At 32.5% G+C, this 72,089-nt stretch overlaps 1 protein-coding gene and 2 long non-coding RNA genes across 11 annotated transcripts; 1 reads left to right on the top strand and 2 right to left on the bottom strand.

Moving 5' to 3' along the window:
• Positions 1 to 11,516: 11,516 nt before the first annotated feature.
• Positions 11,517 to 44,166, bottom strand: LOC139523419 (uncharacterized). 9 transcript variants are annotated; one of them, XM_071317451.1, is made up of 13 exons: positions 37,709 to 38,197; positions 36,454 to 36,614; positions 35,239 to 35,333; positions 29,292 to 29,369; positions 26,188 to 26,408; positions 25,127 to 25,293; positions 24,158 to 24,408; positions 23,175 to 23,803; positions 22,032 to 22,334; positions 21,316 to 21,507; positions 16,525 to 16,672; positions 15,611 to 15,852; positions 11,517 to 13,458 (listed from the first exon to the last, which is right to left on the bottom strand). In XM_071317451.1, the coding sequence occupies exons 4-13, from the start codon at positions 29,365 to 29,367 to the stop codon at positions 13,012 to 13,014; spliced, it is 2,676 nt and encodes an 891-aa protein (XP_071173552.1). In that variant the 5' UTR covers positions 29,368 to 29,369; positions 35,239 to 35,333; positions 36,454 to 36,614; positions 37,709 to 38,197; the 3' UTR covers positions 11,517 to 13,011. The 9 variants fall into 9 exon arrangements, with proteins under 9 accessions (XP_071173552.1, XP_071173553.1, XP_071173551.1 ...); XM_071317452.1 differs by lacking the exons at positions 36,454 to 36,614; positions 37,709 to 38,197 and adding an exon at positions 40,977 to 41,110; XM_071317450.1 differs by lacking the exon at positions 35,239 to 35,333.
• A 10,038-nt stretch (positions 44,167 to 54,204) lies between these two features.
• LOC139523417 (uncharacterized) lies at positions 54,205 to 60,275 on the bottom strand. Its single transcript, XR_011664611.1, has 3 exons — positions 60,102 to 60,275; positions 57,389 to 57,546; positions 54,205 to 54,904 (listed from the first exon to the last, which is right to left on the bottom strand). It is a non-coding gene; the product is annotated as an uncharacterized lncRNA (long non-coding RNA).
• A 93-nt stretch (positions 60,276 to 60,368) lies between these two features.
• LOC139523418 (uncharacterized) lies at positions 60,369 to 69,291 on the top strand. The gene is made up of 2 exons (XR_011664612.1): positions 60,369 to 60,493; positions 68,743 to 69,291. It is a non-coding gene; the product is annotated as an uncharacterized lncRNA (long non-coding RNA).
• The last annotated feature ends 2,798 nt before the right edge of the window (positions 69,292 to 72,089 follow it).

The raw sequence follows: 72,089 nt of genomic DNA, 5'->3' as shown, positions 1-72,089 counted from the left end.
ATACCAAACACAGGTCAAAGTACGGCCTTTTACACAGGGCTTTCAAACAGACCAAACAGCAAGCTATAAAGGACCCCAACATTATTAGCGTAGGAAAACCAACGGTCTAATTTATATATCCAAACGGGAAAATACCAATGAACAACATCAACAAACGATAACTGCTGAATGACAGGCCCCTGAATCAATCAGGACAGGTGCATAAGCATGCAGTGGATATGGATAGTTTTGTTTCGCCAGCATACAATATAATTGCAGTTGAAGGCAAATCCTTCAGAAGTTCTTTGTACTTTATTCTAACAACGAACATTTTTTGATAGGGAATATAAGTAAGGGGGAAAGAAACCAATTTTTTGTTCTTTACAGGTATTTACGCTGTTATAAATTTACATCGTACACTCCCACTTTGGATACATAGGTTTCATGCTGAAACAAATATTCTCATAGATATTTACACAGTGTGGTGGGGTTGCTTTTATGTTTAAAATCGTTATATACAGGTTAGACTGTGATTTAAAAACAAATGTTGAAATCTTTTTATACTTGCAAAACAAAAACAGTGCGGGAAATGGACATGATTACATTTCCGGATGCGGAAAGCGGGAATATATAAAAAATAAAAAAAATCTGTTTTGAAAAAAATAGGTGCGGGCGGGTCCATCGAACAAGGAATCACATTGCTGTGGCCCTAGCGGTTTTTGCCTAAAATCTGCATCTTACTGTTTTTATGACATTCACTGTGAACGCAATGAAACTCACTATTAAAATTTCATTCCAGTAGACGGCATACATTGTGACGTCAATTGTTTCTAAATTTACAATATGTGCCCATCAAAGTTTTTGCTTCTACCCTAAATGTTTTGTCGAGCATTCCATACACAAACGGGTTGACAATGTTGTTTATTATGACCATCTGGTCAATAAAGGTGAAAATACTGACCTCATACTCAGTTCTTTTGATAAGAAAATGACGATTATGAATAAGCGAGAACAGTGAAACTAACTGAGGAATATAACAAAGAATGAATACTACGTTTATAATTATGATCATCAAAGTAAAGCGTATGGCTGCAGAAATACGTTCGTCAGTTTTTGACTTATTCCTCGAGTGTTCAGGTACACCACAGTTAGTTAACGTATGTATTGCCAGTGCCAGTAGACATCCTTTTCTGGCCAGTTTCAGCTAATGAGATACTGAAAGATCTAATGTAAGTAAGGTTGTGTCTAAATTATTTTGTGATGCCGTCATTTTTTTTGTGGTTCTCAACCTCAAGACATCATTCACTACAATAAAAGATTTGCTTGCAATTATCATTTGTCTTCCAATCAACATATTTAAAATAATTAGCCACAGCATCACACCAACGATAAGAAAAGTTGGAAAGAATATAAATGTTAGATAAGCGTTAGTGTTTTTATCATCTTTCATAATGTTTGTGCCGCAGATATTATCTGTCAAGTTCAGAGAAATGCTTGGTATGTGTAATTGTTCATTCCAAATTATAAACGGACAAGACACTGCCACCAACAAAACAAATATAAATACCAGCGATATACGTCTCCATTTTAGTGTCAGTTGAGGTCCAAAGGGTCGGCATACTTCAGATACCGCTGTAGGGTTATGACTGCCAGGAGAAGTATTGATGAAAACCCAAACATGTTGAATAAGAACCAAATAATCTTACAGGAAAAAAGATATGTAAATTTGACTGGCAGTAAGTTCTTCCATAGGTCAAATGGTGCTCTCAAAATGCAGGCAAACATATCAACACATGCTAATATTGGTATAAAGTACTTGCTTTCGGTTTGTTTTAGTCTCAATTTATAAACAATTAACACTATCAGATTTCCTCCCAATCCCAATATGAAATATAAAACAAGAAATACATCGTGTAAAATGTACTTTTTAGCTTCTACCAAATTCTAATTTGTCAGTCTGTCTTCTTTTGAATAGTTCATTTTATCGCCTTTGACTAATAATCCCCATTGAATCACTTGCATATGCAGAGTCTGTAAGGCATTTGATACGTACTAGCACACATTAAAATGGTTATATAACTGATATTCATATAGCTGGGTATTTGTTTTATTTTGAAGAGCGGAGTGATAGTCATTAAATATAGCATTAAATGTTTTTTTGTACAATGAAAAATTAAATTCCCTATCTCGTATTGATTTATGTCTGTGCAAGCTGATTTAACTCAAATTAACATTGTTCATATAATTTTTAATGGGATGAAGTCCATAAAAAACAAAAAAGCTCTAAATATCTTAACTCCAAATACTATTTTGTTGTCATCTAGATAAACATTCTAACTATTTGCACTTTGACAGATTTCTTAATATGTTAATTGGGAAAAGCTCACAAAGGATGTTATATGAATCCTGCTCAATGTAGTTATTTTATTATAATCAAATCCATTCCGTGTCCTTTGATGGTATTTCAAAGCGAAATGGTGATCTAACATACATCGTTTGATAAAAGCTCTCTATTGTTTACTCATTATACAAAGGCCTATATATCTGTAGGTTTTAAATATATTACCTACTCCTACATTTAAGTAATCATATTGATATGCCCGGGTTGGATCAACAGTGTAAGGAACTTTATGTAAATTTCTGTAGAACTTTAGCTTTATTTAATGGAAGTAGCTCAAAGAAAACTATACGGAATTAAATCTGTAAAGAAGACATATTTATATATAAAGACTCTGAACGTAAACGTATGTTATAAAATTGAGAAAGGAAATGGGGAATGTGTCAAAGTGACAACAACCCGACCATAGAGCAGACACCAGCCGGAGGCCACCAATGGGTTTTCAATGTAGCGAAGGCCAGGGGCTCCTGACTTGGGACAGGTGCAAAATTGCGGCGGGGTTAAACATGTTTATGAGATCTCAACCCTCCCCCTATACCTCTAGCCAATGTAGAAAAGAAAAACGCATAACAATACGTACATTAAAATACACACATCCGGGAATAACCTTTATGACGGTAATTTACTCATATGTAATACTCTTATCTAGAAAATGTCAACCTGAAGTAATTATGAAGTAGATAGGTCTGATGTATCAATAAGCAGTTCTTCAATTTGAGAAAGTAAAATATATTGATGAATAATCATAAGGAGTAAGGACTGCTGATATCATATTTTCTATTAGATCGGAACAAACAAGGAATGTTTGTAGAGGACTTTATATACACATTCCTGCCAAATATGCTTAAAATCAGCAAACTGGTTCAAATAAAAGGATGATAATGTTAATATTTACGGACAACCGTCACGACGAACGCCAAAGATGGTAAAGTCTTATTATTTTTTTTTGGCCAGGTTAGCTTAATGGTAAAAAATACCCCTGGTTAGCCATTCACATTCCTAAATTTAAATTTAATGATTATAAAGTACAAACTACAAAAGTAGCTGATCAAATATCTCCCCCTTTTAGTTGGTTTAAAGTTAAATAAATCTCCGCCTTTTAATCCGGATTATGAGGTATATACATTATATGTTTCTAGCCATCGGGGTGATCTTAGTACACTGACACAACGCGTCCTTATGGGATGGGATAACTATAACTGACACACCAAGTCCGAATGGGATAACTATTTTACATCTCAGCTGTTTTACATGTTTTAGATTAGACGAAAAACCATTTACAATTCATAAAATCTAGTTTAGAACGTCACACAACCATTATATTATATTTTATATATTACTATATAATGTATAACCTTTATTAACCCCCGAACACGATAAGTAGATATGAAACCATTTCAACTCGCCCCACTGGCCAATCGACCCACACTGGATCGCCACTTTATAAAACAATCGCCCCAATCTTTTTTACCGACTCGCCCCATTTTTGAAATAGTTTAAAATCTAATTGACCAATCAGTCTGACAACTCATTTATTAACAAAAGGGTTTCAACCCCACTTAATACATTTTCTGCCAACTCGCTCCACTTTTAAAAATATCTTGCTCCCTTTAACATGTTTAAGTATGTTAATTTACTAATAGTTGATATCCTTGTGTAGTGGTATGTGTCCTGGGTTGATATGCTAAAGTTCTTGAGTTCGAATCCCAGCATATACACTGGATTTTTTTAACGTAAATTTTGATAGATAGTCTTTTCCATATAATTGATTAAAAGTTTTATAGTGGAATTGACATTCCCGCCAGAATGTTACAGAACAAAGGAAAGCATGCAAAACAAAAACAAAGAAACTCAAGCTGGGGTGATCTGGTATCCTGGTGTTAGAACAAAGGAGCTGGGATGTAAAGGTAAATTATTCAGTCCGTTCGGCTACACAGTTATGAATTTTCATTCCATAATACTGGAAAACTTGCATCTAAAATAGGAGAAATATATACCAGAGGGACATTCAAACTCCTAATTTTAAAAATAAACTGCCAATGACATGTCTGAAAAGAGAAACATAAACAGACAATCAATAGTACACAAAATTGTATTCATCACGTTTCATCCGTACTTGTATATTTGTGTATGTATGTTTAATTACGACAAGGCAATTGTTATGGCCATATGCTATTCAACTTCGTATTCTAGTTACCCTCACTGTCGAATTCTATTTTGTTATCGAAACGCGCGTCTTGCATACACAATTGTAATCCTGGTATCTAGGAATACTTTATAAGGTATAGTAACATTCACATTCAAATGATATATCGTATATTAAACGATTTAAATAAAAGGAAATTGCTATTTGATAAGACTATTTTGAAGTGTAGCGATTTATGGCCTGTCAACAGAAACAAACTTACACTTAGTGTATACAAGCTAAGACATAATATGTAGTCATAATTCAAAGATATTTTACATTCTAGAAATGCCACTAAAAACTAATGCGTCGCCTCAAATATTGATAATCAAATCATTAAACTTTGTAAGAACGATTGTTAAAAGAACATACCATCTAGTTTTCTCGTTTGAATTGTTTTACATTTTTCATTTCGGGGTCTTTTATAGCTGACTATATGGTATGGGTTTTGCTAACTGTTGACAGGCATACGGTGACCTATAGTTGTTAATGTCTGTGTCTTTTGGGCTCTTGTGGAGAGTTGTCTCATTGGCAGTTATACCACATTGTTTTTTTATATCTAAAGCATGAACAGAAATTGACTTTGATATAACACGGTGTGATTTATAATGATAATCCTAGTACCTTTGATAACTATTAGGCGGTAATTATATACCAGACAATAATGAACTGATATATACCATGGTCTAATGTTCTGTTGCTGCTCTCCGTTCTGTTATCGTAGAAATTTATTTAAAAGGATCAACGCTATGTCATTCAGAAGGCCTAGTAAGTTCGAATGAACAAATATTTGAATCCTCAAAAAGATATCAAAAGGACATTTAAACTCATAAGTTTGAAATCAACTGACAACGCAAGGGCATACCAAGACCAAAGTACAAACAACAATACACAAAACACAACACAAAAAACAAATTAAAGACTGAGCATCACGAACCTCATCAAGAACTAGGAATGAGAAATGAACGTATTAATAAACAAGCAACTTCTTTCTTTGAGACAATATTTTGCAGTAATAAGTCAACCATTTTCTTATCACTTAACACCATTTTCGATGTACATCAATTACATTGTGTTTAGTCCTTTGCATGAACCGCAAATTCACCTTAAACTTTCATATAGAAAAAAATAAAATCACAAAAATACCGAACTTAGAGGAAAATCAATAGAAAAAGTCAATTAATAGAATAGACGGATTTCTATAATAGCATTATTCTTTCCGTTTCCGAATTAGTGAATATATTTCGTATTCATTTTCTCTATTTAGCTATTCATAACGAACTCTTCAATTAAATTGTTAATGTGGTTCATATGTGTATCTCGTTTCTGGTTTTGTTATATAGATTAGACCATTGGTTTTCCCGTTTGAATAGTTTTACACTAATAGTCATTTAATGGTTTCTTTTATAGATTGCTGTTCGGTGTGAGCCAAGGCTCCGTGTTGCAGACCGTACTTTGACCCATAATGGTTTACTTTTACAAATTGTGATTTGAATGGAGAGTTGTCTAATTGGCAACCATACCAAACGTTCTTATATCTATTTACCATATTACATCATTCAAGTTTTGTCAAATCTAAATATTACTGTGTAACATTATTATGCTATGAATATAAAGTGAGTAAATATTTAATTGGAATGGCAACTTTGCGATAATTGCTTTGCACTCCTTATGCATGACAATATTATATTCAATCACAATAGAAATGAGGAGTCTATTATTGGCATATATGATATGACCTGTTTCCATTTATATTTTCAATAGTGTGTTTATTGGTTACCAACAGTTACTAAAATGTTGATAAATAATAGAATGTTTACCATTCATGTGCATTTTTGAACGTTCGTTTATCAAAACTGTAACTAGAACTATGCATTATTTTAAACAAAGTTATCAACTGTTAGCATGTCTCCAGTGTTTACCAATTGTTTGTATTAATTTTATGTTTTACAATCAAATTGTCGGTCAAATTATATACATATAGGACAGTGTTTGTTAGATTGATTTTTTGCCACATAGAATCTGTAATTTATTATTTTTTTAAGACATTATGGTACATTTTTTCTATGCTTCTGATGTGCATTTTTATTATTGATTTCTTTTCGATAATGCTCGAGGCAAACCTATTTGGAAAGCAAATTCTACTTGTATTTATCAATGATGTTATACATAAAACTTGTAAAAGGTAAACTAACACAAACGCCGAATCCCAAAGAATATTCTAAACGGAAAGTCCCTAAGCAAATGGTAAAATCAAAAGCTCAAACACACAAACGAATAGATAACAATTGTCATATTCCTGACTTGGTACAGGCATTTTCTTATGTAGAGTACATGGAAAAAGGTAAATAGGCATGTTTGATGTTTATTAAATTCATTGTCTTTTATACCATGTGTAAAATTGTAGATATTAGGTAAGAAAAAGTAAATAAGTATATTAAATAAACTCATCATAAATACCAGGATTGAAATTTTATATTTACCCCAGACGCGCGTTTCGTCGTCAAAAGACTCATCAGTGACGCTCGAGAAAAAAAATGTCAAAAAAACCAAATAAAGTACGAAGTTGAAGAGCATTGAGGACCCACATTCCTAAAAGTTTTGTCAAATACAGATAAGGTAATCCATTCCTGAGGTAGAAAAGACTTAGTATTTCAAAAATTCAGTTTTAAATACTGAACTAGCTCATGAAAACAGATTTTTTTCACAATACAAAATAGTTTTCTAAATGTGACAAAGTCATAAATTTCCTTTGTAAACTGCAGAAAAGATTACGATATGAGTGTTCATGGTTTCCCTAGGCCACACCAATTTAATTTCTTGTTCTACGGATTTTTGGACTCTAAAATATGGGGCGAGCGAGCGATTTGAAAATTTTAATAAAAAGATATTTTATTTGCAAATTTTTGAGGCGAAGCTTGAAAAGTAAAGGCGAGCGATTATATTTTTTTTTTAAAACATAAAATAGTAGGTTTTGACGATATTAAAACTTGATTTATCACTTGTACTTTGACATTTCTTTAATATGTTAATTTCTGATGTATTTTTTCCCTGTTCATCAAGAAATAATTAAATCTGGTCTATGTATGTGTGACTGCCAATGAGACAATTCTCCATCCAAGTCATAATCAGTTTGGGGGCAACATCTTAATGTTATAAATATCCCTTTTACATGTTTTATGAGGGATCAATATAAGTTATTATATATTTGTTTGTACAAAAGGGCTAATATTTTCTCAAAAAACTATATATCTATCTGGTATTAAATGGTCAAAAAATGTCCAAGAATTTTTGTAATATTCCTGGACTTTACCATTGTTAAATTAACACATTTACTTTAACAGTTTAATATTATTCAAAATAAGTCATGTAAGTGGACCCCTCTTTTAGATGTTTAGAAAAAGTTGTTTAAAATATGATGTTACTCTCCTCTCTTTGAGTACAAAATTCTAAATATTCAAAGGTTTTGTATAGAAGAACTATAGAAATCCTTGGTATTTCTATTTTCTTTTCTACATCAGTAAAATGATACCTTGTCTGATGGAAGGTTGTTCTCAACCTGATAATAACAAACACAGGTCAAAGTACGGCCTTTTACACAGGGATTTCAAACAGCCCAAACAGCAAGCTATAAAGGACCCCAACATTATTAGCGTTCACAATTCGAACAGGAAAACCAACGGTCTAATTTATATATCCAAACGGGAAAATACCAATGAACAACATCAACAAACGATAACTGCTGAATGACAGGCCCCTGAATCAATCAGGACAGGTGCATAAGCATTCAGCGGATATGGATAGTTTTGTTTCGCCAGCATACAATATAATTGCAGTTGAAGGCAAATCCTTCAGAATGTTTTGTACTTTATTCTAACAACGAACATTTTTTGATAGGGAATATAAGTAAGGGGGAAAGAAACCAATTTTTTGTTCTTTACAGGTATTTACGCTGTTATAAATTTACATCGTACACTCCCACTTTGGATACATAGGTTTCATGCTGAAACAAATATTCTCATAGATATTTACACAGTGTGGTGGGGTTGCTTTTATGTTTAAAATCGTTATATACAGGTTAGACTGTGATTTAAAAACAAATGTTGAAATCTTTTTATACTTGCAAAACAAAAACAGTGCGGGAAATGGACATGATTACATTTCCGGATGCGGAAAGCGGGAATATATAAAAAATAAAAAAATTCTGTTTTGAAAAAATAGGTGCGGGCGGGTCCATCGAACAAAGAATCACATTGCTGTGGCCCTAGCGGTTTTTGCCTAAAATCTGCATCTTACTGTTTTTATGACATTCACTGTGAACGCAATGAAACTCACTATTAAAATTTCATTCCAGTAGACGGCATACATTGTGACGTCAATTGTTTCTAAATTTACAATATGTGCCCATCAAAGTTTTTGCTTCTACCCTAAATGTTTTGTCGAACATTCCATACACAAACGGGTTGACAATGTTGTTTATTATGACCATCTGGTCAATAAAGGTGAAAATACTGACCTCATACTCAGTTCTTTTGATAAGAAAATGACGATTATGAATAAGCGAGAACAGTGAAACTAACTGAGGAATATAACAAAGAATGAATACTACGTTTATAATTATGATCATCAAAGTAAAGCGTATGGCTGCAGAAATACGTTCGTCAGTTTTTGACTTATTCCTCGAGTGTTCAGGTACACCACAGTTAGTTAACGTATGTATTGCCAGGGCCAGTAGACATCCTTTTCTGGCCAGTTTCGGCTAATGAGATACTGAAAGATCTAATTTAAGTAAGGTTGTGTCCAAATTATTTTGTGATGCCGACATTTTTTTTTGTGGTTCTCAACCTCAAGACATCATTCACTACAATAAAAGATTTGCTTGCAATTATCATTTGTCTTCCAATCAACATATTTAAAATAATTAGCCACAGCATCACACCAACGATAAGAAAAGTTGGAAAGAATATAAATGTTAGATAAGCGTTAGTGTTTTTATCATCTTTCATAATGTTTGTGCCGCAGATATTATCTGTCAAGTTCAGAGAAATGCTTGGTATGTGTAATTGTTCATTCCAAATTATAAACGGACAAGACACTGCCACCAACAAAACAAATATAAATACCAGCGATATACGTCTCCATTTAAGAGTTATTTGAGGTCCAAAGGGTCGGCATACTTTTAGATACCGCTGTAGGGTTATGACTGCCAGGAGAAGTATTGATGAAAACCCAAACATGTTGAATAAGAACCAAATAATCTTACAGGAAATAAGATATGCAAATTTGACTGGCAGTAAGTTCTTCCATAGGTCAAATGGAGCTCTCAAAATGCAAGCAAACATATCAACACATGCTAATATTGGTATAAAGTACTGCTTTCGGTTTGTTTTAGTCTCGATTTATAAACAATTAAAACTACTAGATTTCCTATCAATCACAGTATGATATATAAAACAAGAAATACATCGTGTAGAATGTACTTGCTAGCTTCTACCAAATTCCAATTTGTCAGTCTGTCTTTTTCGAACAGTTCATTTTATAGCCTTTGACTAATAATCCCAATTGAATCACTTGTATATGCAGTACGTAATACCACACATTAAAATAGTTATATAACTGATACCTTCTTGTAATTTATATAGCTGGGTATTTGTTTTATTTTTGAAGAGCGGAGCAATAGTTATTGAATAGCTGCGATCACATTTATTAAATAATTTTGTACAATGAAAAGTCAAATTCCCTTGATTTATGGCTGTGCCAGCTGATTTAACGTAAACAAAAATTGTTCACAGAATTTTTAATGCGCTGAAATCCATAAAATAAAGAGCTCTAAAAATCTAAACTCCAAATACTATTTTGTTGTCATCTAGATAAACATTCTAACTATTTGCATTCTGTGACCGATTTCTGAATATGCTTATTTGTATAAGCTCACCAAGGATGTCATATGAATCCCGTTCACTGTAATCATGCATGTTATTATGATCCAATCCATTCCGTTTAGTTTGATGGCTATTCAAAGCGATAAGGGTTATCTATAATGCATCGTTTGATACAAGCTCTGTATTCTTTACTTATTATACAAACCTGGAGATTTTAAATATATTAGCTACTCCAACATTTAAGTAAACATATTGATAAGCCCGTGTTGGATCAACAGTGTAAGGAACTTTATGTAAATTTCTGTAGAACTTTAGCTTTATTTAATGGAAGTAGCTCAATGAACATGTACAATCTTTCATTAAATGCTAGGTCTTTTCAGGCAATTCGCTTGCAGTCAATTCAGTACTGTTCATTAGCTTTTAAGACAATTTAATATTATGTTTTGTGCACAGGTAAATTAAAATTTGAACATAGGCTGAACGTATCTTAAATTACTGCAAACTATTTGTCTTAACAGTACTAAATTTACCACAGTAAATAGATATTAATATTAACTAAACATATCTTTTTCAGTCTTGGAAGAACTGTTTAAAACGGTTTGAGATTAAAATGACCGCTTTAGATCACACACTAAAATGCTAGAATTATGAGGATTTCAGTAATTTAGCATGACTTAATGGTGCTAGTACCGGATATATGTGCATTGTATTGTCAAAAACAGCTCATATTTATGTAGAAGCATTCTACTGTACAATAAATAACTAAAGGTTTACATTTTAACAATTTTGTAAAACTGCTATATTTTGGGGCCAAAAAGGGGTCCTACTGAACCTACTTCTTTGACATAAAAAGTAGGAAAATCAACTTCATCAAAAACTACCCTGACCAAAAACTTAAATCTGAAGCGGGACAGACGGACAGAAGAACGAACGAACGAACGAATTAACAGACCCACAGGATAGTAAACATAATGCTCCTCTCCTATCGTAGGTTGGACATAAAATTAATGCAAAAGAAACCAGAATTCTAACTAATCAGATAATGCTGCGTCATTGTCATTCTAAAACAACAGTTATTCCAAAATCTTTATTTGTCATCACATAACAACATTGTCAAGGTGAAACAATAAAAATCAACATATACTTGACATAAAATTATTGTCAATTAATGAACCATGTTTACACCATACAACACAAACGAATCAAATTATCGTAAGATGTGTATTGGACTTTTCATTAATACTTTAATGACGGAGATCGATGTATCGGGTGTTGCAATATTTTTTTTATATATATTTCCTCCGAATACTCAAATACAAAGGAAGAGAAAGAATCTGAACGCATGCAGTGATTTTATAAACTGTATCCCAAAGTAAGATAATGTCAAATCTTTATTTGTAATATTCAGTACAGATGGGTTTTTTTTTACAGATCTGTATTTTATTTTTATCTCAAATTTTTATTAATTTTAGTATTCTTGAATTGTCTTTGAATTGCCATATTGAATGAAAGCTAGACACCAAAACATGAAAACAACAATGAATTTTGTTACAAATGACAAAATGATAAACATACATACATAACTAATTTTTAAAATATATAATTATTCTATAACTGTGGTAATATACACTGAATGCTTTTATCTTAAATAATGCTTACTTAAAATTTGTACCGAGATTTTGTTACTTAATTTACAAGAATAGATGTTATGCAGAAACCACAGTTTGGTGTTTACTTCAGGAATTCGTCTTTTAATTATTTCCTTAATCGCTGTCAGAAAAAAAACCTCATCCTTAAAATAAAAGGGACAGAAACAAATTTAACCAATCAAATAAATGAATTAAAAAAAGAAATACATTGAAATCAAATGTAAGAGATGTAGATTGATAGAAAACAAATAAAACAACTAGGCATTTTTTTTCTTCTTCAGGAAATAGCTTTTGTTTGCCATTGTGAAAGTCCGAACTTTCTCAAATTCAAAAGATGAGTTTCATACAACAATACATATATTTCTCTATTTGATTATAAACTGTGGTTTTTTTTTTTTCGTTTCCCTTGTGAATGAGTCTTTTTGGGGTTTTTTTTATTATTAAGAATCCAAAACTTATTGCTTTACTATATATGTGATACCATGAGAAAACTATGCACATTAATGAAAACAATAAAATGCAAGAACTACAATTGACTTGAAAACTATGCATTAGTTTCGTTTTCCTATCGGTTAAAAATATCTATAAATCGAAAAAAATAATGGCAAAATGTGTCTATTATTCCAAGGAGTACAGATAATACTCGTACTACACACCCAGAAGTGTTTTGTGTGTCTGCGTGTGAGTTAATCAGTGTAATTGACAGACGTTTCCCAGCTATAAACAATGCTAAAGCACGAAGTGAACCAGCGTTAACAACCATACCTGGCTGTTGTCAGTTAAACTAACTACACAAATATCCAATGTGTAAAGATCTTTTTTCGCTGTAAAACATCACCCATGTTTAATTTCTGGGATGAAAGCGGAGACCAAAGAATTGGTGGATTTCAACAGTGTACCGTATTTGTGATGTTAAAATCACCTATGTAGTCTTCTTAGCTGTTGCTTCTTCAAAATATTTGATAATTTTTTTCCAAGAATTGTCCTATGTCTCAATCGTTTTAACGATCTTCCTCTCGTTCTTGAAGGTTTGCGCATGTCAAGTGGTTTAGCATATTGTAATAGTTCCTGAAGAGTAGTCCGAGCACGTCCAGCTAGATGAATAGGAATGTCAGGAATATTACGTAAAGCATGTATATTATATGCAGGTTTTGGCAGAAACTTTTTGGCGCCATTGCTGACTTGAATTGGAAAATGGCCATAATTGTTTAAACGATTGGGTTTTGGCGTATTTAAAGCTGGAGTTGTGTTGTTCGACTTTTTACCAGTCATCCACAAAAGAAGAACATAATGAAGTGTAACGGAGCTGCCTTCAACGTCACGTGTCTGTGAAAGACCACCCAAGTATTGATTTTCCAATGGTAGCTGCAAAGAAGGTAAAGAAGAACTTAGAAATATAGAAAAAGCAGAACAGAAAGAGAAAAAATAGAAATATATAGTAAGAAAGAAACAATAATAATAGTTGATGAAAAAATAGAACTATATGAAAGAAATAAAAAAGAGTAGTATAATAATCAAAACAGTAAAAGGAAAAAAAATAAAAACATACAGTCCTTGATACTTAACCTTATTCCGGATAAACGTACATCCAATAATTCATAGAAATAATTATAATACTAGTTTAAAAATTAACACATGAAATTCAATGTTAACATTGTATTCAGTTCGCAAGTGGAAAATATTATTATCTTTTTAAACAGCTATTAAGATTAGAACAAGACAAACAGCACGAAACAATATATATCATTCAATGCATGTGGACTATATAAAATGTTAGTTGCGCCATTACAATTCTGCTGTTAAGGAAGTATATCAATTCTCAATACAGTTAAGTAACAGTTAGAAGAAACGAACAGAGAAGCTATACAACTTATATGTTATGTGTGTATCTGATCTATCTAACATACATATAAACCATTCGTTTTGATTAACATTTAGTAAATTTCAAGTGGAATATTAATATCTAGTACTCGTTATATAAATCAACATGAACATAGTCCATCATCCATAATAAATGCAGTATACGGCAGATAAAATTAATGCAAAAGCTATGTCGCTTCTCCGGACTTATCATAGATACCAGGATTGCATACTTAGTTTTGTAGTAAAACATTTTAAAACTTAGTAATAGTAGTATGCCATTCCCAAACCTAGTTATTAATTCAATGAATTAAACATGAATATATATTTATTATATTGTTCGCATATACATGTATGCACATATTTTCCGAATTTTAATACATTAATGTTCAAATATTCTAATGCCTATCAGTCATAAATATATATATTTCAATGTTATTCATACGACTACTTATAGAGGTATATAAAGTGATGCTTTACAGCAATATTAGTTAATAAAGATGTATCGTTTTTGTTAAATGATTTTATCAAATGCATTGACGTTAGTTAAAGACACACAGATTAAACTGATTATGTATAATGTATGGATGCAACCTTGATATCAACAGTTTTGATATAGAAAATATAAATATAGTATAGCCCAAAATAAGCTTCTCTATTTATTTTGTTTTCTAGAAGGAATTACACATACTCAACCGTAAATTCATATTCTTGTACTATATATTGCTTGTAACTGTTTTAAATTCAAAAGAATACAAAGAATTAAGACAGTTTCATGATATTCAATAGAATGGGCTATCAATATCCTTATCACTTTTAATTTGTTGCTATTTATGGGGAAGAATTCCATGAGGTTCCTAATATTAATTCGTTAGATTGCTGCTGCCATTCCCGTTATTTTTACTAATTCAAATTGTGTAATATTCGGTTTTCTTCGTGGTGTTCAAGGGGCTGTTGATGTTCATCCTTAGCAAAGGTGTTGTGTTAATTCTTCTCTTTTCATTCGTTTTTATTCGTAATGACATCAGATGTCGCCTACTTCTATAACATTATTCTGTTCTAATAAAATATTTGTTACATGTTTGATTGAATTACAAATAATTATTTGCCTTGAGTGCAACATGTTAACACACCGAAAGTAAAGGATTAACTTCCCAGATAGTGCATCCTGTACGAAAAACATCAACAATGAAACTACTGAGATCCTCTTTGGTTTACGGCAATAACAGAGTACGTTTGTTTAACAGCTTTGCTTATTTTTCTTTAAGATTCACGATATGCATTTAGGTATATCAATCAAGTGGCAACATGAAATACTTTTGTAACATAAATGATATTTAAAGTGATCAATATGATTTATATGAAATATTTTCTAAAGACATAGACAACGACATTACACACATTATAGCAACAAGACATTTTAATAAGCATGTTAATGAATAAATATAGATTTAGTATACACATATAAAGGATTTCACATTCAATCAGACATAAACTATAATCATGTATAAGTAAATTAATCAAAAATACTCTTTTCAAGACACATTGCACAAACATGGATTTTTTAGTAGCATTAGGATTTCAATGAACAGTTCTTTAGTAAGTTAGTTTTTAAAAAGCGCTAGCTAAGCAGACAGCAAACTAGCAAGACAATTACTGTTGTGAGTGCTTTCGTTGTCGTGGAAACAGTTGTTGTAGATGTCGCTACAGACGTTGGTAATTGTGGACATGATTTAAAGTCTTCTGTTACTTCATCGTCTACTGATGCCGGAGTCCAATCGCCACATTTTGGAAAGCTTTTGGGAGGTTTTGGCATTTGGTGTGTTTCGCCAACTTGAATGACCAAAGTCATTCCCATTGCCATGTGAAAAGCTATATGACAGTGAAACAACCAAAAACCTGAAACCAATGAAATTGAATCATTAAGATAGACCTTTTAACATATTTCATTGTCAGTACATAATTATTTTGAATAATATCAGATTAGATTGACAGCAGATAAACGGACATCATAAATATCGATGTCAAAGTGATTTTCTAAACACTTTTATTTGTGTGTGTTCCTTTTGTCTATGCGAATAAACTAAGGGAATGTAATGTAATAAAACACTACAGTATAAAACCATCACATCGTATCAAATCTCTTACGTTTTTGGTGGAGTTCGTGTTGTTCTATCTTTATTTGTCTCTTTTGTGTTTTGTTTACTATTGTTTGTCTGTTGGTTTATCCATTTTTTTAACATCTTGCTTGTTTCCTGTTGTTTTCCGTCATTAGGTTATCTCTAGATGTCTTTTTCAATTTGCTGTTCTATTGTTGTTTACTGATTTTATCCATGCAAAATTAACCAAATTAAAGTTATCATGGAGGGGTATTGATATTGTTTACTTTCGAAACACAAAAAAAATATTAAAATCCTTAATGTGATCTAACATGCTATATAAAATCAAATGTATTTCCACCCTTTTGTTAAGTGTGGTAAAAAGTGTGAAGTGACTCTAACATGCTATATAAAATCAAATATAATTCCACCCTTCTGTCAAGCTTGGTAAGAAAATTTAATTGACTCTAACCTGGGTTTGTTGCCTTGAATCGTATAATAGTATATCCCCCATCAGGAACAGTGACTGTATCCTTCAGCACTGCTCTTGTTAACTTCCGTTTGATTTGTCCCATTGCATCCAACACCTTAACAAACTCGACTGTCGTTGATGTATTTAGCTGTGAAAGAAAATCGTTTAAGAGAGCTGTAAATATTTTTGCATTTTTAATTGTTTCCGAAAAAGATATATGCATCGGTTGGCTTGCTTAAACACTTCTTTTATGTAAACGATGCTCTTCTGAACAGCCGTTTGAAAAAAATTTAACTTGAGCGCTGAATAAGGCTTGAGAAGTATTTTTAAAATCGATCACACTCCCTTTATTTTATAATTTTGAAGGCATCGATTATTCTTAATAGAAGGCTCCGCGCATTATCGAGGGCCCTCATGGGGTTTTTGATTATGTGATTACTTGGCCGTTTTTTTAATGATTATTTGATTATTAAGCCAAATATTTCATGATTATTTGATTACCTAGGACTGTATTTTTAGTTTATGATTATTTGATTACTAAAGATAAGCAAATATTTAATGATTATGTGATTATATTGGCAAAAAAATGGTGATTATGTGATTACTAGGACCCCCCCATGAGGGGCCTTATTATCGAAGAAACATCAACTACATTTTGAACCATACACCTTGCTAGCTTGCAACAATCGAAACAAAGACTTGACACTTTCTTTTGCTTTTAATGAATGACTGTATGGCACCTTTTTAATACTGCAACTACTTATTTCATGACCTACTACAAAACATGATATTTCAGTTAAGGATGTTCACTTGTCATGTTTTGGATTTTTGTCAGATTTTCTGAATCCTCTGGTTTTATCCAATTAAATAAATTAACAATGTTTGCCAATTGATCCCCATTTTTCTTTTTATAAATCTTTCACATGTATACTTATGAAATCATTGTTATTTTTTTTATAGTTTTTGAGCACTTGGCAATAATAAAGCTATGAAAAATCAAGAGAGAACATTTTCACGGCAAAATTTCAATTGTAAATATCTCAAAAACAAGCACATTGATCTATATGTTTTGCTCTTTTAATTCTTTCTATTATTCCCCTATTAATATATATATTATACAAGTGTAATAAAAGGCTTGTTATTTTGAAACCGAGTAAAAGTATCAATTTCATTCATGAGCATCACAACCCAATAGACTCCATGGAACAGTTAAAACATTATGGTAATTTTGGACGGTACGAGTTAAACACATTATACTAAATAAACAGAAACTCAATCTAAATAAAGTGTTAAAGAAAATACACAGACTGTTTATTACTCATAAAAACTAAAAATGTATGTTGAATTGAAAAGAAAGCTCTTTATAAACTCTTTTTGAAAAGTTGCTGGTTTTTTTTCAAAATATTTAAGTGAATAGTTCACAGTGTTACAAACAACATTTTGGATTGTGTCCCCTTGATCATTAAATTATTTTCAAAGAAGCAACTAGTGAATATTATATAGTTTTAATACTGAATAAAGTCATAATAAACCCTATATAAGTTTTTGGGTATATTCTCTTAAAATACATTCCAAAGAAGTAGGAATGTCGTGATTTGACGGGAAAAAACGCAAAATCAGACTACGCTTAAATTAGAAATTCTTTCAGGTTTGTATTCCAAATTTTGATATAAGAAGGTCATATTATAAAATCTTATGTTATAAATCTTTAATACAATCATTATGTATTATGACAAATTAACTGAAAAGATATATATGCAATTAAAATTTTGTAGTTTTGACTTTCTGTCGTGTAAGCTAATTTTTATACCTAATAACGATGTGATATTATTCTTTATTTGATGCAAATCATTGTTACGCGATCATTACAGACATAGTTGTATAATTTATTGCTCAGTAAATGACTAGAGATTTTGTTTTATGGTTAAGGATATGTCTTGTACCAAACCAAGTGTCTATTTTCGTTTTTTTTTTTGTACAAGCATTGTCTTCATTGCCTTTACAACATTTGAGGTTATAGTAAATTGATACCGACATGTACAACATAGTCATAGTTCATTTATAATAGTTGTTTTGAATCAATGAGTGACTTTACATCTGCAATGCGTTAATTGTTGATGACAATTGATAACATGTATTGCAATAGCCATAAGATAGATACCTAGTCATAAACCCATTATAATTTAAAATGCTTAGGCAAGATGCGAATTTCCTCTGCAAAGTTCCCACAAGTGTACCCTAAATGAAAAAAAGTGATGAACGAAGTTGAAGGGCAATAATGACCCAGATTTTGAAACGTTTGGCCAAAAAATGTTTTGCAGAGGTAAATAAGTAAGCAATGGAAATTACTGCAGTTTGAAAGGATAGACTAGCAGAGTAATTTTACAGGAATAAAAAATATGTAAAGCAACGGAAATTCAAGTTTCGTGTCATTTAGAACAAAATCTATATAAATACCTCAATATTTATAAAGTAGAAGATGATCAGATAAAATATGGGGAAGTAATTTACAGAAATGTAAGGCTCAGCTGCATTTTTCTCACGTTCATTCTCATTTCTTATAATGGCTTCCTTTATTATAACTAGAGGCTCTAAAGAGCCTGTGTCGCTCACCTTGGTCTTTGTGAATATTAAACAATGGACACAGATGGATTCATGACAAAATTGTGTTTTGGTGATGGTGATGTGTTTGTAGATCTTACTTTACTAAACATTCTTGCTGCTTACAATTATCTCTATCTATAACAGTTCTTTCTGTGGAAAATGTTATTGAAAATCTTCAAATTTTAACAAAATTGTTAAAATTGACTATGAAGGGCAATAACTCCTTAGGGGGTCAATTGACTATTTTGGTCATAGTGACTTATTTTTAGTTCTTACTTTGCTGTACATTATTGCTGTAAACAGTTTATCTCTATCTATAATAATATTCAAGATAACAAAAAAAACAGCAAAATTTCCTCAAAATTACCAATTCAGGGGCAGCAACCTAACAACCGATTATCCGATTCATCTGAAAATTCCAGGGCAGATAGATCGTGACCTGATCAACAATTTTACTTCCTGTCAGATTTGCTCTTAATGCTTTGGTTTTTGAGTTATAAGCCAAAAACTGCATTTTACCCCCATGTTCTATTTTTAGCCATGGCGGCCATCTTGGTTTGTTGGCCGAGTTACTGGACACATTTTTTTAACTAGATACCCCAATTATGGCTAAGTTTGGTTAAATTTGGCCCAGTAGTTTCAGAGGAGAAGATTTTTCTAAAAGATTACTAAGATTTACGAAAAATGGTTAAAAATTGACTATAAAGGGCAATAACTCCTAAAGTGGTCAACTGACCATTTTGGTCATGTTGACTTATTTGTAGATCTTACTTTGCTGAACATTATTGCTGTTTACAGTTTATCTCTATCTATAATAATATTCAAGATAATAACCAAAAACAGCCAAATTTCCTTAAAATTACCATTTCAGGGGCAGTAACCCAACAACAGAATGTCCGATTCATCTGAAAATTTCAGGGCAGATAGATCTTGACCTGGTAAACAATTTTACTTCCTGTCAGATTTGCTCTAAATGCTTTGGTTTTTGAGTTATAAGCCAAAAACTGCATTTTACCCCTATGTTCTATTTTTAGCCATGGCGGCCATCTTGGTTGGTTGGCCGGGTCACGCCACACATTTTTTAAACTACATACCCCAATGATGATTGTGGCCAAGTTTGGATTAATTTGTCCCAGTAGTTTCAGAGGAGAAGATTTTTGTAAAAGATACCTAAGATTTACGAAAAATGGTTAAAAATGGACTAAAAAGGGCAATAACTCCTAAAGGGGTCAACTGACCATTTCGGTCATGTTGACTTATTTGTAAATCTTACTTTGCTGAACATTATTGCTGTTTACAGTTTATCTCTATCTATAATAATATTCAAGATAATAACCAAAAACAGCAAAATTTCCTTAAAATTATCAATTCAGGGGCAGCAACCCAACAACGGGTTGTCCGATTCATCTGAAAATTTCAGGGCAGATAGATCTTGACCTGCTAAACAATTTTACCCCATGTCAGATTTGCTCTAAATGCTTTGGTTTTTGAGTTACAAGCCAAAAAATGCATTTTACCCCTATGTTCTATTTTTAGCCATGGCGGCCATCTTGGTTGGTTGGCTGGGTCACGCCACACATTTTTTAAACTACATACCCCAATGATGGTTGTGGCCAAGTTTGGTTTAATTTGGCCCAGTAGTTTCAGAGGAGAAGATTTTTGTAAAAGTTAACGACGACGGACGACGACGACGGACGACGACGGACGACGGACGACGGACGACGGACGCCGGACGCAAAGTGATGGGAAAAGCTCACTTGGCCCTTCGGACCAGGTGAGCTAAAAATTCGATGCATGGGTCCTGGTTTAGATAAAAAAAAAAAAATACTCTTCTGACATGTAAGTATACCTAGTGCGTCTTATTCCGTATTAGTGGGTGGTATAACGGGTGACGCTCACCCTATCGACCGTACAAATTCTTTACTTGTGGAGTTGATTCTTTCGATTTGGTTTGTAACTTAATTTGCCATATCGTTTTATGAGACTTGCATATAGCTTAACTGTTTTGTCCTAACTTGGGATAGTTTCGATGAGTGTAATTACGTTGACGGGTAATGTTTTCCCCTTATCGTTGACCTTCCAGTGTGGGGAAGTCTAGACATATAAATAGAAGAAACCATTCCTGTATATCCTGTTACATTCAAATAGCTTTAGTTTGGTAATATATACTGTATTAAATACTCTTACCTTTTCCATCGCTACTACTCTGAAACTATGACCATGCAAATGCATTGGATGGTTATTATTCTGTGATTTTCCTTCATCCACCAGTACAAGTTCAATAACTTCTCCAAGCTGTACTTTGATACGATGAGTACATTGACAGAATTCTGTGGCACAATCCTTATCACTCATAGTTTCTTCATTGCAAAAAAAGTCCTGTAAACATATTTAGATTATCATATATCAAACTCTTGCTACGAGAAACGAACAAAAACCTCTGAGAAACAAACTTAATCAGCTTAATAATATAAAGCTATAGATAATAACGGTCTTTATTGATAATCACTTACTCAATAACTCGAATTGTGCTACTAATATTGTATTCAAAGAAAGCTACAAATATTGTAAAGTATTATACCAAATGAATTTTGCTAAAAACAACCTTATTATTTAGAATGTTTCTATCAAAACAGAACATTTACTAATAAGGAACCGAAATTGCACGTCTTCTCAAGCACACAAATATCTAAGGAAGCAGGACTTCAATAATCGCAAAAAGAAATATAGGACTGAACTTTTAACTTGAGGAACATACACTTAAGAACGACAATGTCTTAAGAAGTTGGACTTCATCAATTACAAAATGAATACAGAACAACACTTTTAACTTGTAAAAAAATATATAAATAATATATAAAACATCGATATCAAGCAGAATAAAAACGTTTTTCAAAACTTACATCTATAGTCTTTGAATGTTGAGAAAGTGGGGGTGATGGAGGAACCATAAATGATATATGATTAAGCTGTGGTGACAACATATGCATGCTGTGTTTCCCATGTCCATGTCGGTTCATCATGGTATTAAGTGAATAGTATTTGCTGTTCTGAAAATATGGGTTTTCAACCATATTAAAATCCATAGCTATGTAAAACTTCTTATCTGGTACTGGTTTTAATACATCGTCATCTGGAACTAAAGAATCCAGTTGATCTACAGTGATAAATCCTCTTGATGGTCCGATATTTAATGGATTAAGCATCTACAAGAACAAATAATAGACGTTGCAAAGAGGTTGTGTCTTAAGAAATTCATTGTCAGTTAATCCAATTGAAAACAGTTTCAATTGTTATATTTAGCAACAATTTTAGTTTAAAGTTTTTAAACGTAGGCGTTTAATTTTATTGTATGAAACATAAGTTTTCAAGGTTTTTTTTTAGAAACACATGTGTTCAATCGATATCGTTTCTGAATACCACTAGGTCACAATCCCTGTTTAATATATGTCATGCTTAAAACAAATCAAGTTAGTAGTAGATATAATTAACTTTCAAAAGCTTGAGGTAACCAGAACTTGCTTTGCTCGTCTAGTCATATTTATGGAAATAACTTTCATTGTTACTTTTGATAAAAACATCTTATATTCATACTAGAATTCAACTTTAGTTAACCAGTAGTTATTCATTGAAAACTTAAAAATACTCAGTACATGAGCTACTAGTTATCAACGCCACCAGGCTTGTAATTTTTATACAAGCCTGCTGGCGTCTGGTCTACATAAGACTCATCAGTGATGCTCAAATCAAAATAGTTAAAAATTTAAACAAGTATAAAGTTGAAGAGCATTGAGGAGCTGAAATTCCAAAATTTTTTTCCAAATACGGCTATGCCTGGGATAAGAAAATTAGTATTTCGAATACTTCTTACTTTTGCAAACAGTTTATTCATAAAAATGACCATATAAACGAAGTGCTGACTACTGCTATTAAAACATGAATATTGTTTACGATAGTATTCTAATTTTTAAATATGGTTTAAAGTTTTTTGTTGGTGCCTTATTTACGTATTCCTTATTTTATGTCGTATTTGCTTAATTACATACCAGCCCTTGTCTATTTCCACTTTGATAATCAGGAGATTCTGGGGGTAAAACAATAGCAGCATCTTCATATGTAAGGAACGCCGTCTGACTAACAGATTTGTATTCAGGTCCACACTCGGCTAGTCCTCGTGCTCTAATCCAATAGTTTCGCTTATGCTGATTAGCAGTCAGAACAAAATCATATCTTTCGCCTGCAAAAATGGTGAATGATTCAACTAAGATGGGATTGAATGGTGATCCGTCTGTTGATATCATAGTTAAACTATGGTGATCGATGGAGAACTGTATAGGACAGTTGGCGATGCCATTACTAATTATTCGGAAGCGATATCTCTTCCCTTGTTTAACTTTGAAAAGTGCATGCGGCGTATGACGTGCATCGAGATCAGACATACTGTGAGCGCCAGTATCCATATTATGCATATTATGAACCGATTGCATTTCTGCATGTTCTGAACTTCTTTTGTGCATCATGTGGTCAAACATATGATCAGCGTGCGTCATTTCCATTGTCCGAGTAGTTGTCAAAGTGTCCATAATCATATCTTCTGGTAAAGTCGTATCTGTATGGTGGGAACCGTGAGAACTGTGATCTGTCATTTCATTAAATTCCTTGACAGTTCCTCGTCCTGTTCAAAAACATAAAAATATTGTATTATCATTTAGTTTAAATTAGTATATATAGTGTTCATAATAATAGAATTATCTAGTGTGCAACAAGTTTGTTAGCACCTGTAGAAAGCTCACAGAGACGCGCATCTTGATAGTTTTTTCATATATGTTTTAAGGTTTCATTTTCTATTTATTAATGAAAATAAGATTAACTTTAATCCGAGCTCGTTGTTTTGTACAAATTTATTTTAAGTAAGATCGAATTATTTGTTAGAACCGTTTTTGAACCTATCGTGAAAAAAATGACATATAGTTACGTCACATCCGGTTATATCAAATCAATGGAGTAATAAGTACAAAGTATAATTTACCATTAATGAGAATTGAACTAGGGAAATGGTCTTTCATAGCATGATGTCCCGCAGCAAAAGCTTCTGCTCCCATCTGATCTAACCAATCGTTTAACATAATAGTGTGTTCAGGGAAATCTTCATCGTAGAAAATAGAGCTTGCATCGTGTGACCTTGGCCGTCTGATGATAAAAGATCCAAACATACCATCTGTTCTCTGCTGACCGGAATGGGCATGCCAGAAATGTGTTCCAGGATCATTTGCTTTAAATCTGAATGAAGAAATTTGCAGTTTTTCTATATATGTTGTTTTACTTGGTTTTTTTTCTAGAAATACATGTGCATGTGATCTACATGATACCTTGGTTCAAATCACAATTGCACCTTTTATGAAGCACAAGTATGAGTTATAATGAACTTGACAGGTGTTTTACTGAAGTATATATTCTTGTGAATTGTTAATAATGGATACATAGCACAGACAAGGCATATTTACAAATAAAACTGCTACAGTCTCTAATAACTCTTTATAGAATGGCTCTTATTGAAAAGTTGTAATTTAATAAGCTGTATATTTAATATGTAACAAATGAAGAGACTTAAATAAAGTATTTGTTTTGTCTCGTCTTTGTCTTATCTACATGAGAATCAAAGATATATCAACGCTGTAGGCAACTATGTGTATAGTGCGGTTACACTTTGACAGTTGTACTCTTGCTCAATATGATAACAGATTGTTATTATCTTACATCAACATTGTTCCTATTACAAATATGACAAAAAAATTGATTTTAACAAGATCATAAATACATCTTGTGGTTGAAGGGGTTATACCAGTTTGTCATAATGGTCTGAACGTTTGATTTTCTGACAATAACATAAAACAATAGATTCGGATGTTAATTGTCTTATGGAATTTACAAGATTTAAATAAATAAATCATTTTGAAAAAGTTGTTTACCATACGAATAAAAGTATTTCTATAATTACCTATATTGAAATGTGGTATGAGTATGAATAGGGCATTGTGTTATCATAGTGACGCCATCCATGTGTGGGGTACCTTCTTGAAGAACACCATGCCAATGGAGTGACACGCCTTCGCCTCCTTCTAACATATTTTTCACATTTACTACTACTGAGTCCCCCTTGCACACCTTTAAAAGAAATAAGAAACATAAACTCAAGTTACATATGATACATTGTATTTGAGTCTTCCTCACTTGAGTGAAATACATGGTACTGATTCAGTGAGGATAAACATTAAACCTTTCCTTGCAGCATTTTTCAAGGAAAAACATGTTGGTATGTTTAGTTTACAATGCAATGCTCTTTAGATTGTTATAATTTTGTCTTTCAGACAACTTTCGAGTTCGATGCATTTCCGTCAAAAACTCTGGTTTTAGTGAACGTCATTTGTGCGTTTAGGGGCGTCGTCACTTCCATTCCAATGTTGAGCGAGTGGTTGGAAAACTATAATTCTACATTGTACGAATTATACGACAAATTGAATTCTCAAAATTGACAATCAGCATTGATGTCATTAGGGAATTGTCATTAAGTACCTACAGAACAACCATTATTTCTAGTTTATCCTGCACAATGACGATCACCAAGACGCTTGATGAACGTAAATAGTGCAGGGATACAGGCGACCCCCTCTATCTGGTAAATGACGTCATAAAGGCGCGTATATTTGACGAGTTTTTTCCGGTGACGGATGAACTCGAAAGTGGTCTATTAATTTGACTAGAGTGCCACTGATGAATTTAATGCATGATGGGTGTCTGAATTATAAGGCTAGTTTCTTTGATGAAGGTACACATTTACGCGCCCAAAACAACTATTTTAGAATAGATAAAATGTATTCCGATACAAATTGAAACGTTGGTTTATTATTGATATAGTTTACTTGGTTCCTTTGTCTTCACTCTGGTTGTTTTACAATTTGGTGTCTAGAAACACATTTAGGTCTAATTTATACAAATTAATACTTCTTTAACAAACACATGTGCCAAATTGATTTAACACCAAAGAGTTATTCGACTTACATGTATGGCTGGTCCAGGCAACTTCCTGTTAACTGTCATAATTGCACGTGACACACCATCTGCAGACACACAATGTGGACGTAAACAGTCAGTGATATTATATGGACAATCATAACAAGCCTGAGTCAGGGTGTAGTAATACTCTATGGTAAAATCATATTTACATTCTTTAGGTTCAGAATCGTCTAAACATTCTCTATTACATGGATGGGTATGATAATCTATAATACAAAAGAAAGAAATTAAAAAGGCAACTAGTTTTTGTTAGTCATTAAATTATGACCTATTAGCAGTGCAGTTAGAACATCACATGCACAACGAATTCTACTGGATTAAGGTCAGTGATACTGCAACATGAGAGCACGAATTTCTTTTTAAAGATAATCGGGTTGACCCCCATCAGTTTAATGAACACTCAACTTATCGACATTTTATTATGTTGAAAATCACCATTCTTTTGCTTTTGTTGTTTACCCTATACGTGCATGCTGCAATTTGTGTCAACAACCTGAGGAAGAAAGGCTTCACGTTTTGTGTTGCCAGACTATAAACTAAAGTTTGCTATGTGATATTGTATGTGTACATGTTTTTATGGGTACTCTGTACAACAAAAATATGAACAATTAACAAATCACGTATCACACTGTTGCTTTCGTTTGGTACTAAGATGATTATGATTAACATTTAACAAAAAATGATCCAAATAAGTAGTTTTTGAAATATATGGGAAAACATGGTATGTGACAAATACATGTGTAAATTAATGTATTTTTGCTTGTTGAAAGGTTCTCATGTTATCACGAAAGAGCTTATACTTTCCAAGTTGTTCTGTATATACTGACTATAAATAAAGCTGTAAGTAATCTGGTATTGTGTATGAGCATATGTATCTTCTTGGTAAATGAAAAGAGATACACCAAGGGACACTCAAAATCATGAACACCATTACCAAGGGAATCTAGAGTAATACAGGAGCCTGAATCGTTCGCCTGACACAAACGTCTTAAATTGTCAATCAAGTTAGACAAGTAATATTTTGTTTTTTGTTAAATGAAACAAATTGATTTGAAATTGTAAACAACTTTGAAGCAAATTTGAGTCGTAAATGAATTTAATAAAGTAAATCAATGTCAAACAGCAATCACAAAAAGGACAACCCACTTACCTCTAAAAAAAAACCACAAAATTAAAGAAAACCAATAAAATATTAGAAAGAAATTTAAGTCACAAGAAAACGCATATAAAGAAATTCCTTCCCTGAGCATATCAAATATAAATATGTATGTGTTAGTAAAACGTCAGATTTCTTATCAAATTAGCCCTATAAAAACAGATTTTTGAAATATTAAGAAATTTACAGTGTCAAACACACCCTTCCTCGCATTACAAAAACGCACAATAAGACGCGATAATCAAGGATAAATAAAACAAACAAACCAACAAAAGACAAACTAACCGACCACAAACAGCAAATAAAACAAACATTTAAAACAAGAAAATGACAGATGAAACAGTAAAACAAAAGGAAAAGACTAAAAATAACTTTGGTCTTAAAAAATAATAATAAAAATGTGTAAGTGTGAACATTTATGTCTTACTGAATTTAAAGTTGAATGACATTTTGGTGAGTAATATACATGTCTATAAAAGATTTAAATTATAACAAATGCGGTTGTAGTAGCAAAATATTAACACGATTATGAAAACCGGGAAGTCAGATAATCATTTATTATTGTCAGCTCAACTTTCTCTGTATGACTATCAAAGTTGACATTCGATTATTGGCCTGTCAGGTGCTGACAATTGATTTACAACTAGGCATTCTATTTGTCCGTGTAGGACCTTAATAAGCTGCTGACCTCCACACTTGTATCTCACCATGTGATCAAGGCTTTCATTTATTGCATGATCGCCTGCTGGGCTTTGGTGTTATATTTTTGGTTAATAGCGGTATCCGTCTTGGTGACGTTTACCTCATAGATTTGTGTTTGAATCTTTGAAGTCGGCTTCTTACTGTGAATTGATTGATTCTTGGTGGCTTGATACAAAATAGATTAATTATGCTAAGATGCAAATTGTAAACAAATTTGACTGACACTTGATAAATAGGAACATTAAAGATGTCGGTCACTAATTCCGTTTCAACGCGCACAAAGTGATGTGTTTCTACTTTCAGATAGGGGTTGATTGAAGGTATATCTGGAGCATGACAATTTAGAAATAGGACAAAAAATTGTAAGAGTTAATTCTTTATATCATCATTATAATCTCATTACACCCAAAATAGCAGCCATAGAATGCTTTCTTGAAGGTACATGTAAATGGTAGGAGATTTTCTTTTGTTTGTTTTTGTATTGGCGACACTTCGGTTCTCTTAGCAGGCCAACTTCTGATATTATAAGATGTGGCACGATTGCCAATTAGACAAATATACACTAAATACCAACGTAGGTGTGAACAACTTAATGTCCCCGTACGGCTCGTGGACGTCAACAATGAGCAAAACCGACACCAGATTAAACACTTTAAAAACAAACTCGCATCCCACATAAAAAAATGTAAACAATTTAAACCAGAAACGATGACCTGAATAATGTGACAATAAACGAAAAAACAAATATGATAGCCATCATCCAACGGCATTCATTTAAGTACAGGCTCCTGACTTGGAAACAAGCGCGTAAACTATAGTCATAAAATGTTGCGGAATTAAGATAAAGGTTTACCCGAACATAATTGTGATTTTACTAGCAAGTAGCGTTTTACAAAAATATTTAAAGGGTATTCGGTCAATTGAGAATTAGTATAGGGTAATGAAAATACGTTTTATTATTAAGCATTTCAGAGCCAAACTGTACAAAAATGTGTTACACAAGCAACATTTGATGCAACTGTCATACAAGTGAGAGGCTTAGCTAGCTATAAAACCAGGTATAATCCACCATTTTCTAAATAGGAAAATGCCTGTGCCATGTCAGGAATATGTTATCTATTCATTCGTTTGATGTAATTGAGCTTTTGATTTTTTCATTTGATTACGGATTTTCCGTATTCAATTTTCCTCGGATTTCAGTATTTTTGTGATTTTACTTTTGTCAACTCACCATCTTCATTTTGGGACTGTAAAGTTGAGTGTATCAGGATGGAGACAATGGTCAAAATCACCGGGGAGATCGTCATCACTGAAATAAAACAAATAAACCATGTCACATTTTGTGGTTTATACTTAGCATATGATTTTTCATTATTACTATATTTAGAAAATAACAAATTATTTTCGTCTGATAAAAGTCCATATTTAGAAAAGTAATGGATTTGTAAATTATATTTATGTTTTCCGATGACAATAAATTATCATGTAGTTTCTCTCTGGTTTCTGACTTTCTTTTAACTTCATCTAAATGTACATTAATGGCTTTCGTAATATTCATACTTTTTTTTTTGTAGATACTGTTTAGAGATGGTTATCATTCATTCAGGTTTCTACATACCATGATTTTATGTTTAGAAAATTTTATCAGCTGTTTATGACTAAAAAAAACTGCATCAGATAAAAAAAGATTTAAGAAATTCATTAATTTCCCAAATATACAAAATTTGTTTTCTTAAAGTTTAGCACCTATAAATAATACACATGTCCTATTTAAGTGACGTGCAAAACTTTGTAACACAATGTATCGTTCTTAACTTTTAGGTATAATAACTCTTAAAAGCAACTCAAGTTTTACATATAACATATCTCATTTTGGATAGATGTGGGTATTTTTCATGTTAAGCAGGTGTACATTTAGTCTTTAAAAACGATACCCTCTAGGGTAGTGGTGCTCCACAATTTATGGAGGAATATAAATATGAAACTGAACTTTGACTTTCCTTAATGATAAACTAGGCTGTTAGACAAATGAGCTTTTGTGTGGCATCATTTATTTAATATTTTTTTAATGAATTATAATAACTTGCGTTATACAATGGCAAACCCTTTGTCTGAATGGTGTTTTACTTTATTTAACGCATGCGAACAAAATCAGATTAAATTATAAAATGCGAATTAGTACAACATAAGAGTGGTATATCTAGATACGACTACATTTTAAAATCGAAAATAACGCTAAATTCCGCGAACCTGAATCGCTTTTCTTGATATGCCTTCATTAATAACACCCAAACCTAATCGTTTGTTAGTAAGAACCCGTATGCATAAAACCACTTTTAAGTAAAAAAAAAAATAACTAACTTATCGTAGGATAGGTAGAAAAAATCGTCCGTTCGAAACAAATCTTCACTTGAGCAGCTTAGTGCATATGGGCCTTGATACATGTATGTAGAAATATGTAGATATGTTGGAAGCTAAATGACGAAAAGTGACCTTAAAATGATAAATATTTTCAGCTAAGGTCAACTATGCTTGAGGGAGTTTGGACTTTTGATAAAGTTATTCTATTCCGAAGTCGACCAATACAGTACTCCAATCACGCGACACCAGATGATATGACGGTCATGCATAATGAACAGATCAACTTTCGATCATAGGAATTGACGGTTACAAATTATGTTGTCAAACTATGTCAGTATATATTAATGAAGCCATGAAAACATCGTAAATCATATATGTAGACAAACCGCACATAAAGTTCTATATTTATCTATAAAACAGATGCAATTTGCATAAATATGTGTCAATACATATATTTGATATTGATAAATGTAACCTCTTTATGCAGCACAAATCAATTTTAAAACTGACATTTTGAGTTTAAAACAATAAGACAATTGTGTCGTTCTAATTTATCGTGTCAGTGATTGCTAAGTCCACCTGAGTCAAATAGTTTAGAATGTAACAAGAGAAATGTTACATGGCCCGTATGCATACAAATACCCAAGTTACGATTTGTTCCGATAGGACGGATTTTTCTACATGTCCAACGATAAATAAGTTCTACCGTAACGAATGAATTTCTTAACCTAAGTTGTTTTATGCATACGGGCACTACTCTTTTTTTTTTTTTTTTTTTTTTTTTATCTAAATCAACTTGATGGACGATTCCCCCTACTTTCTCTTTTATGTATGTTTATGCTTATTTCGTCAATGAAAATGATCGAAGGGTAGTCTTTCCGCATACATGTATGTCTAACGAAAAAAGTAGAATTTTCTAAATCAGAACTTTACACGAGATACATTTATTGTTTACCGTGGGAACTTTGTACAACAGAAATTGAATGTGTCCACATTGTCAGATAGAAAGGCTAATCTAACACTATTCAATAGTGTTTTTTTTTATCATTGACATATATTTTAAGGAAAGCAACAAATTGACCGAAAACAAGTATACATTGTTACACAAAAGGGCTGCCGTGTGACCGATCGAGGTTTTACCATATGGCATTTTAGCTCTTCAACCTCAAAAGTAAATAAAATAACACGTATAATAATTTCTTAAATCTACAATATTAAAAAAATTAAATACCATGTATTAGCTTCAATTTAATTTGAATCAAAAAGAAATGGTGTGACAACTTAGTCTTCAATCTTTGATATATATATAAACAATAAAGAACAGCTTTAATTTCATTCATTTCATTTAAAGAAATTTCTAAACAACTAGCTTAAGTCTTAATTCTACAATATTGATGTTAAAATAAGGGGGGAAAATTAACACGGATCACAAACATTGTTTCATGCCAGAAAAACCCAATTTTGTCTAAATTTTGATTATTTTTTAATATATTTTCGCTATTTTAGGTACAACTCTCAATAGAACATTCTCCCAATCTCTCTGAAATTGTTCTTTTTTTTTTAGTGAAAATGATGTCTCTATATATATACTTAACATTGATAAATTGCTGTAAACACAAAGGTACACAGAAGAACATAGACATTATAGAATATCACAAAAACAATTCTATTATAACACTGAGCGAACTGCGAGATACGTAAATTAAAATTTAAAAACTTACATACTCTGAGTGTGATATTGCACTAGAATATTTAAATGAGTTTTTGTTCGTTATCCATCTACACACTATAATCTTGATAATTACTATTTTCCAAGAGTAAAGTTAGATTACTTCAATTTTAAAATTGTTTTTCGTTTGTGTGCTTTTATTAACAATATACCATGAGTTCATAGTTTGCAAAAAATATCAGAATTCACTGCCAATTTTCGATAAACAGGCAAGTAGTATGCAGAATATAGTTCAACGATGTCAAGCTAATATAACAAAACGATACTTACTAAAAAAAATGTATACTATGATCGTTTTTAAATTTGATTTCGTTTTTATATTTGATTTCTGCGTTTTTTCATAACCCAAATATAATGAACTCACTGCTTCAACACGCAAGAGAGAAACAAATACATACAATTAGCCTGGTTTGTGATGGAACAGTTTTTTTTAATGACTCTCAATACACTGATTTCATCAGAATTGATACATTTATCACGTGTAGAAGTAATTCATTTTCGATGCAAAAAATAAAGCTAACTTGTCATAATTTATCAATCATTGTTTACAATTTACATTCGAACAAATCTTTTTCGTCATTAAATTATTTATTATGATTTAGCATCGTTGATGCAGACAATAATTTACCTCATATATTACAGAGCTTAGTGGGTAACCTTGTACTATCGCTTTCTTTATGTTAAATTTTTTGTATGCAGATAGTTGTACAAAAATGCTTTTTTTCCCTTCTTTATGTTAAATGTTAAATTATTTGCATGTATAGAGCTTAGTTGGCAACCGTGTACAAACATTTTTGGTTTTACAATAATTTACAACAATGAAACATATTCAACTAACCGATATGGTACATTAAAGTTTACTATTTCAGTATTCTCTTTAACGAAGATCACGTCATTGGCATTCTTTTTATTTTAACAATTTTATCAAAAGAAATCGCGAACTTGTAAGTGTAACTCAAAATATAAGCAATCTGCGCCTCTTTTTGTACGTAGGTACATGTGCTATTTATGATTAGGTCATATTGTTCGATTTAAGGTGTATGCTAATTTAAAACAAATATGTTTCTTTTGTGATACAGAACATCTTTGATAAATGTATTTCTTAATTTGAATTTTTTCGTTGAATGATAAGATTTTTTACTCTAACCTCAACCGCAATCATTAATTTTTTACGTCTTAAAAAAACTTACTTTTGATTTATATCGATGCACAGAGTATTTGTGATATTACATCTTTGTTTAACTAATCGTATTTGGAACACACACATATAGGTCATTATTACAACACGGATATATGTTCACATGGTGAAAACATATGTTCATTAGTGCAAAATATCGTCCGATGGTCATCTGACAAACTGATGTTTATTATTAAGTAAAAGTATAAACCATCAATTTGCATATGATACAAAATGAAATTATGTACATCAACACAATTTCGTTATCAATTTACCCATTGCAGAATATACGACTAACATGTTGCTAGCTTGAATCTGTAGCTAAGGAATCTGATTGTTTGTTAAAATTCAAATTTAAGCGCACTGACTAAGAAAAAAATAAATGTGATTTCGAAGTAGACACATAATACATTTTCATTTATAAACACCTTTTTACTCGATGAATTAGACTGAAATTTTCTAACAGGACCAGAGACAGAAGAAAGGGGCACCGCGTATAGTAATGAAGGCTGGTACATATTGTCCCATAAACTTTAACTATAAGGCTTTAACACCAATAGAAAATGTTACAACAAACAATTCTGACTAACCTGAGCAAAAATAATTCATGATTCATAATTTTTTTTTTATAAAACTTACTGCTCTGACCACAGGAAAACTGAAGGCTTCCCCCTGATTTTCAATCCTACATGGTCGTTGATTAAACAAATCGAGTGAGTTAAAGGATCTATTCAATATTAATAACAATTGCTGCGGTAGTGCTTCATCTATTTGATTATTTTTTTTAATTTTCATCTTTTTTTTACGCTTTTTGGTATGTTGGGATTTTGCTTTGCAGTAGTCAGGCGAACTAAGAGTTACATTTACATGTATCGAGTGGACAACATATACTGTAAAGGTGAAAAATATTTTAAAAATGAATACACTGTACATCGTCAAACTCGTACGTAGTATAAAAGGGTAAATCTATCAAAATAAACCATTATTTGAGATTTATAAAACTGTATTTAATTGAATTTAAGACAAGTTCATATTATAAAACTTTTCTAATTTGGAATCTTTCACGGGATTTTGGGTTAAGATATACTATTATAACTTGCAGGGAAAATGAATGACCGAAAACTATAAGAAAAGTTCACATTTGCAGCTACTCATTAATTGAAAAAAAATCAACTAGTCATCTTGTTCCTGAAACATAAAGCATCTTTCAAGTCTTTTGGTAATTCATTACTTCACTTTTTGTGTAATATGTATGACCGTATGAACTAATATGATAAATTCTTTCCTGTTCTCATTAATTATAAGTATTACATACATAGTATATATTCACATGATAACGCATTATTTATATAGGTAAAGCGTAAATTTTGACAACTATATCTGTATGAAAATTATATGAAGTATTGCATTTTATTTTTACATCTGTTAATGTCTTGAGCTACAAATGTATAGATATACTGTGTATATGAAAAATAAAATGATGTGGTATGATCGTCAACTAGACAAGAGATCAGATGACAATGACATAGAAGTTTACAACTGTAGGTCACCGTACGGCCTTCTACAATGAGAAAAATCTATACCGAATATTCAGCTATCAATTTGTGTAGTCCCAAATTGAATTAATTCAGGGTCAGGGCCAATTTTCCTCACTATCACTTATATATTAAAAACCAAAACCCCAAAACTACTGGATTTGTAACGATGAAAAGGGAAACAAATCATACATATGTACTTTCAAGATTGCTCAACCATTTAATTAACAATTAAAAAAATATCGTCATCATATTTTTATTGGCAGAATCTGATGGAGACCGTGACATGATGTGATACTACGAAATTAAGATAAATTTGATAGACTTTTATGAATTTGTATTTGTAGAAAACCAAAAAGACGGAAACTGAGCCTACCTGTTCCAGATGCTTTCTGTCATTATAGTTTAACAAGCAATCAGACACATACTGTGAATGATATAAGGGTTTCACATGCGTAACGAGATGTACTCCTAAAAAATCAAAGAATTAAATTATAGGACCAATTTGGATAAGTCTCTCAGTACTATGTTAATTTCATAGTATCACAATGATATAACCTAGTCATCTGCGAAACAGGAGATTGCTGCACAATAATATCTCCTGTTTCGTAGATGACTAGATTGCTAAACAGAATGCATCATTTATAAAAGGAAAAGTTGTGATACGGATCCGTTCACTATCTATCATTTTATGCATAATAGATATATAGCCACATTATATGCAAAAATCTGCATGTAACCTGCATGTCAAAGTACAACAAAGTTATGACTTAAATTTTTTTTAAATAATGAAACTTTCTAAACAATGGTTAACTTTAGTCCATAAATATCAGTGACTCATCCTTACAAAACAACCTTTTATGCGTCGGTTTTCATATCCTTTTAAACACATTAAAACAGAATGCTGCAAATAATTAAAAAGACCACCAGTAGATATACTGGAATTTAGCATTTAAAAAGAGCATCACCTGTTAAAAAGTGATTGGCGTTAATATTCAATGTGTCCAAATTTGTTTTAGATCTAGATCATATAAATCTTTGGTATGCATTTCAAAAAAAATTCGATGGAAAATGTAGGCGATAACACGTGCACCTTTCCATTGAATATAGGATTGTATGTTATTTACATTTCAAATGAAATAACTGCCCAAACAAATTCAACCGACAATGATAATGATTATAATATTTTAGCTAGATATTGCTGGAACTAATTTTTGATAAAAACTTTCACAAAAGACTGATAACAAATGAGTGCGTGACAGCCGTAGAACTGCCACGTATGAATATGATTTACATGTCTAAAAGGCATAACTTTTGCATATTCGATTAATCCGGATTTTCGAACTCATGCAAGATATTTTCCATGCCTAATCTATATTGACACGAATCGAATTGCACTTTGATGATAAAATATAACCGAAAGAAGCATTATATTTGTTTCGTAACATTTTCAAATTATAAAAATCATTTCAAACGCATTTGCTTTAGAGCAAATTCATTTTAATCTAGTAGATAAATGCTGGCTTGAGAGCGCTTATAATGCATTTTACGCATATAACTTACATTGATTTTCAAAATCAGAATAACTCACCAAAAAGTGATCGATACTGGTTTTGGAACTCGATATGTCGAACAGACGGACGGACATCAACATTTCCAAATCCTCGCTGCGCCCCTCGTTGAGTGACAATAATCTGTTTAGTGAGTCAAAACAGCTACATGTATATTCAATTCCTCTTAGTTTAATTTTAACTGCAACATAAGTTCCGAATGAATGAAAAAAATAATAACGTATGTTCATTATTAAATATATTAAATATTTTTTATCTACATTTCTGTGTGGTATTTTCAGTGGGAATAGATGAAATAAATAAAAAAAAAATTTTCAGCTTGAGTAGATGATAATGAGTTAACGATGGCGTTTATGAAAATATTCATGTGAAATGTATTATTTTTATGATACCTTTTTTATGAAATAATTAACATGATCAAAGACATTATGAACGGTGTTTCCCATAATCGTTTTACTGCCTTACTACAATTTTTTTCATTTTTTGCATGAATTAGTTTACAGCTATTTTCTTTTTACTAGCTCACAGTTTGGTGTGTAACTAGAGCATCATTAGTGTTTCAGTATAAAAGTTGCATTTCAGTAAACGCAGAAAGGTACCAGATGCATATGGAGGCTATAAAATACCGACACAAAATTCAGCAATATAAAAATACGGAGATGTGGTATGATTGCCAATGAAACAACTATCCACCAAAGTTCAAAGTAAGCATTTATAGCAACCGAACGGCCTTTAACAATGAGAAACCCATCCCATGTAGACAGCTATAAAATCATGCTACGTAAATTAAAGAATACGAAAACATTACCAGCCTATACTTACTTTTTCTTGGAAAGATCTCTCACGGATATATACAGATACAATGAAATATACATATCGCGCGATTGTCTACTGTAACAAACGTTGCGTCATAAAAGATTAAAGGGTCATGTACAGTAGTTACACGTTACAATATTTTAAAAAATGATTCCCTTATGCATTTCAGAATTTTACCATAATTGTTTATAAATATCAGTTTATATGATGGCTGACATAGGATGTAAATTAGAATTCTTATTACGTACTAAAGATAATTAAATGCAATTTTAAAATGAAAGTTTTTCGAAGGATGCATATCTTGAATCGAAAACAATTTTACGAAATGAACCGTGACATATAGACGTTACGCACGGTAATGCGTTCGGATTAAAATTACGTTATTATATAGTTAAAAAATTGTTATCAGTACACAAGTTTCCCAGTAGTAGTAAGTAAAAATGTAATTAATGTACTTACTTGACTTGGTCTTATTTTCGTTTGTGACCAAATTTCATGACTATTCGTTAAAGAAACTGCAAGTATTAACGGTTTCAACTTTAAAACACTAAAGCCTTGTCCATTATCAAGTGTGCGGTAGATGATTTTTTTTTCTACTTGTTAGCTACGTCCGGTACAACAGATAGTTTCAATTTGTCATGTTAAAAAATACCATAATATACAAGAAACGATCCGTCACCGTTGTACTTTTCTCTTGTTATGTGTCCAAAGTTCATAAACGGTGAAATTGGCAATATATCTTGTACATAAACAGTTAATAATATCTTGGATTTATTTTCTTAAAATAAAACAAAACATGACAAGTCAGACTCGTTAAACGTCCGAAAATGTTGTTGACAAACTCAATGATACAGTCCCGGAATAAAAACATAGAATTATATAAACTGTAAACATTGAATAATCTTTGTATTTGTTTTTTTCTTTCTCTCCAGAATAGATGTTACATTTGTATCTGGAACGATGGTAAGAGGAAAAGAATGAGGAAACGTCTGAAGCTTATAAATTATGTTCAGTATTACTAATTATTTCTATTTATGGACATTGTGTCCTAATTGTTACGTAACATGCTAAGTCAGGTGAATTAGATATATGGACTAAATCTAATGACAACTTTCAATTTATGTTCCTGGTGATTTTTCTTTTTTTAATCATAAGCTAATTTAGTTATTATATAAAATGTCATTTGAAATCAGAGTTTTCGTCATACTATCAGTATTAGAGAGTGTTTTTATAACGACCGAATGATAATTTCTAGCTATAGAAGGCGTTGTTTAATCATTTTTATAAGCGAAGCTGGCTTGCTGTCTCATTTTCATATATACCTTTTATGCATAACAAAGTTAGTTAATAATGGTATCCGAGTTGACTTTGAGAGACGGAAAGGGTAAACGTTCAGCCAACCGCTTAAAATTTTATATCGTGTTTAATTTTATTCCGTTGATTATCCATTAACATAGTCAATAATTTCAAGCTATTTTATGGTATATAATATCAATTTTAAGTCTTATGATAGCCATTTTTAGTCTGACGATAGCCATTCTAAGTCTTATAATACAAATATTAAATCTATAATTTCATAACCCTGCAATGCGCAAAAAAATCTAGGTATATGTGACAACAAACGTCTCAATGTCATTCGGAACATCAAAATCTGGTACATTTCTACAATAGTCTATTGGGATGTCAGACCTCTAAGCCAATTTGATCCCTTTTAGTCTATTGGAATGTCAGACCACTAAGCCAATTTTATCCCTTTTAGTCTATTGGGATGACAGACCACTAAGCCAATATCTCTATGATCTTTAAAACAACTTTCTTTTTTAAATTTTCACAGCTTTCTAAATTCTTCGTAGAAAACAGGCATATCCTGAATTGTACATGCATCATCTTTCTACATGACAATTTTCAACCAATGTTTAAAGTTTTGTGATGAAATTTCAACATTCGGAATACAACTACTACTAGAAAAAAAAATCGTTTTTTGCGGAAATCATTGATAAGTATACTATGAAGTGCATTAATCCTCAATTTTAATTAAAACTAATGGTCCGAGTACACAGTTATTTTGTAGTGCATTTCTTTTAGACAATAAATGAAAATTAAAAAAATACCACCTGCGCTTTCTCAATATTTTTACAGTGTGTTGTACTACTTTTGGGACAAATTATATTAAAATTATAGAAAACTTCATCAGCTCTAACTCAAAATATGGACAGTTTTATGTTAATGGGGTCTTGAAATCTTTTGACAGCTTCCGAAGTGCTAATTTTTGACCTTTTTCAGCTTGACCTAATCACTACTTTACATTAATATTTATGACCCAAATTTGTTTACAGTGTCATTTCACCCCCCAACTTGCTATATGAGGCATAAAACATGGAGAAATAAATTTGGAAGGGGTATAACAAAAATTAGCAAGTAACCCACTGTCCACACTAAGGACTATATTCGAAATTCAAAGGACGATAACTGACAGTGTGTACTCGGACCTAATGTAGGCTCATGTTTTTTTCGAGGGCACCAGTTTTCGTGGATTAAGGAAAACTATCATGTTCGTTGACATTTAATTTCGTGGTTTTGCCAAAGACTGAATTAGAGCATATAGGAAATTTGTCATTCGTTGAACTTTTAATTTCGTGTTTCACCTAAACAAACGAAATTCACAAAAAATTGTATCCAACTAAAAATAAGGATTTCACAGTAATTGACTAGCAAATTTTGGCTCAAAATTGTTATGGTCTTTCAGTAAACAATTACATCAAAAGTTGTCTTCGTTTGTCAGGAAATGGCTACTTCTACGTATATATGTTCTAAATTGGAGTGGGTGAAATGGTGGTCCGACACATTTGCCATTTACCGATTTGGTCTTGATATTACAGATGCAAGTGATTTATTGGTGTTTCAACCTACTGTTATTGACAAAAAACTGTTAATATCAAAAAGTGTTAGCCTTTTGGAAGCATTTTGTATGCATTGGTCAATGACAGATTGGCAAATAGTCTATTAGAATTTCTGCTTTGATGTTCCGGGCAGTGCCTTGGTTTAGATTCGCGAACGGGTGTGTTTAAATGATTAGGAAAACACGAAGTGGTATTTGTAAAGCGGTCTATCATATTTAACCTTTATAACATTAGTTGTTTTATTCTTGATAAATTATTTTCTCGTGACATTGCAATAAAAATCCACCATCTGATCAAAGTATACATTGCTTAGGTTATTAACCTTTAAAAGAGACTACCGACTTTCAAAATGTTCTACATCTGGACAAAAATCGTAGTTTTTGTGTAACAATCATTAAAGTGTTTCACAAGTATATATTTTGAAAGAAAAAGGGTACATGAATGAAACTATCAGCCAAATAGTATAAATTAACATAAATAAACCGTCTGACAGAAGCTGAACTTATCAAGCAAACGTTTAACTTCAATCTTTTCTTCTTCAACAAAACTTAACACCATAAGGTATGTATCATCTGCTCGACCAGATGTTGTTTTTTTCAATTTGAGGATCGGAATATTTATTTTAGTAAAAAAACATACCCCCCCCCCCCTTCCCCTCCCCTTTTGAAGTTAAATGGTCGTTCTTTACAGATAAGGTAACAAAAAACTCTACCGTTTCGTCAAGATAAAAAGTTATACGACAGGGTTCGTAAAATAATGCATCCATGCACATGGTTAAACGGGATGTCAAATTGACCAAGAATAAGAAAAACATTTTTCAAACTTACAAAATACTGTCGTTTCTTCTTCCAAAATCAAAAGTTACAAACTACGTATATAAAGTCTCTATTTCAAATAAATTTCTGAAAGGTTGATCTCCTGTTAGTGTTCCTTTCTAACTGGCCCTGGGTTAAGTCCAGTGTAAATTATAACCTTCCGAAACAATGGAATACTTGTCACTGATCCCGCAATTGTGACTGAGAAGTGATCTCACACAATAAACTATTAATCTCAAATCACTTTGATATAATAGGTACAAATTTGTTCATTCTATTTAACTCGAACATGTAATTTAATCAATTCAAATCAAAGCATTAAATATAAACTCAATTCTTATTCTCTATGAATTTTTAATTAACATCTAAATTTGAGTCATGTCTTTTTTATATGATTTTTGTATAAATAATCAATAATATATACTCATGAAATAATTTATTCAAATAAACATAAACTTTTAAAACTTCTCTTGAAATATGATTTTAAAAAGTGCTGACAATGATTTCATTGTGCGTAGTTTAAAAAAAAATGTTGTTCTTGTTTTAGCTGACGGTTTTCAACTTTCCAGGGACACAGTTTTGGACATGTCCCAAGTAATCTTGCTTCATGCTGTTGTATATTGTGAGGAAGTAGTCTATTTAAGTTAGATACGGAAGTTTTGGAATTATAGAAACTTTTTATGAATTTATGAGGCTTTAGTTGTCATCTTTTACTACTAGTACTTGAAATTTCCTTTTTAATGGAAACGTTTTTTTCTCTTACAAAGGAGTAGGTCCGATAAGGATCGATTTTGGCCTCAAATTTCAGCTTCATCAAACGAAAGATTTTGACCACTTTTTAAACACTTAAGTGTCTATTTCATTTGAATCAATTAGTTTATGTGACAATGTTTAACTTATTTAGTCATAAAAAACGATCCGATTCAAGCTAATATATGAAAAATCTACGAAATATGCCAAAAAATGTCAATTTTCAGATGGTTTTTGTCAAAAATGAAATTGGCCGCATCCGTGTTCATCCTCAACCTTTATATATGTTATGTATTATCATAAAATACAACTTACGTTTCAATATTAAGGATGAACACGAATGCGGCCACTTTTGTTCTACACGAAAACCGTCTAAAATTTAACTAAAATGCTAGAATTGTGAAGATTTCAGTATTTTAGCATGACTTAATAGTGCTAGTACCCGATATATGTGCATTGTATTGTCAAAAACAGCCCATATTTATATAGCAGAAGCATTCTACTGTCCAATAAATAACTAAACGGTTACATTTTTACAATTTTGTAAAACTGCTATATTTTGGGTCCAAAAAGGGGTCTTACTGAACCTACTCCTTTAAAAAAAAGTGTAGAAAATACCTGGGTGCCTATCAAAAACTACAAGGCGAAAACTGGATTGATAAATATCATGACAACAAAAAAAGATCGAAAAGACACAAAACAGTCCATAAAACACCTCACAAAACTAAAGCAACAGGAGTCCAACTAGAATGGGAAAATGTTCGGCATCCGTTCGGCAGCTGTTATACATCTGTTGTTTTGTCGTAGCCATTAAAAAATACTTTGATAGCAGCAAAAAAAACCAACAAATAACAAAAAAAGAAAAGAGTAGAGCACAAAAAAAAGATCAACAGACATGAAATTAAACAACAAAAAAGCTTTTAGTAAGCGTATTGATATTTGCTTTTGCAGAATACATCACAATATTTTAAAACATTAAGTTATGGCTGTTGTTTTAAGGCATAAACGAACGACTTTCAGTATACTTTTTAGCATTAAAGCATCTTGGTTGTACATTTTGTAGTTGCTTTTGTAAGATTGAAATCAAATCGAAACCCATTCTTTAAAGTCTTGGATAAAAATTTATAGATAAGGTTTAGCTATATGAATTCATTGAACACCGAAAGAAAACAAACGAGTCATGCATTGCTCAAGACGTCGATGATAATAGGTCCTTTTATTGTAAAAAAAACCCCAACAATGATCTAGAATTTTCTTAGTATTCGAGGAAACACTGCAGACATATGGAAATGAGATTAAGAAATTGAATATTGATTGTGGTAGATACGTGTACAAAGTACCTTTGATCCATACGAGAAATTGTATTTTAATGCTACTAATTAAAACCTCTCCGTGATGGAATCTATATTGGAATGAACATACTTGTTACAAATCTTGAAATGGTAACTAGATAAGAGAAACTGAATATCAATGCTCTTTAGCACATTATCACCATCCCATAAGTCAGGGTCGTTTATTATAGAAATGGAACATTAATGCTTTAAAGCACATCATCATCATGAAATATGTCAGGGTCGTTTATAAGGAGAATTTATAATATAATACCATTAAAAAACTCATCATAAGATACATGTACCAGACTTTAAATTTTGTAAGCCAGCTGCGCGTTTTGTCTACAAAAGACTTATCACTGACGCTCGAATCAAACAAGCTAAATGAGGATCCAAAATTTAGACAAAATTATAAGGAATAAAATATCTCAGGAGCTACCATTTGGTGGTTGGGGGGGGGGGGTAGGACCCAATAGAGTGAATAATAAAGGACAGAGATTATAACTTAAGAATAAATGCAGGACAAAATTGATCATCCTAGCCCCTCCTTAAAATCAAATGGTAGTTCTTAGTTGGGGTTTATCTATTGCGAGTAAATAAAATGTTAGGTGCTGAAAATAAACTAGATAAAAGTAATGTTGATTCCTACCTGTTGTATGAATGCTGTCGAATGATTTCTTGAGATTGTATAAATACACGAATAAATAAAAAATAGATGACAAACACTAACATAGGAGGGAAGTGCAATAAAACAAGGTGTTTTATGTTCCAAGTTATTTAACTCGTTGAAAAATTCTAACAAAAATATTTTAAGGAAATGCCACCAAGGATAATTTTAACCGCGGAAGTTTCTCATCATTGTTCATTGTATTATCGTAACATTTGGGTTATTATTAGGGGAACAAAACAAAACAATGGCAGTATATATTTGTTGTTAATATATCAATACTTATAGAATAACTTATTTGGAGTGATCAAAATTATGCAAATATATTCTTTCTCCCCTTGATATATCAAATACTAAGACAATCAATATATAATGTAAAACATTTTCCGAGAAATAATACATAATAAATAATAAATAAACTGATTACGCACCTAATTTTCGCAAAAACAAGTCCAACAAATGCAAATCTCAATATTTCATATGATTATGATACAATGCATTCATACATGTATATATATATTCTTTTGTCGCCGATTTATCGGGCATCTGGTATATTTATATATTTCAATGCGCACACAAATAGACTAAATGCTGACATTAATTATAATTTATGGTAGATTCTTAAGTTTTAATTCGCGTATCTAACAATTGTACTAAAATAGTTTAATATTCATGAATTCTTCGATTTTTATATAATTTTTTAAAATAATCCAATTGACGGCAAATGAACTGAATTCATTAAAACTCGCATACATTATTTTTTTTCCGTATTTGATTTAATACTTTGTGATTCGATGTGACGCACAATACGGGGGTGTCTGTAATTAAAAATGAATTGCATTAAACTGCTAATGAATATTTTTTGCGTATATTGCACTTATTTTCCATTATCAATGGAAAAATCGACATATTTCTAAAAGCCTAAAATGAACATGACTTTTTTTTTGTCATTGACTTCACCACCATGTTTTGTTAAAATTATTGTATGAAATACAATTCTATTTTTTTTAAATTGATATTGTGCAAATCATAAACAATTTTTCACAAAAAGAATTAAACTCGCATAAAAATAAACAATATGATTCTTCATTGTTGGCATATCCCCCCTTTTTTGAAATTAAATGGTCGTTCTCAAATTGTTTCCAACTACAGAATGCATTCCTTTTTGTGCCCCCATCGCAGCTGGGTTTGGATAAAGTTTTAGCCTTGTTCGGCTGTGTGCCCGTTCGTTCGTCTGTTACGGAATTGTTTTCCATTCTCTAACGTTGGTGTCACTCTACCAAATTGTATAACACTGGTGCGCAATATTTATAAACACAAAACACTGATCTTGTTTGGATGGCGTCACTTTTACCGTCCTTGAGTTACATGTATGTCTTTTTGAAATTGAAAATATTGCTGAATTTTTCGTTTCGGAATACCTTATCTAGCTTAAGTTTTCCTCAACCAAATGTTATGAAAATTACACACAATACTTTTTACCACCAAACCAGAACCAGCTCAATTTGGGTGGCGCCACTTTTACCATTCTTGAATTATGTCCCATTTTAACGTTAAATGCAAGCGGGGGTACTATGAATGATCTGTGTCCCTTGGACACATTCTCCATTTTTGTTTAATATTCTGAAGATGTACAAACGGCGCTCTGAAATATATATTTTTTAATGTCAAAATATTCTAGATTTATAGTGTTAAAAAATCACAATCATACTACAATAACAATTGTCAAGAACAAAAATGTTGATAGAAATAAACCAGTTTTCTGATTTGTATTGTTCATAATTTTCATGTCGGGGTCTTTTCAAGCCAACTATACGTTATGGAGTTTCCTAATTATTGAAGGTCTGTAATTGTTTTCATTCATTTTACTTTGGTGGATATTTGTTTCATTCGTGTTCATACCACATTTCCTAATTTTTATACCAACTATTGACACTTTTAAGTAGACTTAGGTATAAAATAGCATACCAAAGATCCATCCTCAGCACTAATTATCTTCAAAGTTGCAAGTTAAAATTTGTAAGATGTGACAAACAGCAATAGACACAAATGAACGTTGCCTTTTTTGACATTGGAGAAACAGCATTATCAATCTCGTTGAATGAATTTTTATGCCCCACCTACGATAGTAGAGGGGCATTATGTTTTCTGGTCTGTGGCTCCGTCCGTCTGTGCGTCCGTTCGTCCGTTCGTCCGTTCAGGTTAAAGTTTTTGGTCAAGGTAGTTTTTGATGAAGCTGAAGTCGAATCAACTTGAAACTGAGTACACTTGTTGCTTATGATATGATCTTTTTAATTTTAAAGCCAAATTAGACTTTTGACCCCAATTTCATGGTCCATTGAACATAAGAAATGAAAGTGGGAGTTTCAGGTTAAAGTTTTTGGTCAAGGTAGTTTTTAATGAAGCTGAAGTCCAATCAACCTGAAACTTAGTACACTTGTCGCTTATGATATGATCTTTCTAATTTTAAAGCAAAATTAGACTGTTGACCCCAATTTCACGGTCCACTGAACATAGAAAATGAAAGTGGGAGTTTCAGGTTAAAGTTTTTGGTCAAGGTAGTTTTTGATGAACTGAAGTCCAATCAACTTGAAACTTAGTACACTTGTTGCTTATGATATGATCTTTTTAATTTTAAAGCCAAATTAGACTTTTGACCCCAATTTCACGGTCCACTGAACATAAAAAAAAAATGAAAGTGGGAGTTTCAGGTTAAAGTTTTTGGTCAAGGTAGTTTTTGATGAACTGAAGTCCAATCAACTTGAAACTTAGTACACTTGGTGCTTATGATATGATTTTTTTAATTTTAAAGCCAAATTAGACTTTTGACCCCAATTTCACGGTTCACTGAACATAGAAAAAATGAAAGTGGGAGTTTCAGGTTAAAGTTTTTGGTCAAGGTAGTTTTTGATAAAATTGAAGTCCAATCAACTTGAAACTTAGTACATATGTTCCCTATAGTATAATCTTTCTAATTTTAATGTCAAATTAGATTATTACCCAATTTCACGGTCCATGGAACATGGTAAAGGATAGTGCAAGTGGGGCATCCGTGTACTTTGGACACATTCTTGTTCTTTGTGTTTCTAAAAGTAAGATATTAAGTATCAAATGTAAAAAAAAAAGAACAATGAAAGTGAGAGAGAAAAACAAACCAAAAACGAAAAGATAATAATGAGGCAATGTTTTCCAGTAAAAAATAGTCTTCCTTTCCTTTTAAAATAAAAACCTTTCGGTATCCACCCACTATTACCCAATCGCCCGATAACCGCCTTAGGTGTTGATTCACCTTGTTCAAATTCTTTTAAAATAATATTCGATTTTTTTCTTGACCTTAATTCACACGAGTCGATCAGTAAATTAACTTCGTTTCACAAGTGTTCAGATAGACAAATCAATCAATCAATCAATTCCTTCTGTATATCTCTTTGATATTTGTACTTTTGTACTTTTGTAAGAGTACATTTGTCAAGTAATGATTTAAGCACGTTCATATGCTGGTTTTTCCGCTTTTTAGATTTCGCAGATATGATGTATTATGTAATTAGAATGAATTAACGGTCACTTTTTTTTACAATTATGGTTTTCCTAATAAAGAAATCACACGTGTCATAATGTAATATTTGAACGACATGTTAGGTCAAATAATTTTCAAATACTTTAAAGATCTGAATGTCAAAACGATAATGAACAAATTATTATAGAATTATAGAATGTTGTATGCAAATCTTAGTTTATCAATTCTGCAATCTATAAAAATTCTGTTAAGCTAAGATAAGATAACTCTTATGTGCAAATATAATCTTAGATTGCTACTGTTGCAACCAATTCTCAAAAAGTTATTACAAACCTTTGCACATGATATAAAAAAGGGAGATGTGGTATTTTTGCCAATGAGACAACAGTTACTATTCACCTAAGGTCAAATGAAGTGGATGTTAACAATTATTCAACTGTACTCACTAAATATTGATAATAAGATGTGGTTTAAGTGCTAATGAGAACACTTCATCCAAGTCAAAAATGTACAATAAGTAAACAGTTAAAGTACGCCTTCAACATGGAGCTTTGGCTCACACCGAACAGCAAGCTATAAAGTGCCCCAAAATGACTATGGTAAAAAAATCAAACAGGGAAATCAACAACATACCAATCCATTTAGAACAAAACACTTATGAACAACAGGCTACTGAAAAAAAACAGGTGCATACAAATGCAGAAGGTTTATATATGCCCATTTGAAAAGTATTGTTTCTGTGAGTGAAAGATGATTTCGGTTGATATGTATGGAAACATATCCCATTCCCTACCAATCCTCCCAAAAAAGGAAAATTTATGCTTCATAATTTGTTCAAGTTGTTTATAACTAAATGATAGGTCACAAGTGATTGTAAATGATACCATTATAAGGAGTCCGATTGATACAATTATAAAGAACGAGTGATACCAGTGTCATATCCTTTTGCCACCTTGAATATTCTAGAAGATGGCCGCCATGATCATCCAAACGCTTTAAAAAATAATCAAATTTGAGCCCTTGTATTGTGTATGTTGTGACATGGTGCATTAATAATACAACTATTGAAATTTTGTGAGGTAACAGGTCTGATTACCTAGATGGAAGTATATGTGTAAGAAATTTTAAACATTTTTTGATATTTCAATAATTCAGTTTCCATTTTGTTTTAGATAGTTTTGTAATGTGACCGTGACCACGTCTTCAAAGTTTTTTTTCATAATTAACGCCTAAAATGGTAATAAGTAATAACTGTGTATTCGAAAGAGAAAAAATGTTTAAATAACTGCACGTTAGGCAGGTTATTCAGTGTGTACCAGAATTTTTTTATGTTATTTTTTCATAGACAGAAAAAAATATTACAGACATTTCTTAAATTGTACACTTCATTATACTTCAAATTTAGTCTTAAAATTCTTTTAAGATAACATACAAGTACATTGTCTAGAAAATGTGATTACAAGTGGTAAAGCACAGATTACCACAGAGGTGAACGTCTCTACATGTATGTCACATGCTTTTGTGGTTAGCGTCGCTTTTGTTATTACAATCGCAGATGTCGGGATATACTATTTTTGAAGTTAGAAATGTTTAAACCGCAAGATAATATTGCCGCAAAAATACTATTAAAGACTGTAAGTTGAAAAGTTCAATCAATGTAAAAGACACCTAACATCTGGTTACAAATTACTTAAATAAAATGTAAATTTGTTATCCTAATTTAATTTTCGGTATTTGATTTGAGTACAAAATGATTACTTTAATTTTGACTATAAATATAAATATAATGTAGCAGCGTATTACAATGTTAAAAAATGATAGCTTGTGCATTTTTCTTTGTCATGATTTTGTAAACAGCCATTTTGAATCAGTATTTTTACCACGTCTGATTTCCAAGGGAATTGATTGTAGGAGGTGCGGATGGTGTTTCATTATAATTTGCAAGCAGATTGTTACAACCCGTACTATTTTGACCGGTTCCTATGTGAAGCTATATATGGTCAAGAAAACACGACTGTCCAAACGATCGTCATGAATTTCAAATTAGAATCATATTCAAAACAGTGTGGCTGTGGCCATTGATTGACGACCTAAATTATCCTATTGACTGGGACAGATAAGGTGAACGTTTGTCTGTAACGACCACTGCTCACTATGTACTTGTTAAAGACACTTAAACTGTGGTGTCACCAAAGGTTCTCAACGCATAAATAAAGTATTTAGAAAAACTAATCAGGATTAACACGATGTTTTGATTTATATCAATAATATAAATCAAAACATAAAGGTTATTCCTGATTAATTTTTTTAATTATTTTAATATTAAAAGATTTAAGAACCTTTGGTGACCTCACATTTTAAATTCTATAAAAAGTAAGTAGTGAGCAGTGGTTTTTACAGACAAACGTTCACCTAATCTGTCCCAGTCAATGGGATAATTTAGGTCGTCAATCAATGGCCACAGCCACACTGTTTTGAATATGATTCTACTATAGTAGAATATAACAAGAATGTGTCCCCAGTACACGGATGCCCCATCCGCACTATCATTTTCTATGTTCAGTGGACCATGAAAATGGGGGGAAATCTCTAATTTGGCATTAAAATAAGAAAGATCATATCATACGGAACACGTGTACTAAGTTTCAAGTTGATTGGACTTCAACTTCATCAAAAACTACCTCGACCAAAAACTTCAACCTTAAGGGGGACAGACGGACGAACGGACGGACGCACAGACTAGGAACATAATGCTGTATGGGCATAAACACATAAAGTGCCAATCAATCAGGCCTGCAATTCGTAAAAAATCTCTTTTGTGAAATGTAATTTCAGACGGATGCTGCTTAGATTTTGAATTCTCCGTTTTCTTAACTTAACACGAGTTACTACATTGTAACCCCAATTGGTAGGAGTGCAAGAGACGCGTTGTAAGCTTTAAGTTTCATAACACAATTTTGATTGATAAGCTATATAATGAGAAAATGGTACCTAAATCCTTTCGTTATATTTCTTATTCGGACGAAGAAAATGAGAACAAAATTTTAAGATAAAATTTAGTGTGTTTTTAAAAGATTTTTAAACACCGATTCGTAGCATCCCGATTCTGGTGTGAGCCTAAAACTATAAAGGTGACGATTCAGACATTAAATTATCTCTGTTTTTGTCATACGACATGTCGTCAGATATTTAGATGCAAGTAGTCGACTTTCGTTTTGATTATGTATAGTAGGCTGTCGTGAGTTGCAATATTACATGTTTCATGCTTTCCATAAAGCTTGGAATTGGAAAACAAGTAGCTTTCAAAAAAGCTTGTAATATAACAAATAGTAGCTTTCCTAAAAACGTTTGAATTGGATAGTTAATAGCTTTTTTTAAAGACATTGCCGGCTTAAAGATGATTTATTCTCAGAAATTTTAATCTTTTATGTTTGAAAAACTTGTAAAAGGATATGCTTTTTTGATAGTCCATAATAACAAATATTAAAATTTACATATGATAAGATTGTTTTGGATAATAAAAATACACTGAATATGAGATGTCATCTGTTCGGACAAGTAGCAACAAACAAATTTCTGGAACAGAGTGAAAGTTTTTTTTAAATATAATTAGAAGAAGAAAGCGATTAATAATGTCACATCTTTTAACATTTAAGCTTACTCTCGTTTCGGCTTGCCATGTCTTATGATCAGCATCAAGACTATAAACTACTCATGGTTGGTTAATTGTAAGCATCCAACAGTCCTTATACGGGTGCTTGGATACGCATGGCTTGTGTTAATATGAAAACGAAGATGTGGTGCGATTGTCAAAAAGACAACTCTTCACAAGAGACCAAATGACACATACATCAACAACTATAGGTCAACATACGGTCTTTAACAATGAGCAAAGCCCATACCGCACAGTCAGCTATAAAAGGCCCTGGAATGACATATGTTATAATAAGTGTATGTAGCAGTCGCATGACCACGAACATATCTCGTGTATGCCTCTCAGCATGGAGATGATTCGTCGTGCATCTCGCATAATATATATTTTTAAAAATCTACATAAATAGATAAACATGTCCATATAATAATGATCAATTACTGAACGTGAAAGTATGCTCAATAATTTTCGACAGGTGATTGACAGGTCACAATGTCATGATAAGATTGTATAATTTACCTTGTCATTTTTGAATTTTATTTTTTACATACTAATTTAATTTTATCACATAGAATGTTTACTGCTCTTAATTGACGATCAACAACGTTTTAATGGGCTAATTTTTTTTTACTTTGAAGTTTTTAACATACATAGTCAAATTTTATTACTTCAAACTTTTTAACCTACGTTTTGTTATAACATTATTTAAGAATTTTGAATTTAAATGTGCATACATGTTTTTTAAACGTTTTAAAATTTTGCATTGTAACAGAAACGTAAACTGAACGAACAATTTTAATATCATTTACATTTTAAAATCATCATAATCTTTGATTCTGTAAAGAAATATGACTAAAAAATACATTTGTCAGCAACCTCTCGAACACAATTATCACATAGGACCATATAGACAGATTTCAATTGACTCAAGTTTACCTAGAGTTTTCCCCTTTGTCGTCATGTTGTAGGCCAATGTACGCAAAATCCTTCATAAAACAACCAGATTCAATTGTGATATTGAAAGATCGCCAGATCTTAGAAAAATACTTTATCTGATAAGACCTGACTGTGTTTAATTTATCAGGATTGTTGTCTAAGAAGGGAAATAAATCAGACTCAAATTATGTCAATGCTAAACTATCTATTACATTTGTAAACGATTTAACCTCAATTGTAAAATATTGTTTAAATCGAACTTACGAGTTCTGTAGTCTATTTTCCAAATACCGACTTTGTTTTCACTTTTATTTTTTGTGAAAGAAAATAACACAAAGGTATATGGCACGTGTTTCCCTAATTTTAACGGGAAAATGAAATGAGCATGTTGTAAATTGTCGGTTTTGATAATAATTTCCATTTTGTAAGTGCATTCACATTTGTGGTAAATATTTAACATAAAGTACAAATGTCTGCAATCAACAAAAAAATCATTGAAGTTCACTAATAATGTTTAATGCACGCATTGTCGTGATAAGAGTACACTTACTCGTAATTTAAAATATTTATAAACAGGAAGAGGGTATCTGAAATCAGGAAGGAGAAGTCTTACTGATAATTATCGATGCTACCACTGCAAAGAGTGATACGATATTTATCCATTCGAGACAGGTAAGATTTCAAATTTTAAACGCAAGGCTCTCCGAGAGTTTTAAATATTTAATACCGCAGTCCCACTAGGCCACGATCGCACAACGATCTGTGACAAAATGCACATTTTGATGATCGTAGTACGATCGTGTAGATCGCTGTAATACCCTAGTCCCACTAGGCCACGATCGCACTACGATCTGTGAAAAAAATGCAAATTTTGATGATCGTAGTGCGATCGTGTAAATCGCAGTAAGGTCGTATCACGGTCGTGGTGAGGTCTTTAAGATCGTGAAGAGCGTGGCCAACTTTGAACATGTTCAAAACAATCGTGGTGCGGTCGTGGCGAAATCAGGTCGTAGTAGAAGCGTAGTGAGAGCGCACTAAGATCGTAGTAAGATCGCAAAGGTCGCTGTGCCATCGTAGCGAGAGCGTAGCGAAAGCGTGATTCTAATCGGAGACTGCGATACGATCTCACAGCGACGTTATTACGACCTCACTACGACCATCACGTTCTCACCGCGGCCAAACTTCGCTTCCACTACTACACTACCAATAATTTACCCATACCTTTTTGGTACATTTCTACCCTCGTGCATATCAGTACTGTAAGGAAAGACTGAAAACTTATAATGTTATACTTTCAATGAAATCAGTACTGATTTTGTCAGTACTGTTTCAGTACTGATTTTGACAGTACTGTTTTAGTACTGATTTTGACAGTACTGTTTCAGTACTGATTTTGTCAGTACTGTTTCAGTACTGATTTTGACAGTACTGTTTTAGTACTGATTTTGACAGTACTGTTTTAGTACTGATTTTGACAGTACTGTTTCAGTACTGATTTTGACAGTACTGTTTTAGTACTGTTTTTGACAGTACTGATTTCGTCAGTAATGATTCAGTACTGATTTCGTAAGTAGTGTTTCGTTACTAATTTCTTCAGTACTGTTTCATTATAACACTTTTTAAATCAGACTGTATCTGTATAGTGATGCCTAGTTGTTTTGTATATTTGGGGTGGGTTAATTGTTCTCTTTGACACTTACCCCATTTCCATTCATTTTCTATATCGTGACATGTTAATGTTTTCGTTATGTTTTTTTTTATTTCTCTGATTTTTGTTGTCCTGAAGTGGTTCAGCTTTAGATCCAGCTCTTCAACAGTTACTTTAGCTTTTTTTTTTTTAAATATTCTGGCTTTATGTCATATTTATTGTCAGAATTGCATCTTGTGTGGTCTACAAGGTTTATGTTTTTAATACTTATTAATACTTCTATTTGACAATACCATATTACATGTATTTATATCTTGCTCGAGTCAAATCAGAACATATTGAACATTGGAACTCGATATATTACTTTTGAGAAGATGGGTGGATGGATTGATGTTATGTGATTCAGTGGCAAGTTAAGTGCAGGAAGAGGACATGATACTCAGATATAAATACAATTGTAATTAACATATTTTGTACAGAACTAGACCAATAATGCACTGAGCTCCTTTTTAACATGCTAGTTCACCACAAGGAGAGAATCTGCTATAAGACATGTCCCCCTACATGAACAGGTACCTTCAGACTGAACAGTGTATGCTTTTCTCCTTTCACTGTGAGCTGAGCGAATATTCAGAATACGACCACTTTTTTTAGTCTTTAACTTCTCATAAATAAATTTCCAATCATATGCTCATTGTAAGATTTTTAATGGTTAAATACATTTATTAACAGATTTCTTTTTTTTTTTGTATACATTAATCATGCTGCAATTTCATTCACTTGTAATGAGTGTATTGTGAATAGTAACTTAAATACATGTATGCATAACTCTTGTACTCTTTCCTATAAAACTGCAAAGCGTATTTTACAAAAACAATATGTGAAATTTGGTGTTACAATATTTAGGCATCCCGTTAACGGGGAGTTGAAAGGGTAAGAACTACATTACTCAGTATAGCATGTTCACATGAGGACTGATGACTTTCAGAAACTCTTGGTTTGTAGTTTCTCAGAAATCTCTGATTGATTTGAATCTTACAAACATACAAACAAAGGTACATTTTGTAAAATAAGCATAAAAATTTAAAGAAAGATTTCCAACAGACTGATTAATGTCTGACGGAGGTCATTTGGTACATAATTAACCTTTTTGATTTTTAAACATATATGGTTTGCTTTTCAAAATTAATTTTTATTGACTGAATAAAACAAGCTGAAGAACTCAATTTTTTGTTCTATCTTCTTATCAACTGCAATAACTTCCATCGAAATACAATAAACAGTAATCTTAAGAATGAACAGCATTAAAAAGTAAAAAAATGTGTTTCTCTCTCTCTCAATTTAATGTTTTTTTAAAATAACTGTTTTATAATTCTGCTTCAATGTTATTTTCCACTGCTCTTCCTATGCATGTGATATATATCTTTGCCAACTTGTTTCTGGAAAGGAAAAAGTGGATTATAACATTTTTCATTTTGTTAAAGTCCAATAATAAGATTAAGGCAGTGGCTATTTGACCGGCACCGGCTAAATAGCAAATTTGCTATTTGACCGGCACCGGCAAAATAGCAAATTTGCTATTTAGCCGGCACTGAATAAAACTTCATTGATGTAATAAGTAGAAAATAAAAAAGCTTAATAATAATTTAAAATCATTTTATCACAATATCAAGCATTAAAAATACAGTACAATAAAAAATAATAATATTGAAGATGTGTAAAATCTATGGTTTAAATATCCTGCCATGCTATACAAATAGTGTTATGTAAAACTACACCTCTTACATCACATCTTAAAAAAGACAATATTAAAAGTTGTTTGCTACGAATTTCAAAAGGACACATGATTTAACATTTGCAATTGTTACAAAACCAATTCTTTGCCTTTGGAAGTTGTTTTAATCTAGCACAAGATAAATGTTGCCACTCCAAACAGGAACTTCACAATACACTGGCTTCCTTTAAATCTGCATCATGTGTGCATATGTTGCATATGTAGGTAGGGTTCTTTTTCTTCTCTTCATAAACGCTCTTAATAGCTTCTCATGCATCTTTTCGACAATAATTAAATCAATGTTTACAATAGCCCATTTGCCAATTACCGATTTGATTCTATTATGACACACTTTTTAAGACTTTTGTTTGTTTGTTTCTCTGTCCTATATTTTCTCCTATTTATCTGTTTATTTATTGTAACCCTGTCGTGTAATGTTGTCATATTAATGTTATAATTAACCACGTAATTAACACTGCCATTAAAGCGGGAGGTTTGGCATGCCACAAAACCAGGTTCAACCCACCATTTTTTCATATGGTGTCACCAACTCTTGATATCTATATTCAGGTGAATCATTCCGGAGAATGCTGAAACAGTCCTCTTTTGAAATATACCACTTGTCTTGAGGTCTCGTTCTGTTCGCAAAGAATTTAAGGCGATCAGAAAGTGTTCAGCAAAATCTGGTAATGTGGAGTAGTGATGTAGTACAGATTTTTTATAAATATTTTTTAGTAAAAAATATATTTAGTAATGTTACATACAAATGTGTTTTCATGCTTTTAATTAATATTATAAAGTTATAAATTATTTATTTATGAACATCTTCAATAATTTTTTTTATTGATGCTTGATATTATGATAAAATGATTTTAAATTATTATTAATTAATCTTTTTTATTCTCTATTAATCACATCAATGAACAGTTTTATTCAGTGCCGGCTAAATAGCAAATTTGCTATTTTGCCGGTGCCGGTCAAATAGCAAATTTGCTATTTAGCCGGTGCCGGTCAAATAGCCACTGCCTAAGATTAAACATATATAGGTCAACCATGACATAATGTAAATCAGTGTACATGCATTGCTAAAGGTGGTATAACGTTAATTATACAAGGTTTATATTATACAGGGAGAAAAATGAAAGAAAAAAAATGGAACAAGCTTTGATTTACCTACTTGAAAACTGGCCAACTCAAACTCCAAAATCAACAAATAAACCAATCAAAATGCTGGATTTCAATTTTCTACCACAATTTTTTTTCTCCGGGCACTGAGAAAATTTTGTATGACTTCAGGACCTGATCTTATACGATTTGGAGAAGAATTTTAGCGTCCCAAGTCTGGGTTCATGGCAAATGTCCATGTTTTCAATACGGGCTGCACTTTTAACATTTTTTATTTGTTTTGTTATAAATTAGGTCGTTAATTTTTCTGAATTAAATTGTTTCATATATTGTTTATGTCATGGTCTTTTGTAGCCGACAATACGGTATGGCTTTTCTCATTGTTGAAGTCTGCACAGTTGTATATTATTGTTCACATTCACATCGTCTCAAATTTGGTGGATAGTTGTCTCAGTGACAATCCTACAACTTTTTATTATTTTATACATATGCAATAGTTTAAAAATTAAACAAAAGTATTCTTTTTGTGATTTTTTTCATTATTAGTACCAGTGGAAATTCTCATTATAATAAATTACTATCTTTTAAATCTGTTATTCGGTTACAGAGAAGGAGATCTTTGTTTATATTTCCTTTAGGTTCCTAAGTTCAACTATGTCCTGCAGTAACACTCTGATATCTTTGGATCGGAAACAAAACACATATGTATTAATATAATCTGATTATTCGAGCACAATATCAATGCAATCTGTGAAACAGTTAAATGAGAAGTTGTGTGTACGGATATGTACTTCCCGTAGACTTCTTTGTTAACTTTAATGATATCTTTCAATTGTTGAAGAATTGTATTTCTACTCTTTATTTTTTTGAACTTGTTCGTTGTTGGTTTGTTGTCATATGAACACACTACAACATTTCATGATATTAAAAAAATATATAATAAAATTAAAGGAATAACTGCAAATACTTACTTTAAAAAAATCATAATTGAGTGTAAAACTATATTATATATATATATACCTACCTTTCAAATTATTTCAATGTTCTACTGTCACCTTTCATACCAGTTCTATCTCTATCTCATATTTTATCTGTTCATGACAATTTTTAGTCGTTGATCTAAAACTTTATTTTCCTCATAGACTTAGTCTTTGTGTTCTGGTGGGATCCATTTTTAGATACCTATTACAATAAATCATACTGCATCAAATACTTTGCATGCATTTATAAAAAGTTGTTTTTCCCAACATGCATGTTATGGTATTAATTATGGACGTAACACTTTGTAAATTGTCCTTTGAAAAAATACATCATGAGATAAAGATTGTATCGATGATTTACAAAATTTTGTAAAGTGGTTCAGGAGTTATTGGTGACACTTACGTGGGACATAAGGACAAGATATGTTCCATATGTGAACACATTCTCACTAACAAAATGTCACCAGAAGTGCAAGTCAGTCAGCACAACGGATAATGTTTATGTGATACAGTAAAAACAGTAAAACCATTGGTAGTAAAATTGTGCGCGATGTTTAATTTTCAAAAAATGTAAGATTGGTCACCTTTAATCGGATGCCTCATATAGCATGTATAGAAAAAGAGTGCCATGATCTCTGCAGGTTAATAACTATTGCAACAACTCTTTGAGAGGCCGTCGGTGGCCTTTTGTCTGAATATGCAGCAGGGCAAATTCCTGTCCACCTTCAATATGCTCTCGTTGTCCAGTGGCAGTCCAAGTTTCATTGACCTTCTTTCACCCCAGATGACATCTTTTACAGGAATTACCTATTGTACTTATCTAACAATTGTTTTGAACATGCATGTAATATTTGCCACTGGACATTAAGCAAATTTTTAATACATGTACCCTAATATGTTATTATTCTAAGGAATCTCAGTAGGATCATTTTAAACTATGGGGATTATCCTCTTAAAATATAAATATTATTCATACAAAGTATTGCTCAATAATTATGTGTCGGTTAATGTGTCGGATTACTAGTATTCGTGTGTCGGTCCAATGGGTCGTCGGACTTATAGGGCGTCAGGCTATTGGGGTGTCGGACCAATATGGTGTCCGAACAAAAAGATTTAAAAGGCAAAAAAAAATAAAAAAATGTGCAACTTATAAAAGGGTCTGGTCTGGAAGTGGTTTCTTCATTTCTGTATTCTGTAATATTCTATATATCATTTTTCACTTTTTATTATTAATTTTGCCTGTTATTCTCTTTTCTTCATATTGAAGCACCACACTATTATCGATTCTTCATTGCTTCTGTCTACTTTATAACAACAATGGGAATAATATGAAAGCCAGCCAAATAGGACATTGGAAAATTTTCTGTTTTCTGTTTCTTGGTTTATTCTTGCTTGTCGTTGGAGGCAAACTTTGTCTTTCTGTCTCTTTAGTTTGTGTGTATTATTATAAATTAAACGAATGTAACACAAATTTGCCATCTATAAACAAATTTATTGAACATTGCGTCTGTTATTTAATCTCTTTTTAACAGAAGGAAAAAACTAAGATTAAATATAATCAACAGAAGTATAAAAAAAAACTATGAACCAAGTCTTTGAAGTTAGATGCATGATTTTTGTTATTAGTTGTTAGTGGCTTTGAACTAGCTGTCAGTAACTGCAAGTACTCTCAGATCTGTATTTAGTGACTTTTTTTGTTGAGTAACGGTAACGTCCATTATGTTTTTGTTACTGAGATGTATTTGTATTTGCATTCATCTGTTATTTAAAGTTAAATATTAAAGCCTTTTTCAACTGATTTTGATAGTTTGTTGTTATAATGTAGTACTGTTACAACTCTGTTCCAGGTTTAGAGGGAAGACCCTAGCATGTTTAACCTCACCACATTCTGTATATATGTTCCAGCTGTCCGAAGTCAGGAGCCTGTAATTCAGTGGTTGTTGTTTGTTGGTGTGTTACATATTCATTGTTCGTTCATTTTTGTACATGAATAAGAACGTTACTTTTCTTGTTTGAATAGGGCTCTTCACGGTTAGTTCGGCCATATAGGATAGGGGGCAGATTTTTTGGAAGGAGGTGGAAATGGTATGAAAGTGTGGGAAATCCTATGTGTGTTTCCAAGCAACAGCTCTGTTTTAATGATGTTTTCCCGTATTTTTCACACCATTTTTACCTCTATTATGAAAATCTGCCCCCTATCCAATATGGCCGAACTAACCGTGAAGAGCCCTATTCCTTGACATTTGTCATTTTGGTGCCTTTTTTAGCTGACTATGCGATATGGCTTTGCTCATTATTGATGGCCGTATAGTGACCTATATTTGTTAATTTCTTGTCATCTGATCTGTTGACTGTTGTGGAGAGTTGTGATTATTCCGCTCATTTTGGTTGCCATGATTGGCAAAAAAAATATATGTTGTTGCTGTTGTTGTTGTGTTGTTGGCAATAATACGGCATCTTTTTTTTATAAAATATATATATATATAATATATATATATATATGTAAATCAAATGTTCTGTTCCCTTATGAACCACATAAATTTGAACTAAATTCTTGAAGGGAAAGACATTGTATTTGTATCAATGTCAACAGCTAGAATATAGAATGTTGTGTCAACAGAATACAGAATCAACATTCTGTATTCTGTTGACACAGTATACAGAATGTTGATTCCGGCAAAATATATGATCTGACAGGATGCTCACGGAATAAAACTTGTGATGGAAGAAGACTTACATTTGACTTGTAAAACATACATGAACAATAGCAATCCGTAGATGATTCGAAAAGGATCCGCCATCTCTGACTTGTCGTAACAATCGTCTCTTTCTGTAACTTTAAGAATTTCTGCAAGTGGCTGGTAAACCGATATTTTCTCTGCTGTATTTCTGTATCCTATCCTTCCCGGCTGATCTACTGCATGTTGTCTCAAATTTTGCCGTTGATGTTATTATCGTAATCACAAAAGCGCGTCAATATGAAACATACAACTGCCTATTGTAAAACGTTTATGTGATTGGATTTACACATGACGTCATTCATTGTTTACAAACGTTATTTTTGCACTCGCACTGACATTTCAACAGTTCAACAGTTCAAACTTCTTCTGGATTGAATACCACAATGGGATCATTGAAGGTAGATCAAGGTATAGTAGTACATTGAATATTTTAAAACTGAGAAAAGTGTAGCATAGCTAATTCAAAACATATTACGTTAGTTAAAAAAGCAGAATACGCGTTACACAGTGGCGGACCCCTGGGGTTCCGGGGGTGGGAACACCAAATTATTTTGGACGTTCAATGCATTATTCTATATAACTGAGGCCCCTCATGGGGGGGGGGGGGGGGTCCTAGTAATCACATAATCACCATTTTTTTGCCAATATAATCACATAATCATTAAATATTTGCTTATCTTTAGTAATCAAATAATCATAAACTAAAAATACAGTCCTAGGTAATCAAATATTCATGAAATATTTGGCTTAATAATCAAATAATCATTAAAAAAACGGCCAAGTAATCACATAATCAAAAACCCCATGAGGGCCCTCATAACTCTACTTAAAATATTTTATTTCCCCCATTTTTTCGCTATAATTATGAAATCTTTAGGCGACTGAGTTGGAACCCCCCTTTTTCCTTTTATCCCGAGTGTTTGGAACAACAGGCACTTGTTTCTATCCATACGAAGGTCGACTATGGATAGGAAGGTCGACTATGGATAGTCGACCTTTTCGTATGGTTAGAAACAAGTGCCCGTGTTTGGAACCCTCTTTTAAAACAATGGGTGGATCCGCCTCTGGTTACAGAACTTTCTGTAAATGTCAAAATAGGTATAAAATCGCAGGTTGTTTTGGATATACATATTATTACTTCTTTGCCAAACCTTATTAAATAGATTATAGTATTAATATTTGTTAAATTGATATTTGTGAAATGATCAGCCTGACTTTCTAAATATATGATTGGATAAAGGGAGGTGCGGTACACCCCTCGGCGCAAGAAGGGGGAGGGGTCCGAAGGTTGGACCCCTTTTTAACGATAAATGCATAAATTTGAAAAGGGAAATCTATTTGGAAACCCTATCTCCAGATTTGGAACCCCCTTTTAAAAATGTGTTTCCTATTTTGACAGGATTTTTTTATAGGGCCCAATGCTTCATTTAATTTGGGAAACATTTTAATATATAAGTCCTAGGTGCCTACAAAATTATTTCATCTCGCCACATTGACTGCTGTGTTTGTTGCTGTTCAGTTGTTGCTGCATATATGTATATTTTTATATAAGTGATCTCGTTTGAAATGATTTAACAACAACATTTCTGTTACTTCTGGGTTTTTTAAATATTTTTTTAGCATACTATGCGATCTGGGCAATGCGATATATGGGTTTGCTCATTGTGCATTTGGTGTGGTAAAAATCAGGGGCGGATCCCGGATTTTTGAAAGGGGGCGAAGATATTAAATTTTGTCGAGCGGAGCGAGTCGGAAATTTTTTGGGACCTTTTTTGGGTTAAAAAAAACATAAAATAAGTGTTATATGTACTATTTAAACGGTTCCTGGCTTGGGGCATGCATATTTTATAGTTGCTGTAAAGTGTAAGGGTTGGACATTTTTTATGCTGTATTCTCCCTATTAATTGTCTATCATAAAATGATAGTATTGATCCAAAGCTATGTACTGATATATTTGATGTAGGACTTGTCAGTAAAAAATAGACATGGAAATTAGATGAAATTTACAATACGACCGACACGAGTTAAAAAAGACAAACAAGCAGTTTTTATCAAAATGTTTGATTGATATGTTTCACCCAACATAACTTAGGGAACCGAAGTGAGGGGTTCCAAATCCACCAAAGACTACGAAAGTGTCTGAAATGACAACGAAGTTATGAATGACGGTCAACAAATGGAGACATAAAAGTCACACCCAGTAGGCAGGTTGCATGCAGTCTGGTCTTGAAAAAAGTATTCAATATATATAAGTCCGGCATTCCAGTCAGACATGCAAACCCCGGCCACAAAAAAATACGCCCGTTTTTATTCATCATGTTCATTTCATGCTAAATATTTTTGTTGGAAATTTTAGTTTTTAATAGCAAAAAAGTGGACAAGACTATTGTTTTCAATCCAGATACGGCCAAAAATTTGTTTAAGGCAAGAATCAGAGTCATTTTTTTTCTCTCAAATATCTCAGACTGCCTCCTCAAATCAAATGGTTCGTACCTGAGACTTGAAATCTTTCTAGAGATTATACTGACTGGGGATCATTATTCAATTTGTTAAACATGTTTTCGTAGGTAAATAATATTGTGGAACTTTTTTTTCATGAGAGTGTAATAGTCTATAGAGTATTTACCATTACTTTCTGTTTAGTGGAATAGTGAAATAGAAGTCAATACGTTCTTGCTCAATCCTGTGTCGCTTTGAAGGTTTCCTGATTGTCATGACCACCTCAGCCTAAGCAATGTGTATTACTGTAATTTGAATTTCAAAATGACCGAGTGCCGTTTTTTCAACGCACTGGTCAACTCCACCATAGCAAATCACATGACTTTGACAATCAGTAAATACCGGCCAGCGAAAAATGTCTTTATAACTAAAGAATTGTCGTATAAAAATGAAATACTCGGGAAATGGCAAAAGTTCACGAAGTCTAGTCTGATTAATCATTTTACAAAAAAAAAAAAAAAAAAAAAAGTCCGAGCAAAGGGGGGCGGGGCGTACGCCCTATACGCCCCCCTCTGAATCCGCCACTGAAAATTATTCAACAGTCTTCCTATTTTTATATTGTAAATAAAATTGTCTGTGAAATATTTAAATTTCTATTTTATTTTGGTACTGGCTATGGTTACATTGAAATGTAACAGTCGTAAAAAAGCGGCGTTTTGCATTTGCGCCGATTTGCACTTCATTTGCGCCGATTTTTTCTTTCATTTGCGCCGATTTTTTTTTTCATTTGCGCCGATTTTTTTACAGGTAAATACAGGTAAAATACAGGTAAAATACAGGTAAACTACAGAAAATATATAAGAATATGTCAATGAGACAACTCTTTTTTTTTAATTTTTCATTAAAGACCTCTTCCGTTAGCCAGTTGTACCCATTTTATGAATTGTCAATCATAACATGTATACAACTGTTGTCACCTGCTCACCACGGGGAGGTGGAAATAGGATTTCGAGCAGGATAAGTCAATTTAATAGCACTATATCCACATACTTTAAAATGAAGAAGTAAAATCACTCTGTTATCTTAAAATCACGAATTAAAATCCATAAAAACGGAAAACATTAAAATTATAAGTCTGTTCTAGCAGAGTATTTGTAGGCAACACATCTTATGTATTCCTTTCTTGTTATTTCGTCATTTCTGTATTTGCCATACTTGTCAATAACAAAGTCCATCTTTTCTTTGTCTGGCTTGCGTACAGATGCTGGCATGTCTAGAGTTCGCATCTTTACATATGTTACGGCCTGGATTTTCTTGATAACATCCATAAAAACATATATGTTGGGATGGTGAGAATAAAATTGCTCGTTGTAATGAGAATGAAAAGATTCTGGACCGTTATTCGTCCTCTTGCAGTTCTCAACAGGTGCAGCTGCCCAGAATTGACAGGGCCGTAACTACCTATGAGGCAGGGGAGGCAACTGCCTCCCCTGAATTTTCTACAACAATTTTTTTTGAAGTAATAAAATGAAATATTGACTATGTACACGAAGAACTTGAATTTATATTATAAACAACACAAGTTTACAGTTTTAACAGTGTTATCATGATACGTGATATATCTGTCATTTTCCGGATTTTTTACCGAAAGTGAACCGTTTCAGTATTTTATTTTTCGTGTGGCCGTCCGTCTGTTATTCAGTATTCGTACAAGAACACATATGAAACTTTGCTTTCGACAATTTTGAATAAAACTTAACTATTCACATTTATTCAGGGGCTCCATTAAGCAGAGGAAGTTCCCTTTGTAATGTGAATCTTTTATGATATTGGAAATTCGAAATTACCGGCTGAATCAGCTGTTGTGTCATTTTTAACGTCTCCCGGCCGATCGTACGACAACATTATGGTCAATGCCTTAGTAGTTAAACACTACCATTCGTTGAAGCAGATACTTTCTAAACTAAGTATATACTAGTTTAGAAAGTCCCTGGTTGTAGTTATATTCATGTTTGTTCAGCTTTCAACAATATTAAAATTCAAAGTCCTCGACAAAAAAAATATCTTGCTTTCTATATGATCTTGCTTCAAATGTTTTTTTAACTTACCAGTTTGATTTCTAACAAAAATATCTTTAAATACAGATAATAATTGTTTGTATAAAAAATTGCCTCAAGGATCCAGCAATACTGACGTTTCTTAAAGTAAGGAAATCGAAGGAAAACGGGTGGTTTTTAGCCATATTGAGAACAAAATCCGCGGTCACAATGTATTTAATGTTAATAATTATAGGTCAAAGTACGGTCTTCAAGATGGAGCCTTAATTGGCTTAGTTACCCCGAACAGCAATCTCAGTTAACTTTGTTTTTGCTTCCAGGTTCAAGCAATACTGATGTTTCTTCAGTAAAGTAAGTAAATCGAAGGAAAACGGGTCATTTTTAGCCATTTTACTGCGAGAAAAAAATCGGCGGGGGCTAAGCCCCCCAACCCCCTCTCTCTATGGGGGCCTCAATCGGCGGCCCCCAAACCCCTGCCTCCTCTGAATTCGAACCCTAGTTACGGCCCTGATTGAGGTGGATAGCGTGACGTTGTGCATATATATGTACTTAGTACGTAGTCTAAGAATGTATGGCATTTGTCATCAGAAGGAGCATCGGACATAATGTCAAACGTGAAACAGTCCTCAACTTCATTTGGGGGAAGGAATGGTAACCCGAAAAATTGGGATAACCATTTACCTATCTCAGTGGATTTGTCTTTGTAATCGGTACTCGGCCCAACAGTCTGGATTTTCCTCCACCAACTCTGAGCAAGATGGAAACGGCAGCAATCTATTTTACATTGTGGGAAAGCATGCATAATTGCATTATGCATTGCTTGTTCGAAATCTATATGTATAACATTAGGCACAAAGGAAAGTTGCTTTTGACTGCATAGTTCACAAATCATTTTCCACATGATTTCGTAACACTCTTCATCTTTTGATGGCAAGAGGGCATACATAAGAGGAACATAATTGCCATTCTTACAGCCGTGTAACGTATATAATTGGTAAAAGTACTTAGGACAACACTTGAAAGTTCCATCTATAAAAATTGACGACATATCGTTGCAGAGACAAACAAGATTCAGGTGTGAAGAAAAAAGAAGTATACCTTTCTCGCGGTCATTGGCTAGCAGGAACTTTTCCGACTTATTTGTCTCAATTACCATGAAACCAGTAGCGGTATGGACGTCATCTCTAGTTTTTGGTAAAACAGGTGTATCTTTACGACGCTCTCTGTAAACAGCTAGTGATGCATTCTTCAAATCTTTAGGTACAAGATGGCTTTCATTCATTCCCTTCAAAAGAAATATTAAATCAATGATAAGTCGATATGAATTATAGTTTTACTGTTTTACAATTTAACGACATTACAAGCAAGTTAGTCAGCTAGTCAACTTCATTTTAATTCAACATCTTATATAACAGTAAAAAATAGGGTCAAAATACTGAAATGCTTACCTGTAACTCTGCTACATGATTATGCTCGTTTAGTGTTTTGACAATACTCATACCATCAGAATCCGTGGTGACTCTGGCTTTACATGATTTGATGGTACATCGGTAAGATATGTTACCGTTTTTCAGGACACTGACCTTCCGATATGTATGGCTATCAATAATTAACGAATTTACTCCTCGGCTCGTTTCGGTGTGCAAAATGTCCATCGTGTTACAACGATGTCCAAGAACAATATGAAATAAAACTAACTTAAAACCATAAGTGAACAACGTTTATAACCAGATTTTACCAATATACCTTCAAGGTAAAGTAGATGTAAAAGTATAAACTTACCTGTAACTTACCTGTAAATCCAATTAGTAGAAAATATAAAATCGGCGCAAATGTCAATATGAAATCGGCGCAAATGAAAGAATGCAAATTTTCAAAATCGGCGCAAATGTCATACGCCCGTAAAAAAGTTATTGTTACAATGAAGTTTAGGCTATATCGCCGGAATGCAGACCTAGGGTTGACTAAGGAACTACATAGAATACTTACGAGTGTAACAATGATATTTTTGTCTACGGTTACATTGTGTTATTGTTACGTTAAATGCACTCAAATGAAAAATAATTTTTTACAATATTTTATACATTTTTTTAATTTTAATTTGATTGTCAGTGTACACACAACCAGTATGTTGTTTCAGTCCGATGCATTTTTGGCCCGGTGTAACCACTCTCAGTGGCGGATCCAGAAATTTACATAAGTGGGGGCCCACTGACTGACCTAAGAGGGGGCCGGCTCCAGTCACGCTTCAATGATTCCCCTATATAAGCAACCATTTTTTTCCAAAAAGGGGGGGGGGCGGGTCCCCTGCCCCCCCTAAATCCACCTCTAACTCTAGGCAGCCCTCACAAACGAGTAATTGGGGTCACTGGATGGGTTGGGTGGCTCAGTGTTGTATTAATATATAAGACGATGTGGTATAACTGCCAATTAGAAAAGTCTCCTGTTCATATAAGTCGTAATTTGTAGAAGTAAACCATTATAGGTCAAAGTACGGTCTTCAACACCGTGCCTGCATGAGCTCTCACCGAACAGCAAGGTATAAAGGGCCCCAAAAGTGACTAATGTAAAACCATTCAAACTTGAAAACCAACTACTGAATACCAAACTCCTGACTTAAGACAATAACCTTTTTTGTATTGTTACAATCTCAAAAACGTGACCGATAATTTAAGAATGTGTCCGGTTAAAAACGCCAGAATATTTCAAAACTCATATACCCCCAATGATACTCTGTAAAGTAAAAACGCAATTCAATATTAATGGTGTGGGATACGATAGAACCCGTATTGTTCGGTTGGATTGTAAATGATTAGAAAAAAAAGTCGAAGCAGGTGCCAAAAAAAAATCTGGAGGAAAGGTTTAGTAATCCGTACAGACAAATGTCCAAGCTATGCTACACTGTGCACGCTTTCTTCTGCTTGCAGACACAGACTATAGGTCTGGTTTAAAAAAAATTGCACAATAAAAAGTTATTTTTATTTGAAGCGCTTTAATTTATGATTTTCTTTATCAATATGATTATTATTATTATAAAGTTCAGACAGAGGTACTTCACAATTTAGAAAACTAATACATGATGTACATTTTATATTGTATTTTCTTCCCGGTGCTTGGCCACGTTTACTGTATGTCTTTGATAAACATTAGTTTGTTCAGCATAGGTAATTCATAACAAGCATAACTGCAGGCTAAGTTTACAACACATAATTAACTATTGATTACTTAATGTCCAGTGGCAAATATGTCATGCGTATTTAGAAAAAAAAACCCATTAACATTGCATTTAATAAGTTTTGTAAAGTTTAAATCATCGTTTATAAATAGTAAGTAGATTATATTGTTTTAATATTATCCGGTGATGCCTATAAATGTCTTTTTACAAAATGTATGTCTATGAGGGTACTGCTCGACCGGCGTCCCGCAGAAGTGGTTTCGCCAGTGCAATTTGACATGTTTATCAAATCATTGACGTCACATTGACGCGTTTTTGAGGAATCGGACACGTTTCTGTGTGCTACCATAGATAGATGTATAACATCTCTGGCTAGGTGCTATATATATGACTATGTACGATAAATTTTCAATTACATGTAAATTAAATTTCCACTTCAATCTATTAAACATTAATGTACTTTTGTATAAAGTAGTTAGTATATATTTAAATGTCTTTCGTCGTTGTTTCACGGATTTTATTATAAAGAGCACATAAATAGACCGATGGTTAAAGCTACACGTGTATGAAATACTTGCCACTGGCAAACACCAATACTTTGATGATGATGAATTAAATTATCATATTTTCCTTTTTTTTTTTTTTTATTTAGAAACAAATTTCAACTTTGATTGATTATAATATTATATATACATGTAGTATCAGAAGTCCAGTCCATTAGTGATTACTGGACTTATGGTAGTATATAAAGTAATAAGTAAATTTTGATGTCATGCCATTCCCTTCCATACTTGTGCATTCTTTTTATTTTTACATAACACAGAAATGAGGAAAGTTTTAACATAAGATAATTTATTGTAGCCTAGACCTGTTGGTGACCTTCTGCTGTTGTTTTTTATTTGGTCGGGTTGTTGTCTCTTTGACACATTCCCCATATCCATTCTCAATTTTATTATTTATAAATTCATTACATTTTCTTTCCTCAGAATGATTAACAGCAATGGAGACAGGAGCAGACATGGGAATGTTCGATGTGAAAATTGAAGACCTATAAACAAAATGATGTATCTAGACAATATGGCACTCATCGGAAAAAAAACCAACATTTAATCATGAACCATTGAATCCTGAGTTTCGTACAAGTACCAAAACATTAAAGGTGGATGCTTATAATGAGCTCATATTAGAACTAAAGTGTCCTCTTGAATTACCACTGTACATGTAAAAAGACACATCATATCCGGGACTGAATTGAAGAAAAGAGCCAGGAAACTGACATTCAACAAAGCATTCCAAAGAAGAGATGGCATAGGGGGAGAGCAATGAAACATGATACATGCAAAATTAATTGTTTCTTTGATTGTTTTATTTATGAGCTTTAAAGGGTCATAAAATAACCAAGGGGCATGAAAATGACAGAGATTTTTGCCACAAACTTCACATGTTGGTATGACATTGAATGTTTTATTATATATTAAAAAATGGTTATGATAAATAAAAGAAATTCCAGTTATGATTAAAAATAAGGTAATCGAGACATTGTTTTGTGTTGATTATAATGCATTGCCTAACATAGTAACATATAACTGCATTAATTACAACATATTTTAAGCAATAGCAAAATACCAAAAAATGAACAGTATTGCAGATTCTAATCTTGTTTGATATATATATAAATTATGCGCTATTATACAATTGATACTGTAAAATATCAGCCTCGAACCACAGTGTGAATCTTCCTGATGTCGAGTGCGTATTATTTTTATAAACACTGAAAGACAGTCACAATCAAAATCAAGAAGTAAGCAAAGAATCACAAAACGAAAGGGCATTTACAACAACACATTGAAAAATACATATATATAAAAACAACACGAACTCCATTAAAAACCGGGAGTGAATTCAGGTGCTCCTAATGCGTATTTTTTTTATAAACACTGAAAGACAGTCACAACCAAAATCAAGAACTTGAAGAAGTAAGCAAAGAATCACAAAACAAAAGGGCATTTACAACAACACTTTGAAAGATACATAAAAGACAACACGAACTCCATTAAAAACCGGGAGTGAATTCAGGTGCTCCTAATGGGTAAATTCCGATAAACTGCCTATCTTGCTTCATTTCTGTTGTTTTCTCCTTCGCTTCAATAGTATTTCGATAGACGAGAGTAAGCTTGATAATTTTCCTTGGTCATGTTCACGTCGCTAAAAAAAAATCTGCGCAGCAGGGTGATATAGTCTAAGAGAAAAACGTAACCAGCTAAAAAGGATAATAATATTGTCACAGAATTATCAAACCTATATTTGGATACCAATTGTACTGAGATGCACATTGTAAAAACTTCTCTAATGATAAACACTTAATCAGAGATGTCTACAAAAGATACAAAATATGCCACAAATTATTATATAGCATACTATACATACCGAGTTTAAAAGTTTTCAGTTCCAAATATTTTTTGAAACAATACACATTCAAGTTAAAAAGATTAACAACACCAAATCTACTGAAACAGTACTGAAAATAACAATACCAAAATAGTACTGTCAACATCAGTACTGAAACAGTACTGACAAAATCAGTACTAAAACAGTACTGACAAAATTAGTACTGAAACAGTACTGTCAAAATCAGTACTGAAACAGTACTGTCAAAATCAGTACTAAAACAGTACTGTCAAAATCAGTACTGAAACAGTACTGTCAAAATCAGTACTAAAACAGTACTGTCAAAATCAGTACTGAAACAGTACTGACAAAATCAGTACTGATTTCATTGAAAGTATAACATTATAAGTTTTCAGTCTTTCCTAACAGTACTGATATGCACGAGGGTAGAAATGTACCAAAAAAGTATGGGTAAATTATTGGTAGTGTACTATACCACGCTGTTCACGACCATAATACGATTCCAGCACGCCCTTGCCGTCCTCATCACGCTCGTCTTACGACCTGACTACGTTCATACTCCGATTATCATTCTCTTTGTCATTTTCACATAAAATATATAAAAAAATATCCCTAGATTAAAATGTGTCTGTATGTAATTATCCCTTTGCGCTAACGGCTCAACCATGCTTCTCGTTTTTGTTTAGATTAGACCGTTGGTTTTCCTGTTTAAATTGTTTTGCACTAGTATTTTTTTTTTGGGTCCTTAAATAGCTTGCTGTTCGATGTGAGCCAAGGCTCCGTGTTGAAGGCCGTACCTTGGCCTTTAATGGTTTACTTTTATAAACTGTTACTTGGATGGAGAGTTGTCTCATTGGCACTCATACCACATCTTCCTTTATCTATTGACACATCTGTGTCATCTCTGCTATCGTTTACTAAAATATTGTCATTTGAGCTTTATGGACCAGCAATAGGTTGTAATTTAGGTTGTATTGGTCGGTCCGACATCTCTGCTTGATCAGGAATTGTTACTATCAGAGCTCCCTTTGCCTCTACATCAAGCTCTAACACCACGTCCACGTGTTCTAGTAGATTTTGGTGGCATGGCTGTATTGTTTCCGAGAAATTTAGGTATTAATCAGAAATAGAAGGAATGGAACTTATGATATGGAACACGATGTTGACGTTATTGCTGAGAACGTAGTAAGATCGCGATATGAACGTAGTATAATCGTGGTAAGAACGTGCTATAATCGCAGAAGAAGCGTGGTAGGATCATGTTGCAGTCTAAAACTCGTGGTACGGTCGTCGTGGGAACATGAAGAGCGTAGAAAGATCTTGATACGCGTAGTGAGGTCGCAGAATAAGCGCGGTGAAAACGTGGTATAATCGTAGAGGGATCGTTGTAGAAGCGTAATGAGGACGTAGTAACATCGTGAAAGCAACGAAAATTAACATTTTCATGCCGCTCATACCACGACCTCACCATGATCTGAATTTGTTTTAGATCGCGATGAGCGTGGTGGGATCGTGGTCTAGTTGGACTGGGGCTTAAAATTAAATACACCTTATCGCTATTTGTCCGCCATAAATGGACATCACACAGGTTCCCGTAAAATTTTGACGTCATAATATGAAATGTCAGACGCCACAATGGAAAAGTGATTGCATTATGACGTCAATAGTTCAAGCGGTAAAGATTCTCATGTCAGCCGGGAGTAGCGATAAGGTGTATTGTTGAGAGTAGACAAATATCGTATTGCACGAGATTTGATGGTGAATCTGTTTCTCTTGTGATTTTTATGCGATATACAGACATTTCCCCCTTCTTTCCGAACAACCTTCAAAAAGACGTGTTCTTTATATGTGACATCATCAAGCATGGTCGTCACCTCAATATTGTTGTTTGGTTGACCAAATCGGTACCGATTATCAGGTTACC

This window comes from Mytilus edulis, chromosome 5 (genome assembly GCF_963676685.1).
Source record: "Mytilus edulis chromosome 5, xbMytEdul2.2, whole genome shotgun sequence".
NCBI lineage: Eukaryota > Metazoa > Mollusca > Bivalvia > Mytilida > Mytilidae > Mytilus > Mytilus edulis.
Note: the sequence above shows the minus strand (reverse complement) of the source record. Positions and strands in the feature narration are given on the sequence as shown.

Bases quoted from the DNA above. Each gene is read 5' to 3' on its own strand.
- LOC139523419 (XM_071317446.1), bottom strand. The intron at 16,673-21,315 runs GTAAGAGTATTT...TTTCTTTCACAG, and splicing joins GAGTAGTAGCGATGGAAAAG to CTAAATACATCAACGACAGT. The intron at 13,459-15,610 runs GTAATTGTCTTG...CCTTCTTTGCAG, and splicing joins CAACGAAAGCACTCACAACA to CTACCATTGGAAAATCAATA.